Here is a 72,089-nt window from a genome sequence, read left to right on the forward strand (position 1 = left end):
GAATGGGGAAAGTACTTGCCTTGTTGGTGGTTGACCTGGGTTAGGTTCTGGGCATTGAATACGGCCCCTCCAGCCATATAAGAAGTGAGCCTGGAGTAAGCCCTGAGCACTACTGGGGTGTGGCCCCCAAATAAAACATGTCACAAGGACAAAATATATGTCACAAGAAAAATATTTTATAAATGTGTAAGGATGTTACTGGTAATCATTTTACATCAAATACACATCACCTTTGCACCAGCAGTCTGGAACTATTCTTGTTTGTGTTTTGGACCACACCTGGTGGTCCTCTGGTGGTCCTGTGTGCCAGGAAATCTTTTACCTGGTGTGCTATCTTGCTGATATTCAAATTGAGAAAAAAAATTTTTTAAACTGAGAAAATTTGATAGAAGGGAGTGCATATGGCCATCAACACAAGGACGGATTAGCTAGGACAAAATAAAACTGGAAAGTCTTGTTTTAAAAATACTTATTAGGGGCTGGAGCGATAGCACAGCGGGTAGGGTGTTTGCCTTGCATGCAGCCAACATGGCCAACACAGGTTCCATTTCCAGCATCCCATATGGTCCCCCGAGCACCGCCAGGAGTGATTCCTGAGTGCATGAGCCAGGAGTAACCCCTGAGCATTGCTGGGTGTGACCCAAAAAGCACAAAAAATACTTATTATTTCATTTCTTTGTTGTTTCTGTGTTCTGGAGGCCTCCCAAGTGGTAATAAGGCCTGGGAGAACCACCCCCCACACAGCCATTCTCAGTCAGCCTGCTGATGTTTGCGAACAAAGGTTGGAAAACAAGATGCTCCTTTGGGTCTGGGATGCTGGGATCCCCTGGCCACCTGGGCAGGGCTGCGAGCCTCCCGCAGTGCTTGCTGCGTGTTTTCACAGAATTGATGAGCCGTGCTGTACTATTTCAGCCCCCTATAGTTTAGCTTTGATTTTTGACGGGGTGGGGGTGGGGGGAGGGGGTGTTGTGCCATAGGCCGCTGTGCCCCTGACACTGTACTCAGCGATTGCTCCTGGAGGGCCTTCAGGGATTGAACTGGGTCAATGACACCAAGTGCAAGGCAGCGCCCTGCCCGCTGTACTACTGCTCCGACTTTTTGGACAGAAATGACAGCTATTAAGAAATTACTGAGGCTATTTTACGAAGCCTGAGATAAAGGGAGCCCCGTTTATGAATCATTATCCGGTACTATCGGAATCATTACCCTTACACTTTCGGTATCATTACCCTGCCCCCGCACTATCGAATTATCATTTACCTCCACCCCCCCCCCACCACTAGCGGCATGCCTGGGAGTGATTTAACTCAGCTTCGTTTCCTCATCTTTAAAATGGGACATGGGCTGCGGCGATAGCACAGCGGGAAGGGCGTTTGCCTTGCATGCGGCCGACCCGTGTTGGATTCCCTGCATCCCATATGGTCCGCTGAGCACTGCCAGGAGTAATTCCTGAGCGAAGAGCCAGGAGTAACCCCTGTGCATCGCCGGGTGTGACTCCAAAAGCAAACAAATAAATAAATAAATAAAATGGGACGCAATTTTCTTTGCTGTATGATAGAACTTTTAAAAATTTGTAATAATGAAGTAAAACCATAAACATCTACCAAAACACCACACTCTATTATTAGTATTGCTTATGAATTTGGTTGCACAAGTTCTGAGCGAGGCAGGTACTTGGAAGGAGACTTGGTGTGATTTAAGTCTTTTAATACAATTGCCTGTTTATTTCGGGAAAATGTTTTAATATTTCAAACATGGGACAGTAACACCACTGCTCCACAGCGGGGTTCGATTCACCAGTGGCGGGCTCATGTGAACACCCGTAAATGGCCTTATAGGGCTCTCCACATTTTCCCCAGCAAGCAGCGATTGACTGAAAAATGCCGAGCAGACCGGGTAGGGCACCTGTCTTGCATACGGTCTGCCTGGGTTCTACCCCTGGCACCCCATCTGGTCTCCTCCAGCACCGCCAGGAGTGATCCCTGTGCATTGTTGGATATGACCCCCCAAATCAAAAACACCCGAAAATGCGGAGCAGGCTGCGGAGGCATGGGCTTGTGTGGTCGGGCTTCGGCGCCAGTTTGAAAAATGCAGTTATTTCCTGTTGGCGCGCGCGGGAGTCATATTCCTGAAATCAAATGTTGCAAGCGTAGATATGCGCGCGCGCGCGCGCGGGCAGCTGCAGAGCACTCTGAGGGAGGGCTGGCGGGCACTTTTTGAAAGTGCACACGGCCCCTGATTGGTCCGTAAGCATATATCCCCACGATTTGCATAGATGTAACTTTTTGCACATCCCTCACGTGCTCGCTCTGAGTGAGTGACTAGGCGCCCAAATCGCCTCGCCCCGCCCCCTGTGCCCCTATGCCCCGCCCCCAGGACACCAGTGCGCCTGCGCGCCTGAGCCTTTATATAAACCGAGTCAACCGCTCCGCCCCACAATCCGTCGAAGTCACAGACAGCGGCAGGTTGTGATCTTGGGGTTTCCCTCAACACCCAGTGCCTCGCCTTCTGACTCACCATGTCTGATGAGCCTGGTAATGGACGGTAGAGTACTCGTGGCTAGTGGGGCTAGTGGCGGGGCAAAGGAACCCTGAGGGGGAACTCAGCTCCCTGAGGGCTGGGCTGGACCGCACCGGACCAGATGCACCAGGTGACCATTGCCGTGTTCAATGGTCTTCGATGCCCGACTAGAGGGGCTAGTGGCGGGACAAGGGAACTCTGAGGGGGAACTCGGCTCCCCGAGGGCTGGGCTGGACCGGACCCGACCGGACGGACCGGATGACCATTGCCGTGTCGATAGCCTTCGACGCCCGAGTGGTCCTCAGGGTTTTTGTGACACTGAAGGTTTTTCCGGGCTGGCGGGCTTGTGGGGTCTCGGGCCGTGTGGGCTTGAGGGTCCGAACTCTGAGGTGATTTCGGGGGAGATTTAAGAGCCCCGGGAGGGGGGGAGGTTTCCAGGGGGGCCGTTGGTGGGGGGGTTTGGGCGTGGAATTAACGGTCGGAACACCTCAGAGGAACCCGAGAGCAGGTTCTCCGCTCCCGGCGCGAGGCTGCGGGGCTCGTGAACATCCAACGAACTGTTCTAACGGTTCCTCACATCGGGCTGGGAACGACTCAGGGCTCGGCGACCTGGGGCTCTTTCACGTCCCGGGCTTGGGTGGGGGGTGTCGGAGTTGTCGGCTTCTTGCCGCCTCTGAGGCGATAACCTGGGATCCCAGCCGGTTGAAGGCGGTTGTGGCTTTTCAACGCCTCGGGGTTCCAGGCAAACCCGGGGGACTTGAGGTAGGGGGGGCGGTGGGGGGCGCATTCACGGGGTCCCAGGGACTCGGAGAATTCTGGGGTTGCAGCCTTCCAGGGATTAGAGAAAGCTCTGCCAGGAGGTTCAAGAAAAATCTCGCGCTTCCCGGCGTGGGGGGGTGGGTAATGGCGCCCCGGAGGTGGGGGGGGGGGCTTCAAACGCGCGCGGGCTCGGAGCTTGGGATGTTCCCGGGCTTCAGGGCGGCCCAGGGACTCGAGGCAGCCCCGAAGCTCGTGGCGATTCGCGCCTTTACGGCCAGCTAACGGCTGACGGTGGCTCGGCGCTCGTGGCGTCCCCCGGTGGCGGGGGGCAGCGTTCCGGGGTCCGGGGGGGGGGGCGGAGGACTTTGAAGCCACGAGGCGCTCTCGCAGCCACCCGTTGGATTGGACCGGTTGGTGCCAGATCCGCGGCGCCCGCGGTGCCGCCTCTCGCCGCGAGGGGGCGCCCGAGCCGCGAGCGTTCTGGCGCCTTTTCTGTGACTTCCGCCCTGACCCCGCCTCCTCTCGTGCCGGAGCGGCGGCGGCGCGAGCCTGCGGCGGCGGGGGGAAAGGCGCTGGGCTCACGAGGCGGGGCGGTCCTGTGAGGCGAGGGTTGGCGGCGGGATTTGTTTGCCTTTTGCAACATCTCATTTCAGACGCGCTGGGGGAGAGGGGGCGGGGTGTGGATCGTGGTTTTCCACGGACTTCCCGGAATGCCGGTGCCTGTGAGCTGCGGCTTCCCCCCACCCGTGATTTGGCCGCTGTTTAAGTACTTGGTGCTGACTTGATGCTATCAGTCGACCCCTATCCTTTCTCATTCCTAGTCAGAGGAGGTAGGGGTTGGGGGGAATCACCAAGATTTTCAGCTATTTTTTTTTATTGCTGTTTCGTGGTTTGGGGCCATACCCTGCGATGCTGAAGCGGGGGAGGGCTACTCCTGGCCAGTTGAGGTTGCTCGCAGTTGTGCTGGGCAATGACGCCCAGGGCTCCTGCAAGCTTGCCCAGCCCCGCTAAGACGCTGAGGTGTGTTTCTTTTTGTTTTTCTTTTTGGGTCACACCTGGCGATGCACTCAGGAATTACCCCTGGCGGTGCTCAGGGGACCATATGGGATGCTGGGAATCGAACCCGGGTCAGCCGCGTGCAAGGCAAACGCCCTACACGCTGTGCTATTTCCCAGCCCCAGACACTGAGGTTTTAATTTTTTTTTTTGGCATGGACACACCCAGAACTGTTGAAATGTACAGGCTCGCTCTTCTCTGGTGTTGCTCCTTGCCCAGGCCTCTGGGCCTGAAGAGCCCGCGTTCCAGGCAGTTGTACTGTTTTGGGCCCTTACATAGAATTATAATGTAAAGACTTAACGAGGGGGAAGCCGCTTGCTTTGCCTGCAGCAGAGCACTGCAGAGTCCCCAGACTACAGAGTAAGACTAGGTGCCCCATGCCTTAGAATGTGCGCCCCCCCATCAACAAATGAGCAATTAATTGCGGCCAACATGGCCGACCCGAGCAATTAATTATTAATCAATAATTGATTATTAAAGTCTTAAATGGACATGGGCTGGAGCAATAGCACAGCGGTAGGGCGTTTGCCTTGCACGCAGCCAACATGGCCGACCCGAGTTCGATTCCTCCGCCCCTCTCGGATTGCCCGGCAAGCTACCGAGAGTATTCGATATGCCAGACACAGTAACAATAAAGTCTCCAATGGAGACGTTACTGGGCCCGCTCGAGCAAATCGACGATCAACGGGAGGGCCTTTACCTTTTTACCTTATATTAACTTTAAAAAATAAAAATGCCCTTTCATATATTAGGGCTGGAGCGATAGCACAGCGGTAGGGCGTTCGCCTTACAAGCGGCCAACATGGCCTACCGGAGTTCTATTCCTCCGCCCCTCTCGGAGAGCCCGGCAAGCTACCGAGAGTATTCGATATGTCAGACACAGTAACAACAAAGTCTCCAATGGAGACGTTACTGGGTCCGCTCGAGCAAATCGACGATCAACGGGAGGGCCTTTACCTTTACCTTTACCTTTCATATATTAAAGCTCACCCTTTCTCTTTGTTTATATTTAGATTACATCATTGTGACTATTGAGGATAGTGATGTCGATACCACTGACGATGAGGATGAGGATATTATAATAGTAGAAGAATCTGAAGAAGATTCTGTTTCTGAAGTTGATGACTTTATGGCTGTACAACCAGCTTCTCAAGGTATCAGTGACAATAATCAGCAATTTATGAATTTCCTTATAAGTGAAATTTTTCTTTCTGGTCTTCATTTCTAATAAATTGCTCCGTTATCCCTGCAATTTTAAAATTAATTAGTTCCAGAGATCCAAAACTCATGGTAATGTCATGAAGTTTATTTGTGTTTGCCCTTTGTTGAAACTTTGTTTTTTCTGTTTTTGGGCTGGTGGAGTGAAAATGGATGGTAGTTCCAGAAATTGTGGGAAGAAATACATCTTCTTTCTCTGTACAGTTACTTAAACCTGGTCCCCATAGTCATAACTGTTTGGTGGCAAAGCAAAAACTGAACTTAGAGGAATAATAGTTTGGGTCAGTAGTCCATAGAAAAGATGAAAAGATTATGTACAAGATCTTAAAAAATCAACAAGAACAGTAACTAATAAGCAGTTTTAGCAAGATTGTAGGTTATTAAGGTTAATATGTAAAATTCCCTTTCATGTGGACCAGCAATTAACAATTGAAATTTGAAATTACAGTCACCACACCATTTCATTGGTATTCAACTTGAAGTGTGTGGGAACGAGAGGGGCCTTTTAGCCAGATCTTCTGTAGCTGTTTGGTTGCTCCTTAATGTTTGTTTGCTCCTTAACCACAGTAATGAAGGAAATGTATGATCATTCATTCTCTCATACACAGAGCCGAGAAAAATTAACCCCTTGAAGATCTTTTCAGTAGCTATATGACAAATTGTTCTTTGACTTTTACTTAGAGAATTGGGTTCCTACTCTAAAATATTGAAAAGTTATTACTTAGATTGGAATCAGGAAACTTCTTTAGTAGAGGGAGCAGAGTAAATATTTTAGGTTTTGCAAGAAGACAGTTTACATTCTTACTAACAAATTGTGAGCATATCAATTTCTCAATATCCTTTGAAATACTTATATTTCTTTTTTCTCCATAGAAGTTTCTTTTTATTTTGAATTAGAAACAGCAGAATGAAGTGGTTCGTAGCTGAAACAACCTCCACGGGAAAGAAAACTGGAGCTTATATTCCTTTTTTAAAAATAGCCTTTCTGGTAATATGGAGTTTTATAAAAAATAGGAAAAATAGCCTTTCTGGTACTGTGGAGTTGTATAAAAATGAGACTAGAATTGCCTTGTGAACTAGTGATAGTACTTCTTGGCATTTATCCCTCAAGCACAAAAACATTAATTCAAAAGGATATATAGACACCTGTGTTCATAGTCACACTTAGTACAATAGCCAAGATATGGAAACAACCTAAATTAACTACAGATGGATGTATCAAGAAATATACACAGTGGATTACTATGCAGCTCTAAGAAAGAGCAAAGTCGTGCAATTTGCAGCAGCATAAATGGAACTAGTAGATATGCTGAGTGAACTTAGTCAGGAGGACTGGTAAATACAGAATGCTGTCATATATGGAACTTATAGACAACAAGGTAACACAGGGCCAAAAGCAACAATGGGATAGCTGATCTACCTAATTACTTTGAGGGGTTTGAGGGAGAGGAATATTGAGGTCCTTGGAGGAGGTAGGGAGGTACACTGGTGATGGGTGTGGTGCTGGAATTATGTGCATGAGAAACCATCATTAACAATATTGTAAACCATAGTCTCAGTCAGTAAAAATGATAGCCTTTCTGGGACTGTATAGATAGTACAGGGGGTTAGAGTAGGTCAATCCCCAGCACCACTTAAGTACCCCTGAGCACAAGCCAGGAGTAAGCCCTGAGCTCTGTCAGGTATGGCACCCCCAAACCAAAAATAATGGGTGTAAAGTGGTATCTAGTTGTGCTTTTGATTTGCATTTTAAAAATATTGATGTCAAGCATCTTTTCCTGCATTTATTGGTCATTTGTTTATATATATGAATTTTTTGTTTCTTTTTGCAGTGGTAGAGATTGAACCCAGAGCCATGCCTGGTAAGTGCTCTATTGTTGTGCTACATCTCTGGCCCTGTGTACTCTTTTTTTTTCTTTAAGTTTTCTTTTTTATCTTTTTTTAATGCTTTTTGGGTCACACGCAGTGATGCTCTGGGTTTACTCCTGGCTCTGCACTAAGGAATTACTCCTGGCAGTGCTGGGGGAACCATATGGAATGCCAAGGATCGAACCCAGGGTGCAAGGCAAACGCCCTACGTGCTGTACTATTGCTCTGACCCCTGGCCCTGTGTACTCTTTCTGAGAAATGTTGATTTAAATCTTTTTCCCATTTGAATTAGGTTGTTTTGAATGGTTTTTATATTCTGGATCTTAGCTCTTTGTCAGAGACAATTTGCAAATGTTTTCTGCCATCCTGCAGATTGTCTTTCCACTATTTTGGTAATGCCCTTTAATGCCCACAGCTCTTAATGTCGATGAATTTCAGTGTATTTATTTTTTAGTTTTTACTTCTGCTTTTAGTTTCCTATCTGTACAATCATTGATCTGTGACTGTGACTGTCTATGAATTATGACTAAAATTCAAAGAGTCGTAAAGGTTCCCTCAGTAATTTCTTAAGTGTTATAGTTAGCTCTTATATTTAAGGGCTGGATCAATAGCACAGCGGGTAGGGCGTTTGCCTTGCATGCAGTCGACCTGGGTTTGATTCCTCCGCCCCTCTCGGAGAGCCTGGCTAGCTACCGAGAGTATTCCGCCTGCACGACAAAGCCTGGCAAGCTACCTGTGATGTATTTGATATGCCAAAAACAGTAACAAGAAGTCTCACAATGGAGATGTTACTGGTGCCCGCTCGAGAAAATCGATGAACAACGGGAGGACAGTGCTTATATTTGATGGATTCATTTGTAATGAATTTTTACACATTACATAAGGTAGATGTCCTGCTTGATTTTTTTCTATATGAATATCCAGTTTCCTGGAACCATTTGGTGAAAAGACAAGTTTAATTCTTCATAAGATGTAATATTCTGAGTATCAAGTAAAACAATCAGATTAAAGAAAACAATGGAAATTGCAGTTGAAATTGGAGGTGCTTTGTAAGTGAATCCCCTCCCCCATATTTATTTGCATTTATTTCATGTGAGGGCTAAGTCTTCTATTTTCTTGATCACTTTTTGATATCTCTCTTCTGAGACTTTGTCATCAATATCTTCACTTAAGATTAAAATTGAATTAGGAATAGGGCTAAAATTCGAACTTCTTCAGGTTTTAATGCCTTTTCGCACTGCCCTGACTCAGGATGTGTAAAGTGTGTTAAACTCAAATAATTTCTGCATTAGGGTGAGAAGAAAAAGAACTTAGATTTTCCCAGTTTGGCGACTGCTTCTCTTGAAAAAAGAAAGGTCTACTCCCCGTAGCCCCCCATACGAATGCAGAAATAGGGACTTGAGCGATAATACACTGGGTAGGGCACTTGGCTTGCACGTAGTTGACCCAGGTTCAATCCCTGGCATCCCATATGGTCTCCCAAGAACCAGAAGGGGTAATTCCTGAATTCAGAACCAGAAGTAACCCCTGAGCATCTCTGGGTATGGTCTCAAAAATAAAAACTAAAAGCTGAAATGGTCTATCATAGGGAATTAGCTCACTACCACATCTGGATCAGTACTCTGGTGCAGGCATTAGCTCACTACCACTTCCGGATCAGTACTCTGATGCAGGCATTCAAATCTCTCCACAAGATGTAGTGTGTTGACATTGGGCTCTGTCATTTCCTGCTTGCGGATAGATAACTCAGAATCATAATAGAGATTTCACGGTTTTAGAAAATTTTCTGCATTGATTAAGTTCCATATAAAATTTAACTGTGGGCCTGGAGAAATACTATGGGTTGAAGGTGTTTGCCTTGCATGGAGCCGATTAGAGTCCGAACCCTAACACTGCATATAGTTTCCTGAGCACTGCCTAGGGCTAATCCCTAAACATTTCTGGGGCTGTAGCCCTAAAAATTAAAAAGTAATGAAAAAATTAACTATGAGGCAGTCATAGTCTCTGAGATACTTTGGACCAGTCTCACTTGGCAGATGAGTCCTGTCTGTAGTGGTTGGTCTATCCACATGGTGGTGCTGGTGAGGAATGGAATCAAACTGGAATATACTGAGCTCACATTTGGAGGCCTGCTACTTGTTTATAAGATGGCTTTTTGGGTTCCTCTGTTGAATAGGATTGCTCATGTATTTTCAGCATTTACTCTGTAGCTTTTAAGTTGAAAGTACTCAGTTGACAACTTGGGGTTGTTACTGATCTTGATTCTTATTTCTAGGCATGTACAATAGAATCTTCCTGTTTTTAAGAGTTTATCTTAAATCACTAATAAATGATTTACTTTGTCATGCTCAAAAACTAAAAACTCAATTTGAATTGCCATTCTGAGAATAGAACTGTGTTAAGTTCATTAAGTTAGTAAGTGTGTGAAGTAACTTTTCTACATTGTTTTTCAGAATTTGAAAGATATGAAGTGATAGGCAACCAGCTAGTTCCAATAAGGGACACAACATTTAAAGCAAGAACTTACACCATTTTGGAGGAAGGGGCATATATCCCATTGCAGAAGAGACGGCGACTCTCTAATTCAGGGGAGAATACTCAGGTTTGTGTGTTAAAATGAAAATCTCTCTCCCTCCCTACCGTATTTCCTTTCTTTTAAGATAGAATTGAAATGCATACAGTGAAGAGCACAGTTCTGAGGAGTCCATTTTGATGAGTTTTAACAAATATGTAGACCTATACCCCTATCAAGATAAAGATAATTTCCCAGAATGTTTCCTTATGCCTCTTCTCATTAAGCTCTGATCTCTGCGAACCTTGGAGAAATACTATTTGATGTTTTTTTCCTTTGTACATTAGTTGGACTGTCCTATAAAGTATGTCCTATATATAGAATTGTATGACATGTTCTTTCCTGTCGTAGTTTATTTTCCTTAATGTTTCAGGAATTCACCTAGTTGTAGCAATATTTTATTCCCACTTATTATTGAGTAATAAGTCATTCAGTGACTATTAGAATTAAAAATTAATTATTTTGGGTTTTTTTGGGGGGGGGGCGGTCACACTTGGCAGTTCTCAGGGTTTACTCCTGGCTCTGTGCTTAGGGATCACTTCTGGTGGTGTTCAGGGCACTATATGGGGTGCTTGTGATTGAATCCATGTTGGCTGCCTGCAAGACAGATGCCCTATCCTCTGAAAAACAGTCAACAGCCCCCAATTCCCTTTTTCATGAATATTTAGGTTGTTCCAACTTTGGGGCTTTTATGATTTAAGTGACTGTAAACTTTGATTATGGAAGTCACTGTGAACAAACATAAGATTATATTTAGCTTGAGTTAAAAACTAGTAGAAATACTGGGTTGTACGGTAGGTGAAGTTTTTATAAGCAAAGGCAATTTATAATTACTGTGATAGACCAGTGGTTTTTAATCTTTTATACATATGAATTGGTAGTTGAAAGAAAATAAGTAGATAGTTCTCTTAACTTTTCTCAGACCCTATATTCTCATCTTTGGGTATATGAACTACATGCCAAGAGTCATGGTTAATGACATTAAATGAAAGCACTTTGGAAAGCATACAGCTCTATACAAGGGAAATATTATTTATTTATTAGAATTATTAACCTGTTCTTATTCCATTTGAATTTGGATGTCTAATGAGTTTGTAATGTAGGGATGACTCAGACTCTGATAATTTTTCAAACAAAGACATTGTTAACTACTTTGTATGGTTTTTCTGTTTTTTCTTCTTGGGCCATACCCAGTAGTGCTAAGGGCATACTCCTGGCTCTGCACTGAGGAATCACTCTGGTGGGGTTGGGGAACCATGTGGGATGCTGGAGATTGAACCTGGGTTGGCGCCCTGCAAGTGCCTTTCCTGCAGTACTATCTTGCTGGCCCCTACTTCATTTATTTTAAAATTATTCTTAGGACTGAGGATTCATGTATGAGACCCTGGGTTTGATTCCCTGTATCCCCTCCACGATTCTTATAGTCCATAATTCATCCTTAGAATAAAGAGGTATTATAATTAAGTATGATGGCTTTTTGTGTTTATATTCCTTCAAAAAAGGTAAGGTGGCTTAAGGAGTAGTTTCTTAAGAAAAATACATGTTTAAGTATTTTCCTGTTCTGTCCACTGAGTGTCACTGTTGGATTATTTGAAAATCAAAAGCCACAAGCTGTTTGGTTCTTTGTTTGTGGTTAGAAATATTTGCTTTCTTTTTAAAAACAATTGCGGCCACACCTGGAAGTGCTTGGAGTTCACCAAGGTTATATCTGGTGATGCTCAGGTGTTAGTGGGGGTGGGGATTAAACTCAGGGCCTTACGCTTGCCAGATATAGGCCTTGCCATTCTGTACCATGTGCCTTGTCCCAGAAATACTTGCTTTTAAAAGTACTTTTGGTGCTTGATTACTTGAAGATGACTTTCTCCCCTAAGTATGAATGTAATTAATCTTTCTAGAGAACTGTATCTTTAGTATAGTTGTACTAAGTGGTTCTATAGGTACATCTTTCATACTGTTGTATTTTCAGTGGGTAAAGGTTCCCTTAGGACTTCGGTGCTTCTTGAAAGCAAAATCTAAGTCCTGAACTTTTCTTTCATATTTCATTTTTGTTTATTAATAAATCTTTCTTAGACAAAGTTTTTGAAAAAAGTAGAAGTACTATTAAATAATGTGTATCAAACTGAGTATATAATAACTGCTAATTGCCAAATCCAGTAGCACTATCAAAAGAAAATTATGTACATTCTTTTTCAGCTTTCATAAACTGGAGTTAACTCTTCACTTGAATTAGAGGAATAATTTCTCATGAATTTGTAAGGTTTTCTTATAATACAGTGAGCTTATGTTAAGAATTTGTTTCCTCTTGGCCTTAAAAAAATCTTAAGCAGTTTCTTACCTTGTGCTGGTAGTTTCTCTAAAATTTGAAATAATTTTAGATATGAAGAGGGTTTGCAAGAGATTACCAAATAAAATTGTGTTTATACTCAACCTTCACACAGCTGCTCTTGATGTCAGTTTACCTGTAAAACTTGCTATTATGGTAATTGTATAACCACAGTACAGTTTGCAAAACCAGCACATTAACATCTTTTTTTTCCCCAACCTCTGGCTGTTTTTATTCTTTGCCTTGTTTTTCATGACTGTGACATAATTTTTTAAATTGAGGTGTCTTTGTTGGTTTACAAGAGTGTAAATATTTTTATGTTTTAGGGGTACAATTTTTTTACTTCATTCTGACACCAAAGTGCCAATATCCCTCCACTACAGTCCACTGAACCCTTCAACTCAACTCCTCTATCCCTTTTGTGGTCAGAGTCTAGGGTTCATTTTTGTCGAACATTTATTTATTTGCCTTGTTCCTCTATATATCACACGAATGGGAACATCCAGTATTTGTCATTCTTCCAACTTCACTTAGCACAAATTTCTGGAACTCTACAAGAGTTGTGAAATATCAGAGTTTCTTAAATGTAGTTTTCTAAAATAGCAAATCAAAGCTTCCTTTGGTTCATTTAAAGTCATTTGACAATATGAATTTTTCTGTGTTAGGTCATGTGTCACTGTCACTCTCATGATATATATAGAAATTTCTAGTTAGAACAGCATCCTTGGGTGAAAAAATGAAATAAAAATAGGGTTTTGTAGCTTAAAAAAGCCGACCCTAACTGATCAAGTACAGTTGTCTTTTTCATCTAGATTGTTCAGTGTTTGATTTTTATAACATACTTAATAAAATTAGCTAATTTAGACTAATTGTAAAAAAATGCCCATATGCCTGTCAAGATACTGCTGTTGAAAGAAACAGGTAGCCCACCTTTGACTTTTCATATCTTCTCCTTCTTATACCTTTATTTAAATTTTTTTTTCCTACGGTGGCACATTCTCAATGTAAAATGGCTCCATTGTATATTTCTGACTTACAGCAATCCTGGTGCATTCACTTTTGGAAACTGATGCTTCTTTAAGTGCCTATATGACATGGGATAATTAAGTTGCCACTCCTTAACTCAGATAGCTTTGCTTTATCATCAACCAGCTCGGCATCAAGTGGATAACAAAATTTCTCATGGCCTGAGAACTTTGTTTCTAGTATTGAAGATTTGGGTTAGTGCTCTTTGGGTATTAGTTTTATTTGAAATAAGAGCTATTTTTTTTATTACAATAGCATTTGGGAGAAATGATTGAAAACACGAACAGACAGGTTTATCAACTTTGTGGACTTGTCTCAAATATGCAGCGCATTCTGGAGACCCCATTGCAGAGCAATGTAAGTGTACAAGTTGTTTTACTACTTCGATAAAACCTCTGTTTATAAAAATTTCAGTCAGATGTGAGAATGAACAAATAATCATGAGATGAGGAAGACCGATCTATATTTACTTTAGTAGCAGATGGAAGACTGAAATTCTGTTGGACTAATTCTGTTGCAAGAATCAGCATTCAAAAATTCAGGTTTGAGGATACATGATATTGAATATTTTTATGTTTTTAACTATAATGTATAACATATACTGAGAATATAAGGCTGTAGAATAAAAATCATACGAGTAAAAATTCTGTTTATCCATAACGGTAGAAAATGATATTGCTAAGAAAATAGGCATTAATACATTCACTAACTATAATTTATTCTTATTTTAACTCACAGTTTATTTGTACTGGGTTTGTGGAATTTTGTAGGTTATTTGGATTTGCAGAACTTTGGATGGTACACCTCAAGGAGAGATTAAAATCCTTATGGAGAGATTAAAATCTGATACAGGGGAAGAAAAGACTTCAATCTCTTCTATTCTTTGATCTTAAATAGGAAAATGGTTACTTCTTGATACCAGTGGACATACGGAACAGAAGTGACAGTGGAAGCACTGTGAGAGCATCTATTCTGCTAGATAGACTGATCCTCATGGAAAACTCAGAAATACCCCGAATAATCTCCACACGCTCACTGGCACAGCAGTTAGGATCAGGTAACACATTTTCAGGTCTGACTTCTCGCTGGATTCTAGTGGCGATGCTCAAAGTACCTATGGTGTTAGCTCATTCGTTTAGGTGATGTAGCAGGCACTATAGTAATTCTGCTTTAAAGAAAACCTAGTTTGGTAATCACCTCTGAGAAAATTAATAACTCCACTTTACTAGGAGATGCCAACAAGAGTCCAAGCACTCATTCTTGTTCACCTGTCTGCATCCTTTTGAATGTTGGTGAATTTGAAGTAGTACATATTATTAAGCACACTCTTTAGATGAAAAACACCTCCTTAGTGCAGAATACCAGCAGATATTTTGTAATTAAAATAATCTTGATGGCAGTGGTCATATTTAGTTGTAGGAACAGTGAAAATTCCATTTAACAACTACCAGTAATATATAAGTGATATGATTCCCTGCGTGCATTTTCTTACGTTTTTATGTCTGTTTCTTCTTGAGGCTCAAAGGCCCACTCTCCCATTAAATCTTTTGCTTGAAGATTTTCATTCATCCTCTTTCTACGGGGCCTCCTAAGTGGTGTTCAGGAGGCCCAGGGCCCCACTGGAGGTTCTTAGCCAATCAGTTCAGTGGTTCAGTGAAAGGGCCTGAGGATGTGATTCTCTTAGGCCCTGTAGTGCCAGGGATTACCCCAGCCACTCTGGTGATGCTTGGGTTCCTCTAGGCCTGCACTGGCTATGCTTGAAGGACCAGATGGTATTCAGGATTGAACTTGGATTATCACATGCTAGACACCCAAACAGTTGTACTCTATTGGGGCCCCTTTCAGCCATTTTTTGAAAAGGGAAGTCTGAAAGACTCTTAAGTTTCTTTCAGTTTTCCTTCATGTGTGGATGTCATTTATCATACATTAATAAGGTTTCATTTGTATAGAATTAATAGTTGAGATTTTTTAGTACTTAAAACTGTTTTTGTAGATGCATCAGAAGTCACCCCTAGGACTATGAATTGCGGTACTTTGCTGGTAAATCGCAGTGAACAACCTTCATCATCTGGTGGTGTCCCATCCAATTGTGGTGAGTCTCAGGTGTCAGGTATTATAAGTGGCATTATTTAATTGAGATCTGCCAACATTATGATGTAAGCTAGTGGAAGCTCATGTGTAAAATTAAACTTTCAAATGCAAAATCCATTTAGATTTATTACATGGATGTTCAAAAATATTGAAATCCCTTTTACACTTGATCCCTTTCTCCCAAATGGTAACACTTGGTAAAACTATCGTTAAATAGAGCAGTCAAGGTGTTGACAGAGGTACAGAGCACGTGTAATTGAGATGCCCAGTTTTATTTGTAATTTGTGTATGTGTGTCTGTTTAAGTAATCTAACAATGGTATGTTTGATCTCTACCGCTACAGTTAAGATGCATAACATTTTCATCACCACAAAAGCCTTCATATTGTTTGCTTTTTTATTCTGATACTACTTTTCTGACCTTTGACTTCCTCATTGCCTGTTTCCAAACTCGGGACTTTATAGTTTTCTTCATCTAAGAAGTATAATATCAAAGAAACTTTATGGCATATAACCTCTCAGACTTGGTTTTGTTTTACTTGATGAGTTACCTACGTTGTTGCATATAACACAACTTACCTTTCAGTGGCTGAATAGTATTCCTTGGCTTCACCATGCAGCGATTGATTGCTTTTAGCGGTTGACCTATTGAAGGACATTAGACTTCCTGCTCCTCCCATTTTTTGGTATTTAGGAGTAAAACTATTATGATCAGCCATGTACTGATTTTTATACATGTGTAAGTTTTGTTTCTCTGTCATCAATGCCAAAAGTGCCATTGTTGGGCCTCATGGTAATAGCATGCTCAGTTTAAGAAAAAGTAAGTTTGCATAGAAATCTGTCATCTTTCATTTTTACCAGCATTGTTATTGGTGATCCATTTTATCTAGTCCATGCTTCTGTGTTTCTCATTCTTCCTTTCTTCCTGGTGTTCTAAATTCTCTTCAGCATATCCTTTCTGTTTGATGAGTTTTCTTTCTGTATGGCTAAGTCTTCTCAGGACATACTCTTTTCATTTTCCTTCGTTTTAGGTTGTCCTTTCTACAGATTCCTAAGAGGTAGTTTTGTCTTGTTAGCACTAATGTTTGAGAATTCTTTTCTTTCAGTTGAAAAATTCATACTGGTTGAAATGCCAGAAATATCAGAAAGCACACTGGAAGAAAGACTTAAGACAATTAATTCCTCAACATTAGTGGGAAATGATGGTGGCGAATCCTCATCTGGTGGGATCCCACCCAATTTTGGTGAGTTTTAAGTATTAGGCATTACAAGTGGCACTGTTTAATTAAGATTCACAGTCCTGGTGCAAGCTAGTGGAAGTTCATGTGTACTATTTCAACTTACAAGTTAATATAAATCAGTTTATATTAACAAGTATGTTCAGAAATAGATTATTGAGATCTCTTTTATATTTGATACCTTTCTTCCAAATATTATCACTTGGTGAAACTTAAATAGAACCAGGGTGTTGCTAGTGATACAAAATGTAGATATTATTGAGATGTTGAGTTTTATACATAATTTGTGTATTATGTATCTGTCCCATGAGTAGATTGGATATCTGCTGCCGGTAAAGATGCAGAACATTTCCATCACCATCGAACTCCTCATCTTGCTTGCTCTTTTATACTGATGCTTCTCTGAGATCACCCTTGACTTCCTCACTGCCTGTTTCCAAACTCCTGCCAAACTCCGGACTCTGTAGTCTTCTTGTTACTTCAAGAATATAATATAGAAGGAATTGTGTGGGCCGGAGACAGCTTCACAGAGTGGAGTGCATTCTTTCCATGTAGGTACAAGTCCTTCCTGAAGCACTGCTGGGACTGACCCCTGAGCACTGACCCTTGCATGTAACACATCTTCTCCCTTTTTGTGGCTGAATAGTATTCCTTGGCTTTACCATGAAGAGACTGTTAACAGTTCACCCATTGAAGGACATTAGGCTTCCTGTCCTGCCACATTTTTGGTATTTAGGAGTAAAGTTACTATGTCTAGTCGGACACAGATTTTTGTATATATGTAAGTTTTATTTTTCTGACACGAATGCCATGAGTGCAGTTATTGGGCCTCATGGTAATATATTCAGTCTGATAAGCTAACTGCCTTAACAGTTTTTCAGAGAAGCTGTGCCATTTTACATTCTTACCAGCAGTGTTGTTAGTGATAAACTTTTCTCCAGTCTGTGCTTCTGCTCTTCTCACTGTTTTTTCTTCCTTCCTGGTGTTCCAGATTTCCTTCCGCATATCCTTTCTGTTTGAGGAGTTTCCTTTAGCTTTTATGTATGGGTAAGTTTTCTCAGGACGCGTTCTTTTCATTTTTCTTTGTTTTAGAATGTCTTTTTTACATTTTCCCTAAAGAGTAGTTTTGCCTTATATAGACTCCACAGTTGAGAATTTGTCTTTCAGATGCTGAAAAATTAATACTTATTGAAGTGCCAGGAAACAGAGAAAGCGGCCTGGAAAACAATTCTGAGAAAACGTATTATCCAGCTTTATTGGGAAATATCAATAACCCTCGTGCTGACACTTCATCTATCTCCATTCCACCCAATTGTGGTGAGTTTCAAATGATACAGGTAGCACTGTTTCATCTGGATTTACCAATATCGTCAATACTGGACAAATTTTTAATTTTGATGTAATTTAAGATTCATTTGGGGTTGTAAGAAATAACACATTCTCTTTTTAGTTTTCACCTGTTTTTTCCAATGATTGCATCTTGTAACTAATGGCATAGTATTACAGTCTGATGTCGATATAGCTCACCCGTGTTACTGAGATTAACCAATTAACCTTGTATCTGTCTGTGTACTTGTTTCATGTGTGTAGTTAAGGCTTGTGCATCTGCCACCAAAATCATCTACCACTAGAGTCAATGTGAAGATCCTTTAATTTACTTATATTGCTCCTTTACAACCTCACTTCCTTTTCCATCCCCTGTGAAGGATCCATCCTTCACACTGCACTGCCACTGGTATTTCTTTTCTGTAATTTTCTCTCTTAAGAATGCTATATAAGGGGCTGGAGCGATAGCACAGCGGGTAGGGTGTTTGCTTTGCACGCAGCCAACATGCCCAACACGGGTTCGATTCCCAGCATCCCATATGGTCCCCCGAGCACCGCCAGGAGCAATTCCTGGGTGCATGAGCCAGGAGTAACCCCTGAGCATTGCCGGTGTGACCCAAAAAGCAAAAAAAAAAACCAAAACAAAACAAAACAAAAGAATGCTATATAAGTGGGATAAAAATTACCTTACATTGGGGCTGGAGCAATAGCACAGCAGGTAGGCAGTTTGCCTTGCATGCGCCTGACCTGGGTTCGATTCCCAGCATCCCATGAGCATCGCCTGGGGTAATTCCTGAGTGTAGAGCCAGAAGTAACCCCTGTGCATTGCCAGGTGTGACCCAAAAAGGGAAAAATTACCTTACATTGTGGATTGGCGTTTTTTTTTTAAATTTTTATTAGTGAGACACTGTGAGGTACAGTTGTAGACTTACAAATTTTTGTGCTTGTGTTTCAATTATACAATGATCAAATACCCATCCCCGGATTGGAGTCTTTTCCATCATAATTCCGTGAAGACTCAATCAACTTGTTGTATGCATTCATCATATATTCCTATTGAATAGTATTCCATGCTGTGGATATGCTACATTTTGTTTAACCACTTACCTATTGAAAGACATCTGATATTTTTAAATTTTATTTTTATTTTTTTAATTGAATCACAGTGAGACAGTTACAAAACTTTCATAACTGAGTTTCAGTCATACAATGATCGAACACTCATCCTTCCACCAGTGTATATTTTCCACCACCAATGTCCCCAGCCACTCCCACCCAATCACACCCCCTACCTCTATGGCAGGCATTTTCCTTTTTACGCTTATCTTTACTTTGGGCATTATGGTTTGCAATACAGATACTGAGAAGCCATCGTGTTTGGTTCTCTATCTATTTTCAAGCACAAACATCTCCCATCCTGAGCGATCTCTCCAACCATCATTGACTTAGTGGTCCATTCCTCATCCCAACTGCATTCTCCCCCCAGTATATGAGGCAGCCTTCCAACCATGGAGCAGTATTCATGGCCCTTGTGTCTACTGTCCTTGGGTGTTAATATGATATTATGTTACTTAATATTCTGCAAATGAGTTCGGGCATTCTGTGTCTGTTCTTTCTAACTCATTTTACTTGCAGTGATACTCTGTCTATCCACTTACTAGCACATTTGTTCTTCTATTTCTAACTTATTTAACTTGCAATGATACTTTCTGTCTATCCACTTACTAGCACATTTCATGACTTCATCTTTTCTAACAGCTGCATAGTATTCCGTTGTGTAGATATACCATAGTTTCTTTAACCAGTCATCTGTTCTCGGGCATTTGGGTTGTTTACAGATTGTATCTATTGTGAACAGTACTGCAATGAACATACAAGTGCAGATGTCATTCCTACTCTGCTTTTTTGCACCCCTGGAATACATATCCAGAAGTGGTATTGCTGGGTCATATGGAAGTGCAATTTCTAGTTTTTTGAGGAATGCTCATGTTGTTTTCCAAAAAGGCTGGACCAATAGGAATTCCCAAAAGACATCTGATATTTTGTTATACTTTTAGTCATAGGAGCAAAGCAGATATTCATATTCCTGTACACATTGAAAGAATTTTTTTACTATAGTAAAAAAATAGGGTTATAATGTTCAGGTTCCTGTTATTCATGCACACAGTTTAATGTTATTCATGTAAATGTGTTTTAATCATTGTCTTTAATTGATGAAGAGTTACACATGCAATCTTGTAAGTTTTTGTGTGTGTGTGGTGGGGGTGCTCAAACCTAGGGCTTCAGAAGTGTAAGGCAGGTATTCTACTTTGAGCTGCACCTTGGCCTTGAATTTTTTTTTCATTCATGGGCTGTGGAGATAAATAAAAGGTCTGGAGCACATACCTGCCATGCAATAGGACCTCAGCTCAGTTCTCCATTGGGGTTGTCTTGGTGGACCCTAGCATCACTGGGCCCCACCACATCACTGGGCTCATGAATTTTGAACTGGTTTTGCCTTTACAATTAGGTTAAATATGGCTGTGAGTGATGACCAAACTCCGCTGCTTTGGAAGGCCCCCAAAGCAAAGCAAAACAAAACAAAATGCATCCATTGAAGGCCATCTATTTTTTTTTCTTCAGCTGAGATGGTGATTCAATGTCAAAGATGTGCTGCTTGGGATCCCCAGTATAAGACCGGAGCTACCCTAGTGGTGTTCAGGATTCTCCAGGCCTCTACATGGTGAATGCCTGGTGTACCATGTAGGGCCAGGGATTGAACTCGGATCGAGTATGTGCAAAGCATGTGCTCTGTACTGTCTCTCTGGCCAAGGACATCTGTTTTTTCCTAAGTTTTTAGATATAACAAGTAAAGATACTAGGAACATTTATGCATGAAATTTGTATAAATGTTTCATTCACTTGTTATAAGTGCTTAGAGTGTGATTGTCAGATCTTAGGATAGTAACATGTTTGGTTTTATACAAAGCTACCCATTTTCCAGAGAGACTTGCCATTTTACATTCCCAATAGCAATGCATAATTGAACCAATCTCTCCAGCCATCTTTCTGATTTTTACATGTTTTTCCTGTCCCCTGATATTTAAAGATCCTTTCTCATATGGTTTTGTGTGAAGATTTTACTCTAGCTGTTCTTTTGTGAGACCGTTGGGTCCAGGAAAATTAAAAAATGTTTTCCTTTCTCTCAGAATGTCTTTATTTTTCCTTCTTTCCTGAAAAATAATCTCACCTAATATGGAATTCACAGTTGAGAGTTCTTGTCTTACAGCATTAGAAAAAGTTATACTTGTAGATGAGCAGACAAATGTAGAATCCAGTGTGCAAGAGAGTTCCCAGCCTCCGAGTCAGCCAACTGCTTCGAGTACCCCACAGCCTACCTGCTATATCTCGGTCATGCCCAATTTGGGTGAGTTTGAAAAGATACATATTTCAGCTAACACTGTTTAATGTAGATTGTCCCATGCCAGTAATGTAAACTAGTGGTAGTACTTTTTGAACCTAGACTTTGATTGTTGTAGTGATTTCAGATACACATGTAATTGTAAGAAATCAAGATCTCATTTATACTTTACCCATTTTTTCCTGGTAAGAACATCTTGCAGAACTGAAATAGAACATCGTAGCCAAGATACTGATATTGATGCAATCAAAGAATAGCTTTGCTTCTCTACCACTGAAATCAAGATATGAAACATTGCCTTTGTCATAGTTTGCCTCATCTGCATCTTTTGTAACCACACCCACCTCAGCCCAAGTCCTTGAAGATTGAGATTTATGTGAATTGTTATATATATTTTTTTTAAATTTCTTTATTTTTTTAAAATTTTCACTGTCGTTAGTCTATGAGATAGAGGGATACCAGTATTTAGATCTTTTAATGTGTTAAAGATCTGCACTTCACTGTGCTTAGTAAAATTGGTTATCGCCATTCATGTGCAGGTTTTTTTGTAAAGTTGCTTTAATGTATTGTAAATAATGCCCGAGAGTAAAAATATTTGGTTTTGTGGTAATCACATATGTAGTTTTGGAAGTAAATAAAACATTTTCCTTATATATTCTATAGCATTTGACTTAGCTGCCAGCTCTGTCTGTGTGATCCACTTTTTCTGCAGCCACATTTCTGCCACCTTTCTTTGTTTTTTCCTTTTTGATGTGCTACATTTTCCTCTTTTATCATTTCATTCTGTTTGAAAACTTTAGTCATACTCAAGTGTAAGTCTGCAAGTTTTCTTTCACTTGAAAATGTCTTTATCTTCCCTCATTATTTTTTAAAAAAATCTGAATGTTCAATTCTTCAGCTTTCCTGAAATATAAATTGTAAAACAAATTTATAATCTATTTGAAGTGTATAATGTGATGTTTTGAGAAACACATCCATCATCTCACATATTCACCTTTTTTCTTTCTTTTTTGGGTCATGCCTGACGATGCACAGGAGTTACTCCTGGTTCACGCACTCAGGAATTACTCCTGGCGGTGCTCCGGGGACCATATGGGATGCTGGGAATCGAACCTAGGTCGGCTGTGTGCAGGGCAAATGCCCAACCCGCTGTGCTATTTCTCCAGCCCCACATATTCACCTTTTTTATTTATTTTTGTGTGTGTGTGTGTGGCAAGAATGCTTAAGTTCTCATCTGGTAAATTTCAGTTATACAATGCGGTGTTATCTATATTACTCATGTAACACATTAGACAGTTGTTTGACTTTACTCACTTATAACTGAAAGTTTGCACTTTTAATAGCTTCCTCCAATGACTCCTTTACCCCTCACCCTGCCCTAACAGCTACTATTCTATTTTCACTTTCTATGAATTCAGCCTTCCCACCCATCCTCCAATTCTCTTCCCTTTGTTGTTGTTGCATGGTCTCAGGATTGCACACATTTGCTTGTACTCTGGGGTCATACACTTGAGATGCTGGGGATTACACTGACAGCACCAGGGATTGAAATCAGTAATGTGGAGCAGTGCATGGAGATGGAACCTGAGTCTTCATGCATGCGAGGAATATCATTGTACCACCGAGATATACACCGTGCCACTGAGATGCATCCCTGGGCCTGACTTCTGTTTATCTATTTATTTATTTATTTATGTATTACAGCAATTCTAAGAAACAAACTCAGCAGCTTGATCAACTTTTTATTTTTTAAGATTTCACATGAGTGGTCAGAGGAATAGTACAAGGTTTAAGACACTTATCTTGCATGAGGCCAGCCCTGGTTTGATCATTGATACTACATGGTTTCCTATGCACTACCTGGAGTGGTACAATCTTCCTTCCTCCCACTCAAAAATAAAAGAATTGTGCACATGAGTTCTTGGCATGTAGTATTTCTCTTTCTCTGCTTACCTCACTTAGCATCATTCACATTGTGAATGTTCATGATTAGGTTCATCCACATTGTGGCTGTTGAAAGGTAATGTTGTCTGATAATTATTCATTACTTAAAATATTTTCTTTATAAATTTTGGCAAAGGTTCGAGTAAGTTCTCTTTTGGAAAAAGAACTCTGAGACAACCGATTGTCCACTTCTATCGGAATATGTCAGCCAAGATATTTCCTCATTATGTCTCTGGAATCTCCCTTTTCTGTTGAAATTGAATTGTTACTTACAACATGGAGCATATTTAGTCTAGGTTCATCAGCATTCTTAGTGTAAGATAATAGTAGCCTTTTCTATTTTCAGAAAATGTGGATGTACATGCAGCTGTAATAAATAATACAGAGAGATCTTAAATATCTGTTGCCCAATTTTCCCCAAGGATGACAGCTTGTAAAACAATAGAAAACAATCACAGCCAGGATATTAACATAATACTGCCCAGGGATATTACGGAGATCCCTGCATTTTCACTTGTACTCATTTGTGTTCGTGTATATATTTAGTTCTTTATAATCTCACTATCTTATGTGGTGGGTTCACATATGCTCTGCTACAGACGAAGAGGCAGTGTTAGTGAAAACAGGTCTCTCGCTACCATCATCCCTTACAGTACCTTTTTTTGTGAACCCAGGAATTCGAACCCAGGTCCTCCATGTACAAGGACATGTGCTTTACCACTGAGTTACATCCCTGATCTCACAGTGCTGTTTTAACCATGCCTATCTCTCTCTCTTTTTTAAATTTTTATTAGTGAAACACTATGAGATGCAGTTGTGGACATTACAAGTTTTTGTGCTTGGGTTTCAGTTACACAATGATAAAGTACCCATCCCTCTACCAGTGTCCATTCTCCACCCCCAGTGATCCCAGTATCCCTCCCCTCATCCCATCCCGCCTCTGTGGCAGGGAATTTCCTTTTGTTCTCTCTCTCCTGTTGGTTGCTTGCTGAGATTTGCAGAAGAGGCATTGAGTGGCAATCATGTTTGGTGCATAGTGTACTTTCAGCATGCATCTCCCATCTTGGGAGGATCCTCCCTACACCCTTTACTTGGTGTTCCCTTCTCTATCTGAGCAGCCCTTTCCCCTTTTCTAACAGCTGCATAGTACTCCATTGTGTAGATGTACCAGTTTCTTTAACCAGTCATCTGTTCTCGGGCACTCTGTTTTTTCCCAGATTTTATGCCTGTCTCTCTTTACTTAACAGTTTTTGCCTGCTCCTATCTTCAATCTCTTTAACTGCTGGCAACCACAAATATGTTCACCAGATCTAGAATTTGTCTCTTCAACATTATTACATAAAGGGAATCGTGACTTTAAATGGTCTCTTTCCCTTAGTGCAGTTGCCTGGGGACATAGCCACACTGTTGTATGTGTAAGCATCCTCGTAAAGTTTTAATTACTGAGTAGTGTTTCATGGTTTGGATGCACTATGACTTGTATCCATTGAGAACCTCTGGTTCCTTTCTTTGGCTGTCAGGGCTAAAGCTTCTATGAGTACTCATTAATAAGTTTTAAATTCCATTCACTCACAAAAGTCTTCATTTCTCTGGGATAAATGCCCCAAAGTGCGATTGTTGAAAGTGTTAGAAATGACATGTTTAGCTTTATTTAAAAAGTACCCTGACAAGCTGTTTTCCATTGCACCTGTGTCCTTTTCCATTCCTGCCAACGTAGGCTATGTTCATATTTCTGCTCTTTAAATCATTTCTTTTCCTCTTTTGTCTTTTTGGGTTACACCCAGCAATGCTCAGGGGTTACTCCTGGCTCTGCACTTGGAATTACTCCTTCTGCTGCTCAGGGACCATATGGGATGCTGGGGATTAAGCCCAGGTTGGCCATGTGCAAGGCAAACGCCCTACCTGCTGTAGTCTGGCACCTCTTTTCCTTCTTGATGTTCTAAAATTCTTGCATTAGTTTTCTCTTTGAAGATTTTTTCCTTTAGCTGTTTTAAAAGCACAAGTCAGTTGGTGACAAATACTTTTCCTTTGTCAGTGTCTAACATTGAATCATTACTTCATTACAGCAAAGGATAGTTTTATGGTATATAGAATATGAGATTGGGAATCTTATAGTGTTTAAAAAATGTTTTCCTCAGAGGTGGTGGTCAAAACAGAAAACGGCGTACAGAAGAACACTCAGGTGGTGAATTGCCCATTTTTCTTGGAAAATAGGAGTGGTCAAGATATTTCGTGCTTTTTCTTGCCTGCCAATTTTGGTGAGTTTGAAAGGAAAAGGATGCTTAAAATAGCACCGTTTAATCCAGGTTTATTAACACCGTTACTATCAGCGAGTATAATTAGAAACTAAAGCAATTAGTTGAAAATAAAGTTTTGAGAAAAACTTCAACTGCACATGGCAGTTGTTAGAAATAATACAGACATCACATAGACACTTGACTCAGTCAGTTATCCATCAGTAATGTCTCACAAAATTAGAGTACAGTATTAAAACCAGGTTTTTTTTATTAGATCATTACACAATACACAGTTACAAGGTTGTTCATGAATTTCAGTCATACAATGTTCTGATACCCATTCCTTCATCAGTGCACATTTCTCACCACCAATGTCCTAGTTCCTGCCCTGCCCACCTTCCCACTTACCCCCTTCCACCCCAGCCTGCCTCTATGCCAGGCAGTTTTCTTCTTTTTTTCTCTTACTCTTTCTTCTGGACTACGAATTGCAATTTATGTACTGAGACGTTATGTTTATCCCTTTACCTACTATTTTTAGCACTCAGTTCTTGTCCAGAGTGGTCATTTTTTAAACTATTATTATTGTCTTACTGGTATCTTCTCTAGGATAGAAATATTGACACAATTCACAAATTTTGAGATACAGTAGATTTTATGTGTGTTTGTGTATATATATGTATATTCTTTTTTTTTTTTTGCTTTTTGGGTCACACCTGGAGATGCACAGGGGTTAATCCTGGCTCTGCACTCAGGAGTTACTCCTGGCGGTGCTCAGGGGACCATATGGGGTGCTGGAAATCGAACCCGGGTTGGCCGCGTGCAAGGCAAACGCTCTACCCGCTGTGCTATTTCTCCAGCCCCCTGTATATTCAGTTTTATAGTAATTAATGAGTTGTACTGGTTTCATATACTCCATCACAGTCCATATTTGGAACATTTCTGTCACCACAGGGATCATTTACCACACATCAAAACCATGCCTTGTTTTTCCTTCTCACATTTTTATTCCTCCTTGGTCATGTCCTTGTTTATGTCCCCAACCTTCCAAACAGTAACATTCTGTTGATCTTTACAATTTTGTCATTTGAAGAGTTTTATATAAATCACATTGTACATGAACTTTGGGGGTTGCCTTTTTTCAATCACTGTAAATCTGGAGAGCCATCCAAATTGCTGTCTGTATATAGTAATTCTTTCTATTGCTAGGTAATATTCCATCATGTGTGTGTATCATGTTTTTATCTGTTCACTAGTTGAAAGACATCTGGCTTGTCTCATCTGGGGTTATAAGAAGTAAAGCTTCTATAAGCAATTATGTAAAGGTCTGTGTGTATATAGATTTTTGTTTTCCTGTGATAATACTCCAAAACGCTGTTGCTGGATCCTGTGCTAACGGTAACGAGAGTTTTATAAAATAATGCCAAACTGTTCCACTGTAGCTGTACTATTTTGCATTTATGTAGGATCTAGTTTCTCTACTTTCTATTGCTCTTCCTCATGCTTTGAAGAATCCTCCCTTTATTCTATTAGTCTTTAACTCTTCCTTTAGCTATTTAAGGATAAATCTGTGTTTGTTGTAAAAAATGTTTTTCCTTAGTTTAAAGATATCTTTATTTTTATCCGTTTCTGAAGGATAATTTTACCTGATGTAAAAATCACTGCTGAGTTTTATGTTTGATTTTTTTTGTCTTTCAGCACTTGGAAATGTTTTTACATGTTTAAATGTTGTTCATACAGAGTTGAAACCAGAAACAAGTCAGTCAACTTTAAGGAAAACTAATGTTGCTGGTGCTGCAGAGGCTAATTCAGAGTCTTTGGTCTCCACTGAAAGTGCTGGTGAGTTCTAAGTCATAGATACTATAAATAGCTTTTAAATCTCGATTAATCAGTCTTCATAATGTTCTTAGTAGTGATTTTTCAAAGTTAAGCTTTAACTTTGATTTCAGAATCACATTTAACTATAAGAATGTGTAACCTTTATCCAGTTTTGCCCAATTTAATATTTAAAAAATAAAATAAAACTTAAAAGTTATTCAGATGCTTCTAGCTTTACTTATACTCTTTGATTCTATGTGTTTTACACTTCTCTGCATTTTGGGATACCTTCAGGTTCAGGTACTCACTGTACTTATGATATAGAACTTTTCTGTTCCAAGAAACCACTGGAAGCCTTTCTATAACCATATCCACATCCTTAATATTATTCATTCCTTGATTTATTTTTAAACCATTAAGGAATAATATTAATTCTTTCTCATGCAAATAATTCCAATACCACACCATCACCATTGTACCCATCTCCCTCCCTTAGACAACTCAGCCCCCCTTCCTCTCACCCCCTTTTTACTCTTAACCTAGGTAAGTACTAATCTGTTCTCCCTCTTTATAATGTAGTCATTTCAAATTGGTATATATATATAAGTAGTTTGTTTTTATTGATGATAATTAATTTGTGGTATGGTTGTACCACAATTTATTCACCCATTAAGGGATATCTGGATTGTTTGCACATTTTGGCTACTAAGAGTAAAGTACTCCTTATGTTGTGTGAACTCTTGTGTACAGGTTTCTGTGTGAATATTTTGATAGTTCTATGACTAGTGCCCAAGAGTACAATTACTGAGTGATGTGGTAATTACAATTTTAGTTATACAGGAAATGGTAGATTTTTTTCCAGAATGATTTATGCTGTTTTCTATTCCACCATCAGTGTATGAATAATTCAGTTTTTCTACATCTTCACCAATATATGATGTTTTCACTATTACTGAACTTAGTCATTCTTATGAGTGTATACTAATACTTTAGTATGGTTTTCATATGTGTTCTCCTTTGGATAACAATGTTTACTACCTATCCATGTGCTAGTTTGCAATTAATGCTTTTCTTTAAAATACTCATAGTTAAGGATTTTTTGAAATTCTTTTTCTTTTTTTCTTTATTTTTGAATTTTTTATTTTATAAATTAGCTCAAAATATTTTATTACATTTAATATTCACACCACCATTACACATTTCCACCATAAATAAACATGATATTTTGGGTGTTTCCATCCCTAAACCCAGTCCCTGCCCCAAAGCAGAACTGAAACAATAAAATTTATGTTGTTTGTTATCAAAAATCACTGAAAATGCTACAAAAGAGTATCCTCAGAGGAAAGTGGGTAAATATTGTTTTACCCAGGGTTCATTAAGGCCTTCTATGAGAGATCACTAATATATTGTTAGAGGTTGAGACTTGTGTGCTTTTATCTATCTATCTATCTATCTGTGAAAAATATTTCCCTTTTAGATTGGTTGCCTCATACTTTGTACCCTATCAGATGTGGTACGGTACTCTTGGGTATGGGTAGGGTAGCACTGTCCTCCCATTGTTCATCAATTTGCTCAAGCGGACACCAGTAAAGTCTTCATTGTGAGACTTGTTACTGTTTTTGGCATATCAAATACATCACAGGGAGCTTGCCAGGCTTTGCAGTGCGGGCAGGATACTCTCGGTAGCTTGCCAGGCTCTTAGAGAGGGATGGAGGAATTGAACCCAGGTTGGCCGCATGCAAGGCAGACGCCCTACTGGCTGTGCTATCACTCCAGCCCATGGGTTGGGTACGTGATATGAAGTGTTACGCAGCCACAAATGCAGCCACGTGGTCCAGGCATAGGTTCACTCATGGATGAGACTCTGCCTGATTGCCCTGAGTATGGCTGCGCTAGAGTTCTAGAGAGGTTTTCAGCTGCTGGAGCTGGGAGGGGTCTCACCTCCTCCCCCCACCCCCCTCCCACCAGGGCTCCCCAAGTAAAACAGCCTGGCTTGGGATCCTGCAGCATGGTTATGGCGAATATCATGTTATGCTCCCTTCTGGGAGATGGACATGTGATCTGGATGGTGGCCGGTGATGAGATCTGGTGCCAGCCAAAGGTGGCTTATGAGCATGACTGCTGAGTTGCCGGAGACCGGGGTGATATGGGCCCTCTTAAAACTTTAATTATAATTATTTTTAAAGTTTAATCTCATCAATAGCTAAGATCTAGAAACTATAAAACAACAAAAGTCTCCATCCCTCTTGGAGAGCCCGGCAAACTACTGAGAGTATCCTGCCCGCACGGCAGAGCCTGGCAAGCTACCTGTGGTGTGTTCGATATGCCAAAAACAGTAACAATAATGAATCTCATTCCCCTGATTCTGAAAGAGCCGCCAATACGCCTTTGGGCTACACTATCACATGACAGGGACGAATGGAGACGTTACTGGTTCCGACTTGAGCAAATCAATGAACAATGGGACAACATGTGACAATCATGGTTACACTAGTATTAATAATCTTAGTTGATGTACAGTGTTATTGCATGACCAGCCCTCCACCACAAAATAATTCTATTTTAGGTTATATATTTACACTAGTGTGTGACAATTACAGTTTTGGTGTATATAGTTATCTCACGACTATCAAAATGCCTAAGACCCTACACAGTGCCCTCATGATACTTGCAGACCATGTCATGGCTCCCCACCCTTTCTTTCAATCTAGCATTTTCAAGGTGAGACACCAGATTTTTTACTTCATTGGGTTCCTTTTGTGTCTATATTTTTCATTTATTTATTTTTATTTATTTTTAAATTTTTATTAGTGAAACACCATGAGGCACAGTTGTAGACTTAAAAATTTTTGTGCTTGGGTTTCAGTTATACAATGATAGAGTACCCATCCCTCCACCAGTGCCCATTCTCCACCCCCAATGATCCCAGTATCCCTCCCACCCCCACCCCTCATCCCACCCCGCCTCTGTGGCAGGGCATTCCCTTTTGTTCTCTCTCTGCTTTTGGGTGCCGTGGTTTGCAAAAGAGGCATTGAGTGGCAATCATGTTCGGTCTATACTCTACTTTCAGCATGCTTCTCCCATCCTGGGAGGATCCTCCTAAACCCTTTACTTGGTGCTCCCTTCTCTATCTGAGCTGCCTTTTCCCCTAGCATGTGCGACTTCAAGCCATGGAGCGAACCTCCTGGTACTAATCTCAGCCATTCTTAGGTGTTAGTCTCCTATTTTTGTTATTTTATATTTGTGTGTATATTTTTAGTTTCTTTACTATTTATATATTGAAGTCTTTTTGCTTATTTTGGGTTTATTCTTAGTTTTTGGTATACAGAACTTTAAATTTGAAATCTGAGTCTGCTCCATTTTTCTAATGTAAGCTTTTTATAAGTTTTGCACTAATGCTTTAGTTGCAGCCCCTATATTTTGATGTGTCATATAGTCATTAAATTCCATGAATTTTATTATTTTCTTGGAGTCTTTCTCTTTGATGGCATTATTTAAGAGTGTGCCATATAATTTCTAAATGTTTGAAGATTTTTTCTTTAGTTTTATTCCATTATGATAAAAATGTACTTTATATCATTTATTTAAAATTTGTTTTTCTTCAATTCAAGATGGAGTCTATCTTGGTAAATGATTCACAATTTAAAAAATGTATGGGGTGGTCGGCTGGAGCGATAGCACAGCGGTAGGGCATTCACCTTACAAGCGGCCAGCGTGGCTGACCTGAGTTCGATTCCTCCGCCCCTCTTGGAGAGCCCTGCAAGCTACCGAGAGTATTCGATATGCCAAACACAGTAACAACAAAGTCTCCAATGGAGACGTTACTGGGCCCGCTCGAGCAAATCGACGGTCAACGGGAGGGCCTTTACCTTTACCTTTTACCTTTATGGGGTGGGAAGATAGTTAAGTTGTTGGGACTCTTGCCTTGCATTCGACTGACACCCTGCATACCATAAGATTCCTGTGGCCCTACCAGGAGTGATCCCTGAACACTAGAGCTAGTAGTCAGCACCAAACATAGCTGGGTGTGGCCCCAAACCAAACAAAACGTATATTGCTTTTATTGGGTAAAATGTATTTTAGTGAGAATCTTGTTGGTTGATTATATTATTCAAGTCTTTTATGTTACTGTTGATTTTTGGTCAGCTTGTTCCATCAATTGCTGAGGGGGGCCTTCTAAACTCTTCTTCAGTGATGGAATTGATTTCTTTCAGTTTCCTATTTTTGTTTCATGTATTTTGAGATTATTGTTTGGTATGTTGGGGTCCTAAGTAACATTTAGGATCATTATATTCAAGTTGGTCCTTTAATTCTAAACAATGTAGTAACTTTATCTGATAGTAATATAGCTTCTCTCTTTTTGTGGGTAGAAGAATTAATATTGTATATAATGCTGTTCTGTCCTTTTGCCTTAAACCAACATATGTCAGTATTTGTAGTTTCTTATAAATAGCATATAATTGGTCTTTTAAAAATATTATTGGGCGGGCTGGAGCGATAGCACAACGGGTAGGCATTTGCCTTGCATGCGGCTGACCAGGGTTCAATTCCTAGCATCCTATATGGTCCCCTGAGCACTGCCAGAAGTAATTCCTGAGTGCATGAGCCAGAAGTAACCCCTGTGCGCCGGGTGTGACCTAAAAAGCAAAGAGAAATATTACTAGGGTAGGGTTATAATACAGCAGGTAAGTAATTTGCCTTGCATGGGGCCAACCTAGGTTCAATTCCAGAACCCTATTTGGTCCCTGGAGCCTATCAGGAGTGATCCCTGAGCACAGAGTCAGGATTACACCCTGAGCACCACTGGGTGCGATTCCCAAAACAAGTAAATTTTATCAATTACTGGTATTTAATCGATATGACTAGGTCATTCACTTTACTAATTAGTGACATCTTAGGGCTAAGGTAGCACTGTAGCGCTGTCCTCCCCTTGTTCATTGATTTGCTCGAGCGGGCCTTGTAATGCCTCCATTTTGAGACTTGTTGTTACTGTGTTTGGCATATCGAATACGTCACGGGTAACTTGCCAGGCTTTGCCGTGCGGGCAAGATCCCCTCGGTAGCTTGGCGAGCTCTCCGAGAGGGGCAGAGAAATTGAACTTGGGTCTGCTGGGTCTGCTGTGTGCAAGGCAAATGGCCCTACCTGCTGTGCTATAGCTCCAGCCCACGACTAAGGTGTGCCACTTTATTTTTTTTTCTCTTTTTAGTTTTCTGTTTCTCCTCTATTTGTGGGTTATCTGATGATTTTCTGCTGTTCCATCTTGGTTAAGGTTTTGAGTGTATTGCCTCTATTAGTTTTTCTAGTGGTGATCTTGGTATAATATTACAGTTTACTGGTATTGCCATTTTACTTACTTTGTATTTTTGAAAACTTAATTCCACTTAGGTTTCTTTACCCTACTCAGTTTTAACTATTTTATAGGTGCCAGGTAGTGTTTTCAGTTTTGTGTGAATTAGTACATGTGATTTGAAAATTTATGCTCCTATTGTGTTTAACATTTTTCCTGATTTTTTTTGAGTTATCTATTTTTATTGTTGAATAGTATTCTGTGTTACTGGCTTTACCAGTTGGCTTAACCATTTGCCTGTTAAAACATGTCTGGGTTGTTCACCTGCTTTTATTCTCTTGTATAGAATAGCCAAGAACACTCAGCCTCAAGTTTTTGTGACATCACAATTGGCTATGTCATGTCATATTGCAGATTAAATATTTGTTTGTTTTGGGTGAGGATTAGGTCACATCTGGCTATACCCAAGTCTGTGCTTGGGAATTGTTCCTGGCAAGGAGCTGTGTTAATCAGGGCATCATGTGGAGTCTGATGACTGGGTACATGCAAGGCAAATGCTAAAATCCTGTATAAGCTCTTCAGCCCTCTAAGTTTATTTTTAAAATTGTTTATTATATTTTCCCCAAAATTTTATTTAAAGCATTGTGAGTTACAAAGTTACTCATACTTGAGTTTTTGAAAATGTTCCATCACTGATCCCTTCACTAGTGTCAACTTCTCTCCACCAGTGTTCCCAGGTTCCCTCTCCTACCCCACCGCCCTAGCCCCAGCCTGCCATCTTGACAGGCACCTTTTAAGTTTGGTTATTAAATTTTGGGTCTTATTATTTCAGTGTTGTTGACTCTGGTTTGGATATTTAGCTCTAGAATTACTTAACACCACCAATGTACCTTGAATATCCTTGACCCCTGCCTCTGTTGCTTTTCATATATCTCTTCTCCCCTTCCCCTTTACTTTAAATACGTCCCCTTTAAACCATTGCACTTCTTCATCCAGTTACTCTAAATACCACATATAAGTGATATCATTGTTGTTGTTTGTCCTTCTGGCTTTATTTAACATATCTTCCAATTCCATCCATGTAGCAGTAGCAGGTTGCATGATTTTTATCATTCTTTACAGCTGCATACTATTTCGCTATATATACACACATATATATATATATGTGTGTATAAACACAGACACACACACACCCCCCACATCTTCATGATCCACTAATGTGTTGATCCATTGTTGGACATCTAGGTTGATTCCAAATCTTCGCTATTGTACTGGGTGTTGCAATGAATATGGTGTACCTTTTCTTTTTGAATGAATGCTTTTCTGTTCTGGGAGTAGATACTGTAATTTACAAAGTTATTCATGGTTAGTTTTCAGGCATTCAGTATTCTATCCAAACCTGCCACCCCGGATCAACTTCCTTCACCAGTGTCCCCATGTTTTCCTCCCACCCCACATTCTACCTCCTGGACAGCCAAATTTTAAAGTTTGGTTGTTGTAGTTGGGTCTCCTGCTTTCAGTGTTATTGACTCTGGTGTAGCTAATAAACATAGTGCATACCTCTAAATCACAGATGTACCTGAGACCCTTCCTCCTAGCCTACTTCTTTTAATTCCCTCTTTTAATAGCCTCTTTTAATTCTCTCCTAGTTTTCTTTCCTTCCTTGTCCTCCTTCTTGAGTTCTAGGGTGAAGGAAGGTCTAGGTATTTCCCTTTTAATACCTTGCATCCTATTTTCCTGTGTGTATGTGTCCTTTTTAATGGGAGTTGATACCTGGATTCTGAGATATGGGATTGCTGGATCATATAGCAACTCAATTCTTCTCTGAGAAATACTCATCTCCATTGAAGATGAACCAGGTGATTTCCACTGATGATAGGTTTAGTTTTAAAAGAAACTGTCATTATATGAAGATTTATTGAGTGGTTTGTTGCTAGTTGAGCCTTTTGTGTTACTGCTTTTGCTTATTGGTCTTCTATGCTACTTATACAACTGATTTGCTGTGTTCCTACTATGCTGTCAGTATGGTGGAATTTGGGGGTATTGTATAGTTTTGTTTGCAACTGCACACTTCAGAGCTGTAGAACTGGGATGATCCTCAGCTTTGAATCTCTTCCGAGATTAGTTATGAAGCTGTGAGGCTGGGCCTTTTCTATACTAGAGGCTGTAGGATGTGGGTGTGACTTCTGGGCCTGTAATGGTTTTCACAAATTTTCTTTTACTGAACTATTTTTTGGTAATGCCATTTATCATTTTTTGTAACCAGTATAAAAATATTATTTCATGCTTTCTAAGACTTGGGTGGTGGGGAGTGGGAAACTGGGAACAGTAGTTGAGGGAAGGTCACACTGTTGTGGGATTGGTGTTGCAACAATGAATGCCCGAAACTACTGTATTATGAACAGTTTTGTAAACCATAGTATTGAAATAAAGTTATAAAAAAAGAAACTGCCAAACTGCTTTTCATTGTGGTTCTTCCATTTTGTATTGTTCCGTGCAGTGAATGTATGTGTTTTTCTGCATGAGTACTTTTGCTCTGTTGTTTTCTCATCCCTCAATGCTTGAAAATTCCTTTGTCAGCATTACCTTTTCATTGGAAGATCTTCATTTAGCTATTCTTTAAGACTAAGGCTGTAATGATAAATACTTTAGGTTTTGTGGGTTTGAGAAGGAGTTTTTCTTCTCCTTCATGCTTGAAAGAATATTTTGCTGAACATACAATTTATGGTTGAGTTTATTTTTCTTTTAGATTTTTTGGGGGGAGGGGTGCTTCTGAGGGTGTTCAGGAGGTCTGGAGACGTGGTGTTCAGGAGGTCTGGGGACCCAGTAGCCATTCTCAGTCACTAGACCTGCAGTTCTAAGCAAAGGCCTGAGGATGCAGCATTGTTTGGACCATTCAGTGCCAGGGATACCACTGTCACCCTACTGGTGTTGGGGGCCTCCAAGACCACGATGGATACAGTCTTCGTGAACCTTCAGGGATGTACCGAACTTTGCTCTGTGAACCATATGGTGCCAGGAATTGAACCTGGGTCAGGTGTATACTAGGCATATACCCTAACCACTGGCCCCATCTTATGACTTTTCTACTTGTAGAAATAATAAAAATAGAAGACGATGAAAACCTCCCTGGGACATCAAAACAGCCAACTACACCAGGAGATGACAATGATCAAGGTTCTGCCGTAACATCTTACATTACTACATCCTTTTTGGGTGAGTGTGAAGTGATGCATATTTTAGGTGGCGGTATTTAACCAGTATTCTTCAACGTTCATGAAATAAGATATTCGAAGCTTCTTTGTTTTCTATTTTGAGGGCTGAACTTTAGGCAATATTAAAATAATTTCTAACATTCATTAAATGTGCCTTATGTGCAAGGCAGTATGCTTTTCAATGAGTGTGCCTTTGTCCCCCTGTTAATGTTTATAATGGTTCCGTGATGTAGATACACTAATTACTCTTATTCCCTAAGACATGGAGGTGGTGAGTTCCAGAACTCTTTCTTTAACTGTACACTCTGACTTCAGAGCTTATGTTTATTAACATTCTGTTGTATAGTCCAGTAGGCCACAGTGGCAGAGAGATGGAGACCGTAGGCTTTGTGGTCAATAGGGCAAGCCTTCCTAGTATTTCATATTCTCTTTGCTGTCTAGTTTGAGTAACAAAACTTTCTTAATATCCTAGGGTAGGACCCAACAAACTCTTTTCTGTATGAAGGGTTGGAAGAGGGGATATTTTAGGTTTTGTGGTTCTGTTGTAAGTAATTACCTCTGTCACAGTATTGTGGAAGCAGCTATCGAGGTGGATAGATAAATGAGTGTGGCAATGTGCCACTGCAACTTCATTTACAAAAACCCATTGCAGGATTGACCTGGGGACTGTAGTTTGTCTACTGTCCTAAAGGAGAGACTTCATTTAGGTGGTCTGACTAAGTCTTCTAAAAGAAATTGAAAGCTGTACATTTTGTACTAAAGGTTGTTGGGAGGGGCCAGAGTGATAGTACAGTGGGGAGGGTATTTGCCTTGCACATGGCCGACCCGGGTCCAACCCCTGGCATCCCATAAGGTCCCCCAAGCACACTAGCAGGAGTAATTCCTGAGTGTAGGACCAGGAGTAACCCCTGAGCATCTCTGGGTGTGGCTCAAAAAGCAAAAAAATAAAAAACCCTAAAAAACAAAACAAAAAAACAAAACCCCCCAAAAATAAATAAAACCAAAACCAACTCCAAAAACAAATAAAGATTGTTGGGAGAAGAATAAGTTGGAAGAACCTTTCTGGAGGAGAATTTGTATAAATATCCTTATTTATGCCCTGGCACAAATAAGCAAACATAAAGTAAGGTTTGTATTAAAATATTGGTACAGGAATGTTCTTTTTGTGCGGTGCTGGGGTACAAACCCAGGTCTCAGATTTGCAAGCTATGTGCCTTTGCCACTGAGCCACAGCTCAATCATGAAAAAATTTGAATAGCTAAATAAGCAACCATAGGACTTAATGATTCCTGGAATATCTATATAGTATGTGACACAGCAAAACATAATGGTTATTATAAGAGTATGGGTTCCCAATTCAGATGGTCTGGATTCAAATTCCAACTCCTTATTGGACTTCAAGCCACTTCTCTAACTTAATTACTAATTTATTTGCCAGTGAAGTAACAAACATATTAATAGAATCGGGAGGATCAGATCTGATAATTATTTGAAAACTTTTATTTGATTATAAAACTTTTATTTCACTGTCCAGTCACTGTCCTTCTGTTGTTCATTGATTTGCTCGAGTGGGCCCAGTAACGTCTCCATTGTGAAACTTCTTGTTACTGTATTTGGCATATCGAATACATCACGGGTAGCTTGCCAGGCTCTGCCATGCGGGCGAGATCCTCTTGGTAGCTTGCCGGGCTCTCCGAGAGGGGCGAAGGAATCGAACTTGGGTCGGCCATGTTGGCTGCGTGCAAGGCAAACGCCCTACTGCTGTGCTATCACTCCAGCCCAAAACTTTTATTTAATTATTTTAAAACAATTATTTGAACTTAAGTACAACCTGAAACTCACCTGTCAAAGAATCCATGAAAGGAATGCAAACGTGAAAGAAAGAAAGAAAGAAAGAAAGAAAGAAAGAAAGACAGACACTGGAGAAAAGCTTAAAAATATTAAACAAAAACAAGGTCTCAAAATCATATTTCAGCTGTTTCATAAGGCATAAAAACAGAAAAGAATGCAAGACAGCAACGTTAGTAGGATAGAACTCTTGCTTATAAAGTGACAGATTTTAATACTGGTTTTAAAATGGACAGTATGACTTTTTTCAAATAACTTAACCTCCTCTAGGCATCAGTTTTCTCATATACTAAGAACATGGGGGCAAATTGATGAAACTGAACTCATCATTGTAAAAAATATATAGGACAGTTGTTTGGATTTTTAATTATAACAAATTACTTTCAAAATTGTCTTCAGCGGCTGGAGCGATAGCACAGCAGATGGGACATTTACCTTGCTCGCGGCCAACCTGGGTTCGATTCCCAGCATCCCATATGGTCCCCTGAACACCACGACTAATTCCTGAGAGCATGAGTCAGGAGTAACCCCTATGCATTGCCGGGTGTGACCCATAAAGCAAAAAATAATTGTCTACAGGGAGCATATATTCACTTAGTTATATAGTTCTGATTATAAGAGATTAACAGGTATCTTGGACTCATGAATAAAATGTATTCAAGACATTGAACAGATTAACTCAGGTATAGCAAATTTAAGACTAGTAAAGGTGAAAAATATTAATATTCAAATGACATCAGAAGCCTGTTTAAGGAAAGGTGTAGCAAAATATAGTAAAAATTTGTGAATTAGAGATAAAGATGTTAATGGGGGACATTTCATGGTAGCCTTGCACGAAGGACAAGAATTTTACGTTTCCTATATTTCAGCTTATCTTGGTGATCCAAAAAGAAATGTCAGGATACTTAGTCACCATTTGGCAATTGCACAACAGAAGAGCAGTCCTGAGCATGCAATCTGCTACCTGGTTGGCATTGTGTTCTCAAAGGAAATCATGGCTTACAGTTCATCAGAAACCAAATATAACCAACCCCTGGATTCAAACAAAGTGGCTGCAATCAGAGGTATGGCAAGTCATTATGGAATCTTGTCACTCTTATTTGGTGACCTTACTGGTAGTTGAAATAATAATGAAAATGTGTGTAAATTTTAAACTGTACATATTTTCCACTTGCCGGATTTCAATTTTTTAATTAATAAAATATAAGTGACAACTATTATTTTGGTGAAACAAGATTTTTATTAAGATTTATTCAGAGAGATGTGAGGGAGAGAAAGAAAGATAGGAAAGGAGAGGAGAAAGTAAAATGTGTTCGAGAACACAGGCAGCAAGGAAACATAAAGACAAGCAAGGGAGAACATGGATTGGAAGCACAAGTCATGTGTGACAACTTTTAAGGAATAAAAACTAGTTTATAAACTGGAAGAACAAAAAAAGTTTTACTAATTATTGTGTGTATATATATATTTATATGATTGATAAAGTAAGTTCTTTAGGACTGAATTTTGGTACTGAAACAAAAAAAAAGGTCAAAATGTAGGTGAATAAAACATACCTAAGTGCTAGTCATTGGCAAGACAGAAATAGAGTCTCATGGTTAATCAACTTTAGTCTCCCGCTTTCTTGCCTTCTAGAAATGTTTATGGAGATCCTTGAACTAGTAGGCATCAATGATACAACAATAAATTGTTATTTCTGACTTCAAGGACTTCACAGAACTTTTAACAGTATAGAAAGGGATCTATTGAGGCAAACTAATTCCTATCTAGCATGGCAATGTGTAGAACCATAGACTGCAGAGCAACTACTTTGAGGTCATAATAGAAGATTTACTAAGGACAAGACCTTTGAGCTAGATTACGAAGGATTCCTTAACTCTAAGGAATGGTGAGTGACAGTATCAGAACTCTCAACAGTTCTGACTTTTAAGCTCATAGGGCCGAGGTTCATTGGTGGAGAGCCTACCTTGCAGACACACAAGCTTGAATTCAGTCCCTGGCATTCCCACATTTCAGAGTGTAATTGTAGTGGTGCTTTTGGTGTCTTACCTGGTACTTTAAGTGTGGGACCCATGGTGCACTGTATCCTAGTATATAACTATCCAGACATTGCAACAAGAACAAAGGAAGAAGGGGAAATAAAATCATTATAAAAAAGGAAATAAGGGTGTTCTGGACAGAGGGAATAAGCTTATGGAGAAAAGAAATAGGTAATATATACAAACTAGCCGAGGGTGCAATAATGTTTATGATAACACTTTTCTCTTTAATGGTTTCCTTTTTTTAAAGCTCTAGCTTACTATAACACTCAGATAATTTTATTTTACTCTCAAAGGGCTTACTGTCAGCTTCTTATGTCAGTGTTTTAGGGACTTGCATGTTAGAACGAAAGAGATAATCAGCGAAGTGCTCTTTTGGAATGTCTAAATTCTTAGAAAGTTAAAGAAAAGAATGAAGAACCAGAAAAATTAGGGGCTGGTAAATATCTGAGTTGTGTTGCATTCAGGTGCTAGTGCCTGGCATGCATGGCTTCGAGTCACCAGGTGTGGCATTGGATGTCCTAAGCATGGCGAGGAATACCTCATCACTAGGCCCGAGCATGATATTATATACTCTGCCCTCACAGCTGGACAGAGTATCACCAGGAGTAGCCGCAGCCCCCTAAGCACTGCTTAGAAGGTCACCCTTGAAAATAAAGGAAAATCTCAGTATTTAAATTAGAACTTAGTGGTTTTTTTCCTCTCACATTTCATCAATGTTTTTTGCCTTTTGCAGAATATGTGGCAACTGTTTTTCCTAACTATGACTTGTGTGAAGGTGGAGAACACTGGAAAAACTGCTTTTCTGATATTAGATCTCTGATGACCTGTATTTGTTCTGAAGCCAAAGCATTAACTGTAAGTTATTTTTCATGTAAATATGGTCACTGTTATACAAGTACATACTGAATACAATACCATAGCTGATTCATGATACCCAGGATCTTCAAGTCATGTGCTTTAATAGGTTTTTTAATTTTAGAGGTAAGGGATGTTTCCTTAAAAGCATACTGCCTGTTTATTTTACACTTGACAATTGATCAAGACTTGGATAAAGATAGCACTGCACTGTAGCACTGTCATCCCGTTGTTCGATTTGCTTGTGCTGGCACCAGTAACGTCTCCATTGTGAGACTTGTTACTGTTTTTTGGCATTTCGAATACACCACGGGGAGCTTCCCAGGCTCTGCCGTGAGGGCGGGATACTCTCAGTAGCTTGCTGGGTTCTCCGAGAGGGCCGGGGGAATCGAACCCGGGTCGACTGATTGCAAGGCTAACGCCCTACCCGCTGTGCTATCGCTCCAGCCAGATAAAGGTAAGAAAATAGAATATAGTTAGAATTGATTTATTTGAAGCCATGGGTTCTACTAGAAAAAATTTTTATCTGCAGAGATATTTGGCAAATCTTTAATAATGTTCCACTAAGTAATACCAGAAATGCAAAGCATGGTGCTGCTATATGTCCTGGTGGTAGTGAAGGGGGACTGGGCCACACAGGGAAGATGAAAGCATGTCACTACTTGTTTACTTTATGTGATGGCAAAACCTGGTTAAAATGATGAGTATCTTGAGGGTAAGCTGTAATAAGTGTTTCATGGAAATACATAATAAACAGGAATCTACTATCTCAACCTTTCTTCTGTCAAATGTGCATTAGAGATTTCTTTTCCCATAGAAAGAATAGGGAAGAGTGTCATGTATATTACCTTTTTTTTTGATGAGAACTTAACTGAATGACAATTCCTAATTGGCACTCACCTCTCTCAGACTCCTATTTTCTTGTATGTCTAGTCACTTCTGTATTTCCAGAGTAAATTTATGAAACTATTTTCCAAGAATATTTGTAGCTGAGCTTATGTTTTCTTGGTGAACGGCTTGATTTCAGTGATAACTCAAGCACCATCTGTCTGAAACCAATCTGCTTATTTTTCACATTCACTTTTATATCTTCCAAAAACTGCACCCTAAACATTGGAATGTAAAATGAAGATGCCGCCTGGAAAATGGTCATTTGCATTTTTGCTTAGGTGTCAAGAAGAGAAATAGCATCTGCCAGTTGCTTTCTGGGTACTTCCCAAGAAGCAGGATAGGGCCTCTGTACTTGGTGGGTTTGTGAACCAGCAGCAGCACTGGACAGTTTATGAGAAATGCAGTCTTGAATTCTACCCATGCTCACTGGGTGAAAGCAGAGACTATTTCTTCATTTTAGCAAGACTACCCAGGGGATTTGTATGCACATTGGAGTTTGAGAATCCCCAACCTAGAGCCTTGGATACATAGTAGAATCATGGGGCTGTAGCGATAACACAGCGGGTAGGGCGTTTGCCTTGCACACAGCGCTGATCCGGGTTTGATTCCCAGCATCCCATATGGTCCCCCGAGCACCTCCAGGAGTAATTCCTGAGTGCATGAGCAAGGAGTAACCTCTGTGTATCGCCAAGTGTGACCCAGAAAGAAAAAAAGAGGAAAAAAGAATACATATTAGAATCATGTGAGGTACTTTAGAAAAAGAAAGTTATCAGTGTCCTAGGCCTTTCCCCCTCAGTCAGAGATTCTGATTGAGTTTCTTGAGGCTGGAACTCATGTACAGCTTAAAAAATTGTTTTCTTAAAGATCCCTAGGGTAATTCAAATGTTTAAGTCTGCAGCCAAGTTTAAAAGCCGCTGGGGAAAGAACAAACAAAAACATTGAAAACAAAAAACTGTCATCTCCTTGAAACTTAGTTGTTTATTTATGAAATGTTTGTTAAGCATTTATTTCCTGCAAACAGTTATGGTTTAGCTCTTTAGATAGAGTTACTGAGTCCCTTAAGAGGCGATGTGTTAGGAAGGAAGTCTTGATTGAAAATCCTCACCTACACCATTTAAAATTCCTGGTGCATAATACCCAGGGTTCAGACTACCTTACTTCTAGTCTGTAGTAAGTCTGTAGTAAACAAAAAAATGTTTTCAATTTGAAGTTCCATAATTTACAAGACTATTTATGATAGGGTTTCATGCATATGGTGTTTGTACACCACATCCTCCTGAGTGTCCACTTCTTTCTACAGGTGCGTAGCTTGCTACCAGTTGGGCCTGGGAGGTAGTGGAGCACAGCCTTATTTTCTCAGTGTGGGAATTTGTTTCGAGATACACTTTTGTATTTCAGGATCCTGCTGACAACAGTCAAGACCTTACTACACTCCTGTCTGCAGCAATGAGCGAAAGAGATGATCCTGGTGAAAGCAGTTCCCAGATGTTTCAGCCAGCACCTGCCTCACAAAGAAAGAGAAAAATTCCTCAGTACACAGCTGTTGTTATTGGAGAAACGAGTGGAAATTCCAATGGTAGTACAGTGACATTGTCTGAAGTGTTCGGTGAGTTTTCAAATAATCTTGATGATAAAATAATGTTTAATCTGAATGATGCATCTATGGGGCTAATTGTGCTAGTCTCTACTTGCATGTACATTTGAATTTTTTTATAACCAAAGCAAGTTCATCTCCTGTGAACAAGTTGATCAAAGTTAGATCTACCTAGTTCTAACACAGTTCTTGAGTGTTAAACTAAATCTATTCTTTTATCTTGGGAAAGCAGTTCTTGGCAGATCCTCTCACCAGTAGGAACTCTCACGTCAGGCATTTTGCTACTCAGGTGGAGGAGGAGCCATCGTGGAAAGAGCTGAAAGCATTTCAGGGTCCTGTTGTCTGTGTGCAGGGCACATTTCAGGGACTCCATAAAGAGTTGACATCAAGAAATCAGTCACATCCCTAGACGTCTGTGCCCCCACTGTTGGCATGCTGCTGGAGGCTCACCTTGCTTGCTAGTGTCAAGTATCTTCTTGGCTCCATTGGTGACTAGGCTGCCTGCCACTCATGCTTCCAGATGCCTCCTTCCAGGGATACTGGGGTTTAGTAATACTTGAGGTAACTGTTTTCATGTCAACCCCAAGTTAAACGCAAGTACTACCCATGATCCTGATCAGTTGAAATCATTGTAGTGATTTGTGGTAAAATTTTCCAGTATAAAAGCAAGCAATATATATCCCTGCTGCATTTGTTAAAACTGCCCATCATAGAATCAGACTGTCAAAGCTTAAGTGCCATGACAAAATAACTGGATAAATAGCCTGTACACATAAAGAAGCAATGAGCAAACCAAGCTATAGGGAGGAGCCTGAGTGACCTCAAGACTGTGGCCTGTGGAGTCCTGAATTCCCCTGGGGCTTCATGTCTACAGCTCCCGTGTTCTTAGGATTTTGGTTTTCCCTTGTCACTGTTCAGAGTCCCAGGAGAAAGACTAAGCTTTGCAACTTGGGTCACAGGTTGACCCCGACTCAAGTAGAACAAAGGGGGTTGGTCACCCAAGTCAGTTGTGAGCCAGGCAGTCATGCTAGTTTCTGTGCAGTCTCTTAATGATGCTTCATTTAATACATCAGGAAATGTGCAAAGAAATGAAGTTCCTACAAACATTTATTTAAAAACTATTGTTAACATTTAAATTTACTTTCTAAGTCTTTTAAAGAAAACACTGAAAAGGGTTATAACCTGCATATAACTACTTTTTAAAGATACTTATTGTGTATGGTTTTAGTAAGTAGTTTCCTTAAGAATCTACACTTATTTCTTTCTCTAAAATTGTGGTGGCCACACCCAGCAGTGCTTAGGAATCATGAAGTGTGAGGGATGGAATCTAGGACTTTGCACATGTGAGGCATATGATCTATCCCTGAACCACATCCCTGGCCTCCATAGTCACTGCTTTTAAATGGTTAGATAACAATCTGTTAAATAAGTGTACCTTAATTAACTACCTCTTTGTTGTAATTCTCGGAGGGCGTTTTTTTTTTTTTTTTTTAATTGAAGCACTGTGAGAGCAGTTACAAAGTTTTCGGTTTAAGTCTTAGTCATACAATGATGAAACACCTGACCCTTCATCAGTGCACATTTTCTACCGCCAAAAACCCGAGTATTCTACCCCACCCCACACCCTCCCCCTACCTGTGTGGCAGACGCTTTCTACTTTGATTACATTCAATATTTCGACACCGAACTTACCATTATTATTTGGGATTTTACCCCAACACTCAGATCTGCTGAAAAGGTAACATTAAGCAATTTGTTTCCTATTGCTGATTATATGAATTGGATATGATGATACCTGGCCAGAATAGCGGCCGCGCAATTTTGGAATTTTGAAGTTTTAATAATTAAATCTGGAGAGATTTCTGCCAAAAGCCTCTGTGTTCCAAGCTTTTTTTCTGAGTCTCTGGGATCATGGCTGTTAAGCAGCTCAGATTAGCAGCCAGAGGGCTCGTTTGTGGGCCGCAACTCAGGGTCTCGTAGGGGCGGGGAAAGGGCTGGCTCCACCCCATCCCATGAGGCCTGGAGTTCACTGCGGGCCCCTGGGAGGGCTTTTGGAAGGAAATTATTAATCATAATATCAAAATAATATTTTGCATAGATATTTTTTACATTTTTATTCTTAGATGATCAGAATTTGAATTATTAGGTAGAGTAGTATTAAGTTTTTTCTGACTCCTGACAGTTACTAGTAGGTTAATCTTTCAGATTTAAGTCTTTGAACTTATCAAATTGTTTTCTTATAATTTCTCTTGCTAGCTAAATGTTTGGTCTGAAGAATTCAGTAATTTATGGATGTTCTTAGATAAAAGTTCCTCTTATTGACTGGCAAGAATCATTCTCCGATAGTTTATTCAGCAAGTAATTATACATAATTATATTTTTCAAGTATGGTTGGGTTGAAGCAGTCATGATGGACTGAAGCGAATGATGAGTAGATTGTAGAGCTGAGAAATAAAAACATGTTTTAAATGTAGCTTTTAGCTCAAATAAGTCTAAAATACAAAGTGAATTTAATACCAAACAGAAAACCTGCATTTAAAAGATTACAAGCATTCAAATCTGAATCACGGTGCTTATTTCTGAAAAAATTCTTTTTTTTTATTATGAGTGAAACACCATGAGGTACAGTTGTAGATTTACAAATTTTTGTGCTTGGATTTCGGTCATACCATGATCAAATACCCATCCCTCCACCAGTGCCCATTTTCCACCACCAGGATAATATCCCTCCCCCCCATCCCCCCCTGCCACTGTGGCAGGGCATTCCCTTTTGTTCTCTCTCTCCTTTTGGGTGTTGTGATCAGCAAAAGAGGCATTGAGTGGCAAACATGTTCAGTCCAGTCTACTTTCAACCTGCATCTCCCCTCCTGGGAGGATCCTCCAAACACCCTCCATTTGGTGTTCCCTTTTCTATCTGAACTGTCCTTTCCCCTAGAATACCCGGCTGGCCTCTAAGCTATGGAGTAATCCTCCTGGTGTTGATCTCAGCTATTCTTGGGTATTAATCTCATATTTTGTTATTTTATATCCCCCAGATGAATGCAATCTTTCTATGTCTATCCCTCTCTTTCTGACTCATTTCGCTTAGCATGATACTTTCCATATTGTACCACTTGTATGTAAAGTTCATGACTTCATCTTTTCTAAGAGCTACATAGTACTCCATTGTGTAGATGTACCAAAGTTTCTTTAACCAGTCATCTGTTCTTGGGCACTCAGGTCTCTTCCAGTTTCTGGCTACTGTAAAGAGTGCTGCAATGAACAAACAAGTACAGATGTCACTTTGGCTACACATTTTTGCCTCTCTGGGATATATTCCCAGGAGTGGTATTGCTGGGTCAAATGGGAGCTCAATTTCTAATTTTTTGAGGAACGTCCATACTGTTTTCCAAAAGGGCTGAACCAGTCGGCATTCCCACCAACAGTGAAGGAGTGTCCCTTTCTTGCCACATCCGCGCCAGCAACGGTTGCTTTTGTTCTTTTGAATGTGGGCCAGTCTCTGAGGTGTGAGATGGTATCTCATTGTGGTTTTGATCTGCATCTCCCTGATGATTAATGATGTAGAGCATTGAAAAAATTCTTTTAAAAATAGGGAAACTGCGTTAGGTTACTTTGCATTTATAACTAAATATAATGTTAAAGCTGATTTTATCCTAAGAATGCACTGAATCATCTTGAACAATAAAGAGCAAGTGATGGAATCGTGTCTGTGGTCATACTTATATCAGATTTCATGCTATTTCAGTGGTACACCAAATAACCTCTTAAATTCTTGAGCCTAAAAATTAAAAAATTAACTGTACTGTTAAAGTCTTTTGAAAATTTGAATGTAACATCTGCCACAAAATTTGATATATTTCTATTTCAGGTTATTTTGGAAATCCATGTAGAAACATACTGATGTCGATTGAAGTTATGACTGTAGCAAAGAACAAGCCTCGTCCAGAGCTGTCAGCCAGATACCTTATTCGCAGGCTGTTCTCAGAGGAGGTCCTGATAAGAAGCAATGTCTACGGCCATGTGACTCTTGGCATAAATCCCCTTAATGCCAATAAGATTGGTGCTCTTCGAGGTTTGTTGTATGATACTATGTGAGAATAAATCAATGAAAATCGTGTTATAGAAGGCAGAAAGAAAGATCCATTCAGAGCTTTACAATTCCCTCTTAGGGTGTGACAAGGAGCAGATTCATGAGTTATGTTTCTTTTGCATATGGGTTCTCAAGACTAATTGGTTGTATTTGCCTGGCATCATTATACTAGGGAAGACAGTATTGATTGGCTCCCTGGTATGGATTGTATGGCTTGCCAGGATTATGGAAACTGAAACACCATCATGTACTGAGGAGCAAGGCAGAAGCTACAGAGCTTTGTCAATTTCAGTTTTAGTAATGTGCTGCAGGTTAATGTTCTGTTTTTTTTACGTGCATGAGCATATTATAGTATTTGTGATCTTTATAAATAAGATAACAAAGCTGCCAGAAGCAGGACTCTAATCCAAAATGTGGAGAAGGCAGAAAGCTAAGTATTTCATTACTCACTTTTCCACAGCAAAGACATGAATCTGAGCCTTCATCAGGTATCAGTTCGTTTCCCTTGGTTCCTACATAAAGTCCCCTTTCCCCTATCAAGTTCAGAAACAAGTGAGAGAACTACTAGTATCAGGCAGGTAGAGAGGTCTAATCATATCTGCTCATTTCAACCATTTTGATTTGGAGATCCCTCTAGATGGAAGCCTGAGTATTGGAGAAGAAATATTTCCAATGTTTTCCCATTAGTCTTAGACTCTTACAGCTAAGTTTCTTCCAGTTTCTTCAGTTATTCATCATATAAATACTTCTAGTCTTTCATGATATGATTCAGAATGTGACTGTTCTCAAATGTGTTCATGTTAACCCATAATACAATAGGACTATTAGATCTAGGCTGTTGATGTAACCTAAGAAAAAGCATTTGCCATTTCAAAACTTATATTCAACTAAAACTCCTAGATACCTTTTCCCCTGTTTTGTTTTGCTTTGTTTTGGGGGTAGACTTGACAATGCTCAGGGTTTAATTCCTGGATCTACACCCAGGAGTCACTTCTGCTAACAATATAGGATGCCAGGGATAGAACCCAGGTTAGCTGCATGCAAGGCAATCACCTTACCCGCTGTACTATCTCTTTGCTCCAGATACTCTTATTCTATATGTTGACATTTATCCAGTACTTAAATTCATATTTAGATAATTTCTGTTTATATTCCTAGTATCTTTTAATGGAAGTCTAGGATTTTGTAGTTACTCCTCCTGTTAGTGTAGAGCAGTGTTTCTTACATGACTGTGACTACCTTCTGGAATTGCTTTTTTCCTGTGATCACCCATCTCCTATTGATTTGGGCCACTAGTATTCTTTCTGCTCTTGCCCCAATTTTCATGATTTTTGTTGGGGTCCCCCTTGGAAAGCTTGGGCATCTTCAGCTCTCAGCTGAGAAATGCTGGTATAGAGCTGCCTTCCCCAAACCATGTTTCTTGTAGAAACTTGACTCTTAATCAGGGTTTCATGAGTAAAGTACTTCTCTAGTCAAACCAAAGTAAGATCTTTGTTTTCCTTGATACTTTATGGGCCCTTAGTCTATTGTTTCACTGTTTTGAATACCTTTAACTGACTAGCCCTCCAGAATCGCCATGGGCCCGACTATGTTGTCTTATGTGTTCATGAACTCTCACCAAAGCATCTGCATCTGTCAACTTTGAGTTTGCATGCCTTTTTGCTGAGGAATTTTGGGGGCATTGGAAGGGTCTAATCAGAGTATAGTATTTCCCATTTGCCAGAATTAGAGCCTTTTTCCCCAAGGAATTTTTTTAAGGAGTAGATTTTCAGAGAACAGATTTTGGGGGACACCAACCAATTTAAATTTGTCATTGTAGCCTGGTGAAAGCTTTGCAGGTATTGTATTTATCTCCAAGTTTTCAAGTTATCTGTCACAGCGTTGCTGTCCTGTGTAGGTACTACAAGCCTGTTTTACTGTAACTAATTTTTTTAGGAATGTTCAGTCAGAGCCCAGTGTTGAATCAAGTGACATACTTATTAGTCATTAAATCCTCTAGATATCATTGATCTATTTTGTTCTTTGGATATGAAAGTTTTTCATCTTTGTTACATGAATTGATGAAAAATACTTGGATCTGAGCTACATTTATGGCATTGCCCTGATTTCCCAGCCATCAACCCTAACAAACAAATGAGGTTAACATAGTCAGCTAAGGTTGCCTGGAAGATCTCTAGATCCTTTTCTTAGGGCTCAAAGGTACTTAGAAAATGACATACACAACAGGACAACTTCACTCTTCTAGTTAACACCTCTTTCACCATCCCTTTTGTCTGGCCTACTTTCTCTAAGAGTGCTCCTTGAGTGTGATGATGCTGTGTCTGTCCTTTATAAATCTTCCACTTCAAGACACACTCATGGTCTTAAACCTTCTTTTGAGATAAGCCAAGCAAATAGCAAAAAACTTAGCAGTTACAACGACTTGCCACTAAAGGTGAATTACAAAGCCTTAGCATGTTTCCATTTGTTATAATTAATTGTCTCCATATTTAAATTTAAGAATAAGAAAATTTTACCTTGAATAAGGAAGGTAGCAGAGAATTTCTATTCTGATTGTGTAGCAAGATCATTGCATATTGTTCTATTTTATTATCTTTTTCAAACTTTCATTTCTTTGTTTATTATTGGGGCTTCTTTAGCAGTGCTCTAGGGCTTTTCGGGACCTCCCCTCTTTATCCTCAGCTCAGTGCTGAGGGTGCGATGTTTTGGTGCTTAGGTCATTTATGTGATGCTGCTTGGGCCAATGGTGTTGAGGGGCACAAGGACCACACCTGGTGGTGCTCAAGTGCCACCAGGACTACACATGGCAGTGTATTAGTGGCACTTAATTCAATTCCTGGCATTATACACTGCAATATACAGTTCCTGGCATTATACAATCAAAATGGTTGTATAATGCCGGGAATTGAATTAAGGACCTCATACATGCAAGACTGATGTTCTGCCTCTCAGAGCTATCTTCCCCATTATATCCTTTTAGATTAGAAGTTCTGTTCAACTAATTTAATAATAGTTAAGAGTCCACATGCTTAACTTAGTTAAAATATTCCTTACCCCTTTACAGTCATAGCAATAGTAGTGTAAGTTTTAATTTATTTCTCTGATAAGTGATTTCTAAGTGATGGTTGTTTTTGTCCTTAGAGTTTCTCCAGGAGGCCTTCCCATATCGTGACCTATCAGAAAGTGGAAGTGACTGGAAGTCATGTGTGACCGCTATCAATAGCTGTATTCGTAGTCTCAGACATGACTGCAGGAAGGGCAAAATCAAGTTGACTACGGAAACGATGCCAATAGAAGAGGCCAGAGATTCTGACTCGAGTGATGAAAGCTCTTAAATGTCAATCATTCAGATTTTCCTTTAAACTCTAACATCATTCTTAAGATTTCTAAGTTGTTATTTTAAAATTATCTGGTTGTAATAGTGATACAGTTCTGTATTTACACTTGGAGAATTAGTCACTTTTCTGCCAACAGTAAGGCAGAATTGCATTAGGAAGACATGTTATGCTTTATCTCTTGAGCAAAATTATAGACACTGTTCTGATGAGCACTTACTTTTAAAGGAGTTTTTAGGGCTTTAGTACCCATAAGTTTTCATACCTCTTTTTAATGTTGGATGAAAATAATATGTTTATCTCTCAGTGCCAGATGAAATCTGAGCATCAGTGAAGCATATATGTGTAATTGGATAGTCAAGCCATAATCTTTTGTGAACTTTGATTATTTGTCAAGTGAATGGTCACTTACAGAGCTCTACCATTACATACCACCAAAACATTCATTGACTGTCTTAAGTATCCATCAGAAGATTCACTGACAGTCATTATAATGCTGTGTCAACTTTGTCAAGTGAATCGTCATTTACAGAGCTGTACCACTTAAGAATGGAGGTGTGGTTTATGTACAACACTCATTGACTTTGTTGCATATCTATCTGTAGAAGATTCATTGGATTTACAGTCACATTGTTTGACTGAAGCTTTCTAGAGATGAGACAATATTCTTTTGATTACTCCTGAGAATAATTCTTTAAATTACCTCCTGATAATATTTTATCACAGAGGTTTGCTAATAGTCACGTAGAAAATTCTGTCCAGGGGTTTTGATTCCACTCAAGTAAATTATGAATCACTCCAGAGAAAAACAATCGGACTAAGTTTAGGCACTAACTTTCGTTTTTTGTTTCTGAAATGACTGGCTGAAGATTTTCATATTGACAATATTCTGATTGCTTCTACCAAATCATAATATTCAAATGCACACACATTTAAATCTGTGTGATTTAATGCTGACAGAAATTTTGAAGAACTGAAAAAATTAATGCATCTGGCTCTCGGGATTTAATTTTAAACAAAACAACTTCCTTAAATTTTTACCCGCAATTTTGTTACTTTTTTTTTGAGATAACATTTAAGACTGTTTTAAGAGTATAGTCTTAAGCTCCCAAAATGTATGTCACTATACCATGCCTACCTCCCAAATACCCCTCCACCACAGTCCACTGGACTCTCATCCCTTTCAGCCCCAGCCCCCTCCCCACTCCTGCCTACCCCATCCCTGCAACCATAATTTTCAGAGTTCAAGGTTTTCTTTGATTTTTTTCAGAGCCCAAATTTTTCTTTCTTTTGCTCTTCTCTCTGTTTCCTTACTTTGAATTTGGCCCCCTCTCATAAAAATATTTGCCTTTGTTCTGCTTTTCTTGGAGGCAGGAGCCACACCTGGCAGTGCTTGGGAATCACTTTGAGCCATATCCCCACCCCCCTTCTGACAGTTCTTTAGGCATTTTATTTCAAAGAAAATTCTTGACTATTCCAACAGTAGGAAATACTGCATAATTTTGTTTTTTGATCATTTAAGAGCAATTTTATCAATAACAGTTGCCATATTTAAGCTTCAGCCTTTCATTTCATTACATTTGTTTTAATATAAAGTAGGTTTTTATAGTTCAAAAGTGAATTATTTTCCTTGGGCGATTCAGTCTTTGGTTATGGTCATTTGCATATAACACATGGCTTTCTTTAGATAACTAATATTAATTGGCTTTGTTTTTATGATACAAGAAATACAGTAGAAGTAATAAGTAGGTCAAACAGTATAATTTGAGTAACAGTAAGTAAATCATTTTTGTGCACTTTTAGATTTTAGGATAGTTTTAGACTACAGACATATTTTCATATCCTGTAACTTTTCAAAAGTAAATTAAACTTTACTTTTGAGTACTTTGTTGTAGTATAACTTGTTCTATAAAGATAAGCTATGTGTTTTAGGTTTTAAAGACTAGTCTAAAGAAACAAATTGCTGTTTTTACTTTTAGCTTAATGAAACTATACTATTTTTACATAGATCTTTATGCTTTTAGATACCTCATATCTTTATACCTTTAAGTGTACCATAGAACTTAATACCATAGATCTTATACCATTAAGATACAACAGTGGTCTGAAAATGTAGGTAATTTGAGCACCCCCCCAAAAAAAACACATTTTCATAGAGGCAGAAGAGTTTTGATCAAAATGATTCAACTAAATTCATCTTGGTTTTACCTTCACCATTCACTTAACAAACAACTTTACAAATTACTCTTAGTAGAGCTAATGTGAAAAAATAAAGTTGTAGCTTGTGAAAGGTTAAATTTCAATTCTTGGGTGTGCAGATTTCAGATGGGATTTTTCTTTGTAGTTTACAATAATTTGAAATTTCCAGAGTCAATCTTTCCACCTCTGTTTGTGTTAACTACATCCCATCAAAGTTATTGTACCCTCACACTATTCGGATGACTCCCACTATTCCCTCTCATTCCACCTTCCATTTCCCTCTGGTAACTACCATATTTAGATTCCAGTGGTTATAATTAGACCATCTCTGTCTTCATAATTGTTTAAGCTTTTGAGTTTATTTCCTGACATCACCAAAATTTCATAAATTGTGTTATTGTATTGGTACAATGTTGAACATTTTAAATGCCTGACCACTGTTTTTGATAAATGTATATCTTTAATATAGTGTTTTTCCATATAATTACAGTGAATAAACATTTGAATTCTTGAGTACAGATACTTTTTTAAAATGTAGTGTTTTTTAACAACAGTGAAACTTACTAATGCTATCCAGGTTTTTTTGTGGATTTTATTTTATTTTTAAAAAATTTTTATTAGTGAAACACTATGAGGTACAGTTGTAGACTTACAAATTTTTGTGGCTATCCAGTTTTTAAAAAAATTAATGACCGTATGTTTTCAGCTAGTACTTTAAATATGACATAGAACATGTGCTTTCTTGCTTTTACAAGCAAAGCAACACACTCTCAACCAGGTAACAATTTACTAATGTGAATTATATTGGTAAGTATATTTAATATTTTGGAAGCATTTTGTTCTTTCAGATTAATACATGTATTACTAAAGCGATATACAATTTTACACTTTAACATTTATTTGAATACATGGTAATATTTTATTAGGGCAATCAAGTCTTAGGTTTTAAGCTCTGCTTTTCACTTCCCTATCTCATATTCCACACCTAGTAGAGAAGCCTCTGTAGTATTCTATAACAGAGGCCATGTAATCATACTCACTTTTTAGTAGGAGTGATGTACTTGTCACTCCTTTATTCAACCTAATGTTCTTTTGGGCACCACTTTTGGTGATTCTCAGTTAACTCGGGAGTATGGTTGAATGTTAGGACTCAAGGATGAAGTGCTTTTCAGACCCTGCATTTCCAGGGACCACCAACTCTAATATAGCGGTGCTCAGGGGACCAAGAATAAAACAGGGTGCGGTACATGAAAGGCATGGGTCTTACCCATCCATGTACTAGCTCCCTGCCCCTGGAATTAACGTTCTTTGAAAAGAATGAATATCAAAATCTGACTTTGGTTTTCTGTTTATCTTTCGAAAAGAAGGCTGTTCTGCATAAATGCATTTCCAGGCACTCAAGTTTAAGAGATCAGTAGCTTGAGAACAGAGGTAGATAACACCCCTTTCTTTAATTTGGTGAATTAGAGCACACGGACTGCTTCTAGCTGCTTATTTGCCTACAAGTTAGTTTCTCCACTAACCTGAGCAGCCTGAGTGCCAAGCCTGTGTTGTCTTCAGTGGGCACAATCGTCACATCTTTGGTAGGTGTCTGCCAAGTAAACAAAGGCATTTCCCATTAATCCTGTCCTCCTATTCCCGCAATTCCACCAATTAGTTTACCTTCTCTGCTTTGCCATAGTTTGACCTAATTTCACCTTTCCTTATTAAAATAATTAAGTTGTTTTCATCTAGAATATGCCTTCATGAAACTGAGTTCTTTGTATCTATTGCTCAAAGTTGGTTTGATTTGCAGAGAGCAAGAGAACTTCTTACTCTTCAGAAAGACTACACAAAGATAAATGTGCAATGAGTATTGCAGCTTCCTCTGAGATAAAAAAGGAAGCAATGTGTTAAATGAGTTTTTAAAGATCAAGGAGGGACCAGCAAGGGATATTATTAATAAAGCATATGTCTCCCATACAAATAGTCCTGGGTTCAATTCTCAGTAACTTTATTGCCCCTCCACTACAAAAAATACAAATTAAGAGTTTGAGACAAATATAAAATGTCACGATCACCCTGTTCGTCGATTTCCTCGAGCAGGCACCAGTAGCATCTTCTTCTTAGCCCTGAGATTTTAAAAGAGCCATTTAAGTGCTCTTTCAGGATTAGGAGAATGAGACCCATCATTGTTACTGGTATTTGGCATATTGAGTACGACACGGGAAGTTTGCCAGACTCTGCCGTGTGGGCAGGAAAAAAAGATAATAAGCGCGCTTCCGGGAGCTGGGTTTTATAGTCTCGCGTCTTGGCCATTGATGGGACCAACCTGGCGCTGGTGGCAGCTGGTAGGTGTGACACCTACTGGAAGATGGGGGGGTCTGGTTGGAGAAGGCCCAGTCCCAATCCGAGTAGGCTTGGAGACCTCAGCCCCGGGACCCTCATGCCTGGGTTCCTCTGCCAGTTCTTTCATGCATGAGGCCTGTCCGGACATTTGGAGATTGGTCCCAGCATGGCCATGGCTGGCTCCGGAGGCCCTTAGCTGCTGGGGCTCTGCTCGGGGTGGGGGGGAGGGGAGAGAAACTCAACCCTCCCCCTTCCAAGGGGCCCCGGTGAGGACGGCCAGGTGCAGGGGCAGGATAAAATGTCAATGATTTTATTTAAGTTCTTACAATTGAGGCAACTGGCAATGTGTCCTAATCATTTCAGAGAATAGACACGTGTAGACCAGGTTTATTGAAAGTGAAATGGAGACAAAATTGGTTTCCACAGTTGAGCAGGGTAATCAATTTAATCACCAGATTTCATTTGCTTTTCTATAAATAAGGATTGTTTTGCATTGATACTAGTTAGGCAAAATTTACAGCATTGACTGCCTGAATCATAACCAAAATGATATGCTCTAAACAATGTATAGTTTTAAACTGACATACAATTTTCTCCTATAAATATAAATGTCTATTAGAGAACTGATAACAAGTTAAGAAATTGCTACTACACTAGGAAAATATACATCTGTTAAAGATAGCAGATATTAAAGGAAATGGGTTGAAAACATTAATACATATCTGATAGAGGACTTGTATTCATTATATGTAAATAATCAAATAATGAACATGAATAACAAAACAGGTAAATGTCTTGAATTTAGCACAGAAATCAATATGGAAACAGTTTAAATGCCCAACTATCAAATGGATCAAGAAATTGTAATATATGTTCTAATTATGTGTAGTGAAATAATATGCAGCTCTATGAAAAGACAAAATCGTGCAATTTGCATTGACATGGGACTAGAGGATATCATGCTAAGCCAGTTCAGTCAGAAGGAAAGGGATAGATCCAGAATAACCTCTTATGTGAGACTTAAAGATACACAGCAAAGTGAAACAGAAAGAACTGAGCCACTAAAATGAAATTGTGGGAAATACAGAGGGGTGGTTGAAAGTGAGGAACCTTGGGAACCTAGAAGGAGGGGGGTGAGTACTCTGGTGGTGGCTTTGATGTTGGAATTAGGCACACATGAAGCCATCATTAACAGTATTGTAAATCACGGTACTTTAATCAATCAATAGGCAAGTTTCTGGAAAATAATTCGTACAACACCAAGTAGGAACCATATAAACCAAGTAGGAACCATATAAACATGCATGGAAAAGTATACAACATCATTGGCTATCGGAGAAATGCAAATTTAGATGGCAATGAGATAGCATACACTCAGTAACATGGCTAATAACTTCAAGGATTGACAGTACAAAGAACTGGTCACAATTGGAACAGAAATGCTGTACTACAACAGTTGATAGGATGTCAAATGACTTAGTCACTGTGAAAAAAGTTTTTTGGTGGTCTCCAATAACATTTACCACAAAGACAAATCCCCCAAACTACCAATACCTACACAAACGTGAACAATCCTCGAGAATATATTGCATGAAAGAATTCAGATACAGAACTAGAGTTACTATGAGAAGTTTAACAGGCAAGACAGATTCATGATGGTCCAAGTGGCGTCCTGGGCACCACTACATGGGCGATAGTGACTGGAGGAGACCAGCTGAGGGAGCCTTTTCAGATAATGCAAATGTCCTCACTCGATCTGGAGGGTGGCACCAGAGATATGCACATGTTAAATGTCCTCATGCTATGCTGGTGTTCTGTTCATAAACCATACCTCAAAGTACTTGAGAGAAAGAAGGTAACTTAAGTTTCACAAATTGACTTGACCGTAGAGCCCCATCAAAGACATAACTCAATTTGTAACAGCAGGCCAGAGAAGAGTATGTGTAGTATTCCATTTATACTATAAAAACCATGCATGTATGTGTGTATGTACACCACGTGAGTTTGTGACAAAAGATGGAAGACTTGTCTGGGTATGTACTATGACTTTTCTTGGTAGTGGATAGGAATAAGTGTGTGTGTGGGGAGGGGTGTGGTAGGTCTTTGAATCACTTAGAGTAAAAGATTTTTTTGGGTTTGGGGGCCATACACCTATACTCGGGGCTTATCCTGGCTCTGTGCTTAGGGATCACTCCTGGGGGGCTCAGGGAACCATATATGGTGTCAGGTATCAAACCTCAGCTGCATGCATGGCAAGTACCCTACCTACTGTACTGTCCCCTAACTTCCCCTACTGGACTATCTGTCCCCTACATGCATAATTTTATTTTTATTTATTTTTATTTATTTTTTTGCTTTTTGGGCCACACCCGGCAATGCACAGGAGCTACTCCTGGCTCTGTGCTCAGGAATTACCCCTGGCGGTGCTCAGGGGACCATATGGGATGCTGGGAATCGAACCCTGGTTGGCTGTGTGCAAGGCAAACGCCCTACCCGCTGTACTATTGCTCCAGCCTTACATGCATAATTTTAAAAGGCCAACATTAATTCAAGTAATACTAACTTAAGTTGGAGTAGCTGACCAATAATAATTGGAGTGCAGAAAGGAGATATTAGTTGGACCAGGCTTGGCCCTGAGATCGCGACTGTGCTCTTGCTAAGTAAAAGTTCCTTTGGTTAAAGAGTAGTGTTTTAATCAATTCTTAATAAAGCTACAGCCATACTATTGAATGAATCTGGTTTAGTGTAAAAATGCAATTTTGATCTTGGCCTTCTGACTTTGTGTCCTTGACATTCACTGCAAGCCATTTCCTTTTTATGGGTGTGAAATTAGTTTAATGAGTTGACATTAGGATTTTAAAAAATAGAGCAGAATAGGAAATATCAGAGGACAATGCATTTTTGGAAATATTGTAATGTATATAGGAATAGGGTCACCTTGTTTTTAAAAAATGTATATTGGGTTTTGTGGTACCAGGGATTGAGTCCAGGGACTCCTACATATGAGATATATACTCTACCATTGAACAATAGAACCATCCCCAAAATGTATTTCATATTCAGACAAAAATAGTTGAAAGACACTGACTCTGGTAACTTAGGTTCTTTCTGTTCTGCTTAGCTTGCTGAGCTGACAAGTGCAGGTGACTGGTTATCCTTTGCCCTGTAATTTAGGGGTATTTAGAGTGGACAGACTATGGGAACAGGAATGATTTGCTTTTTCGTTATGAGAGCACTAGCCTCCCTTCAATCCCAGTTACAGTTGACTCCTTTAGGAATGGCCTTTGGCATCCAGATCAGGCTGGGCAAACCGGGACAGGACCACAATGGACTGTGTAAGATGGAATGAACTTCCCCATCTTTACATTTCACCTGTTACCCAACCCTTGACATCCTTGCTGGTTTCTTTTTCAACCAAAAGATATTTCAGATGCTTGTTTAAAGGAAATTCCAGCTGCCAGCCTTCAACACAGAAAGTGGTGATAATGTGTGTGTGTGTGTGTGTGTGTGTGTGTGTGTGTGTTGAGAGTGGGAGGGAAAGAGGAATATACACATAGTCATTGTTTAATATATTATCATTATTCCTAAATGGCCACATGAAGTTTCCACATAAATGCGATATCTGACTTGAGGGGTCCAGTCCAAGTACCACCCCCCAGGAGTCACTTTTACATTTGCATCTCTAATAGACTCCATTTCCCAAGAATGTTGACACTTCAAGTTTTTAATGGCACCACTTAAGTGAGTTTCCAAGTAAGTCACTTTCTTGAAAGTGATGTTCTTGAAATAAATTGTACGTTTTAGTAGATATCACTTTTCTCTATTAGCACTTGTGTTTTCAACCTAATTGTTGGGTTTCTTAAGTGATGAATGATGTCTATTTAAGGAAGATATAACACATTGATGTTTTTGCAGTGCCTGGCAATGCAGTATCCTAGACTTATACTTACTGAGTTCCAAGAGTAATTATTGTTTAAACACCCTTTTGATATGTCTAAGAATACCAACCTAATAAGAAAAGCTGTTACCAAATTTACAAACTGTGGGCTGGAGAACAGAAGTGTTCACACAAGCACACTTAACAGCTTGTCAATTTTTAAAGGATATTAACCAAGTTATAGACTTGAGCGTGTGTCTGTGTAGGCAGGCAGGTATTCTAATGTGTGCTGGGTCTGGCTATAGACTTCTGTTTGGGTCTTTGTGAGTGTAGCAGGGGTGGTTAAGCTTTGCTATTTATTCTTGCTATTTTAAATGTCATGGATGAGCTTAAAAACTGACCTTCTTTTTTTAGATTAGCCTGTCTCTCTAGGTTACTACTCTAGAAGGGTGATTTTCAAACTTTATTTTAAACAAACTAAGGGCTTCACAAATGTTTGACTAGAGATTACTGAAAATGTTTGAAAATGTAAAAATGTATTATTTATGCAATTAATTTTCATAGGTGTGATTATAGCATTGTTAGAGTGTAGAGTGCATTTTTATTGGGAAATTCATGCAAAAGTGTTTAGCAGACAAGTGATAAGATGTCTTCAGTCATCCTTTCAATGGTATAAGCAAAAGGAGAAAATGGAAATGATTAAGTATGCTAAAATGTTAAGAATTATTGAATCTTGGTGGGAGTACAGAGTGTTCATGGCATTAATTGCTCGTCTGACATTTTTTAAAAAATTAGGAAACTATGTATACTTGTTATAAATGTCTGTACAATCATGCATCACTTAATGACAGGGATATGTTCTGAGAAATGCTCCATTAGGTGATTTTTGTCCTTGTGGGAATGTCATAGAGTGTGAAACTAAATGTGTGGTATCACTTACTCCACGCGTAGGTATATCATAGAAGCTGCTGGGGCCACTGCTTTATATTCACTCAGTTCTTGTGGAAACAATCATTAAGTGAACGCTTGACTGAACATGGAAAGGAAGCATTAAATATAGCAAAATGAGAGTACTTGTTGGTTGCAGCTATAACTATGTGTGGGTATTCGCTGTTGTAGTGGAGAGGAAATTTCTCCTATTACTTTGGGTTCTTAAGCAGGTCAAGCAATCAAATTCACATCAAATATAGTAGGAGAAAACAACACATTTCCTCACTTGCATAAGAAGAACCTACATAGATGTATGCACTAAGGTCCGTGGGTTAGTTGTGTGCAAGGCACACACTTTACCTGCTGTACTATCTGTCCAGCACACAAAATGAGCATATCTCATTGAACCAAGACTGACATGGGGGGGTCCTGGGGCTTCAAGGAGACCAGAAGAGACTCTCGTGATGAAGAGAGGGGGACTCCTGTGACAAAGAACAGATGCTGGAGTGCGATGTTGACCCTGTCATGTTGATAGGTTTCTCCGACAGAAAGATTCATTCTGGGTATAATCCTACACCTGGGTAATACCGCCCCAGTTTTCATTCTTCCAGGTAGTTAAGGACGTGGTGAAAGCTTTGTGCAAATGGCAGAGCCCTAATTAACCTCAGCTCGAAATAATTCACATGCCCAAGTGCCCACATTTCTTGGAAAAACCTGACCTTCCTTGTACTTGTGTCTGTCCTGGACCCTGAGACCAGTGTTAGCGTGCAGAGAAGTCCATGGTGTGGTGCCCTGGTAGGGGATGAAGGCAGTAGGGTTCAGGATGGGGCTGGCGTGAGCTTTGAGGAAGCTTAGCAGCGGCCACAGTAAACATTATGGAGGCTCTGATTTGGGTTTGGACTTTCCCCCACTGACCACCTTGAAGCAAGGAGTCGGGGCTTTATGCTGCCTTTCCCACTGGCTTCTCCGATATGAGCTCTCCCCAGGATGCAGTTGAGACCCTAGCTGCCCAATCTTCAGCTGAGAGCGGTCAGTTCCCCACCCCTCAGCAGTGTGGGAGGGGCCTTCCCCTGTGACTTGCCACAGCACCCTCTACACAGCTCGCTTGCTTTCTTGGTGGGGGTACACCCGGCTGTGCTCAAGGCTGACCTTGGCTCTGTGCTCAGGGATCACTCCTGGTGGGTTCGGGGGACTATATGTGGTGCCAGGGATCCCACCCTGCTAGGCCTCATGCAAATCAAAGGCTCTACCCACTGTACTATTGCTCTGCCCCCTTGACAGCATGATCATTTCTTTATTGGAGTCATTGCTCCACGCGTGGATTATATTGAAAGGCTACGGCTTTGTCATGTGTTTTTGTTTTGTTGTGGCAATTCAGATCTGGATGGGTGCTCCTGATAAACACCACCAAACCCAAGGCCCGTGTCCAGCATTTTGCTGAATGGTCCCAAGGAAGGGAACTGGCCTAAGTTCTCTCTGTGTGGTGATCCTGTTCCGTATCTTTTCAGGTTGTAGATTTTTCCTTGTCCACCTCTCTTTCCTTCCTTTTTTTTCTTGTGCTAAGCTATTTTTTTTCAATTTTTATTAGTGAAACACCATGAGGTACAGTTGTAGACTTACAAATTTTTGTACTTGGGTTTCAGTTATACAATGATCGAGTACCCATCCCTCCACCATTGCCCATTCTCCACCACCACGGGTCCCAGTATCCCTCCCACCCCCCATTCCCCCCATCCCACCCTGCCTCTGTGGCAGGGCATTCCCTTTTGTTCTCTCTTTCATTTTGGGTGTTGTGGTTTGCAAAAGAGGAATTGAGTGGCAATCATGTTTGGTCTATAGTCTACTTTCAGCATGTGCTAAGCTTTTTGAGCTGACGTAGAACGTAGGAAGTAAATTTAGACAAGTCAAACACTACTTTTAAATCTGCTTTATATGTTGATGATTCAGATAAGGCTTCTTTTGCACAAAAAGGGGTTGGCCCCTGGAGAACTATTCGTTTCCCACTCCCTTTCTGTCTCTAGCCATGGTGGGACAGTGTTGGACTTCCATATACTGGATGTGAAGTTTGAAAACAATAAAATTAAAAAGAAAACACTTGTGATGCTCAGGGTGACTGGCACATAGCTGTGCCCAAAGTAACACAATAGGTGTTGTTTGCCCTTTTGGCCTTCACTACCCACCTTCTGGAACAAGGGTAAGAAAGAACAGAAAGAACAAAGAAATTTCTCATCTGCTTGTAATTTTAAGCACTTAATTCTTTCTGATTGTTTGGCCAAACTTGTTTTTTTGTGCCACACCCAGCGATGCTCAGGGGTTACTCCTGGCTCTGCACTCAGGAATTACTCTGAGCACGGATCATTTGGAATGCTGGGGATCAAACCTGGGTCGGTTGCATGCAAGGCAAGTAGTCTACCCACTGTACAATCTCTGCAGTCCTAATCCTGGCCACACTTTTTAATATGTGCTTCACTTACTCAGACAAGGGGAAAATATTTTCCCAGAGGAGAAGAAAGCTGCCAGTCACTCAGTCCCTTTTTCTGGGGCTAACACCTGATTTATCTTAGAAAGGGATTGGCTTTTAAAACCTGGATACAAAGCATGGGGGGGGGGAGTAAAATATAACCCCCAAATGTTTGTGAAGGTATTTAAATGATAAAAATGGTGAAAAAAAGGTCTTAAATTCTTTCGAAAACTATATCTCTTTGATCTACTTTACATGGTAAAGATTTGGCATGGTCTTTGGAGACTTACTTCTGTCCAAGGGAGGGTGGAAGGAGTCATTGGAACTGAGAAACACATTCACACACCTCCAAGCTTTCCCCTGCATTTCCTCATTAGACCGTGGTAAGGAACGAGCGATGCATGACTGCGAATCATCTAGAGAACGATAAAGGGCAGAAGAAATGTTCCTTAATACTTTTCTCCAGAAGGGGTGGGAGCTCTAGAGTTGGGCAGTCTGGAGTCATGCCTCCCTGATCTTACATAAAGTGGGCAAGTTTTCTCAAATTAGTCACTGCTCCCACGGAAGGTCACCAGGCCAAACTCTTGCTGAAGTGGACATGGTGATGATTGCTTGTTCCTACCTGGAACCCAAGCATGTGGAAGAATCCTGTGCAGTCAGTCTCAAAGAGCCTTTGGAGAGTTGACTGTTCAGCTATTTGGAGCTCACACAGGCAAATCAATTTGTGATGCCCATAATATGAAAAATTGCTAGCCCCCTTCTTCCCGACATCATGCCCTTATTAAATCCTTACCTTAAATATCCTATCCTTTCTCTGCACTAGGGGACAGCCCTTGCTCTGTGGTGTTCTGGCATAAATAAGGCCATTAGTGCTCAGCCATGCTCACGGGGGGTGGGGATCAGCAAATCCCTGCTCACTGTTTACATTTTACCAGGAGTTCCCTACATTTCAGGAGATCAAAAATAAATATTAATGACCCAGTGATCACTGACATTAAACACTAAGCAGACATTGTGCAAAACACGCTGCACTTTTTTTTTCAAAATGAAAAGTTTGGGTGCCCACAAAATTAGACAAATCTTTTCATTGGGAAGTGAAGGAAACATGGCAGGGATCTGGGAAATAAGACAGGCAGGGGGAGGGGCTCAAGTTGGCTAGTACTGGACTTTAAGTCTGATGATGATTACTGGGAGGCGAGGTGCAAAATGTATCCTTAAGGTCTTTTACCTGAGGGCTGGAAAGAAGGCAAATATTTAAAGAACAAGCCCGATCAGTTCTGGATTGAGGATTGTAGGAGGAATCCTCTGTCCTGAGGGTTAAGTGGGCTTCATGCTGGTGACCTAGGGTGTAGGTGGGTACTACCAAGATATTATACTGGAGCGATAGCACAGCAGGTAGGGTGTTCACCTTGCACGCAGCTGACCCGGGTTTGATTCCTTTGTCCCTCTCAGAGAGCCCGGCAAGCTACCAACAGTATCCCGCCTGCACGGCAGAGCCTGGCAAGCTTCCTGTGGCGTATTGGATATGCCAAAAACAGTAACAACAAGTCTTACAATGGAGACATTACTGGTGCCCGCTCGAGCAAATGGATGAACAGCCAGAGGACAGTGCTACAGTGCTACAGCCAAAGTGACATTCACAGCACTTCAACATGACCCAGCACTTTGACCACAAAAGAATTATTACTGGTGATGTAGGGAAAGAGGCAGTCTCCATTTACATGAGTTGAAAAAAGGGTGGAGGGCACAATGCTTTTTCAGTCTCAGGTGCATTTATAGAATCTGTGAAACACACCCAAAATGGAAGAGGCCAGTTCGCAGGACTTGATGGCTTGCAAATGGAAAGAAAAATAGGCCAAGGAAGAGCAGTGAACCAGCACAAGTAAATGGTGACAGATCTTACTCAGCTTATTGTTACTGAACTCCAAAATATAGAATTTCCCTTGATTTCATTTATGTCATGTTATCTGATGGCTGGAGTGATAGCACAGTGGTAGGGCGTTTGCCTTGAGAGCAGCCGGCCTGGCCGACCTGGGTTCGATTCCTCCGCCCCTCTCGGAGAGCCCGGCAAGCTACCGAGAGTATCTCACCCGCACGGAAAAGCCTGGCAAGCTCCCCGTGACGTATTCAATATGCCAAACACAGTAACAAAAAATCTCATGATGGAGACGTTACTGGGTCCATTCGAGCAAATTGATGAACAACGAGAAATCTGTGACAGTGACCATGACCTGACTCATCAGAAAACTGCCTCGCAATGTGACATGGTTTCAGTTTAGGAGAGATTGCTAGCTGCTCCTGGTCTGGTCACATGGAGGTTCAGATTGTTCCCATCTTGGCACTAAAAAGACCCAATAGCATTGAATCTGTATAATGCTTTTGGAAGTATTGTCATTTTGACGATGTTAATTCTTCCTATCCATGAGCAGGGGATATGTTTCCTTTTTTTTCATGTCCTCTTTTATTTCACGGAGCAGCATTTTGTAGCCCTGGAGCGATAGCACAGCGGTAGGGCGTTCGCCTTACAAGCGGCCAACATGGCCGACCCGAGTTCGATTCCTCCGCCCCTCTCAGAGAACCCGGCAAGCTACCGAGAGTATTCGATATGCCAGACACAGTAACAACAAAGTCTCCAATGGAGACGTTACTGGGCCCGCTCAAGCAAATCGACGATCAACGGGAGGGCCTTTACCTTTTTACCTTTTATTGTAGAGGTCCTTTAGCTCTTTAGTTAGGCTGATTCTGAGGTATTCAATTTTCTGGGGCATGATTGTGAACGGGATTACCAGGAAGTTCTCTCCATGACTTGGAGGCCAGCCGCACATGCTAGGGGGAAAGGCAGCTCAGATAGAGAAGGGAGCACCAAATAAAGGGTTTTGGGAGGATCCTCTCAGGATGAGAGATGCATGCTGAAAGTAGACTATAGACTGAATATCATTGTCACTCAAGGCCTCTTTTGCAAACCACAGCACCCAAAAGGAGAGAGAAAACAAAAGAAAATGCCCTGCCACAAGGGTGGGGTGGGATGGGGGGAGGGGATGGGAGGGATACTGGGATCATTGGTGGTGGAGAATGGGCAACAGTGGAGGGATGGGTACTTGATCATTGTATAACTGAAACCCAAGCACCAAAACCTGTAATTTCCACAACTGTACCTCATGGTGTTTCACTAATAAAAATTAAAAAAATACATTGAACTAAAAAAATACCCGATAGGATAAACAGAGCTCTTTCCACCTCCATGCAAAGGGAGGTGAATGGGATTCTCATAGCATATGGAGTGTGAGGCCAATGTTTATAAATATTCCATATTATCTTGAAATGAGTGTTTTCTATTTGTTAAGTGAATATTCAGTGTATTCACTCTCTACTATCCAGCACTTCAACCACAAAATATTTGGTTATTACTCCAGTGTGGATTTAATTATGTCTGTCACTGTCACTGTCACTGTCCTCTCGTTGTTCATCTATTTGCTTGAACGGGCCCAGTAATGTCTCCATTGTGACAATTGTTACTGTGTTTGGCATATTGAATACTCCACGGGTAGCTTGCCAGGCTTTGCCATGCTGGTGAGATACTCTTGGTAGCTTGCTGGGCTCTCTGAGAGGGGCGGAGGAATCGAACTCGGGTCGACCATGTTGGTCGCTTACAAGGCAAAAGCCCTACCTGCTATATCCATCTTATTGATAACTTTCTGAGAGAAGTTAACTAAAATCTTCAATGGCGATGGATTTGTTATGAAATGTGTATTTTGAGATCAGTTTGAGGCTCTTCGTGTTCCTAGAACAAACAGACGCCATTGAGCTACACTAGCACGCGACAGGGACAAATGGAGATGTTACTGGTGCCCGCTTGAGCAAATCAATGATTAATGGGAAGTCAAGTGATCAAGTGACTTTGAGATAACATTACTCAGAGTATACAGATTCAAAATTATTACACCTTCCTAATGCCTTGGTTTTTTTCCCCTTTATTTTATTTTATTTTATTTTATTTTTTTACAGTTGTAGATTTACAATTTTTTGTGCTTTGGTTTCAATTATACAATGATCAGATACCCATCCCTCCACCAGTGCCCATTTTCCACCACCATGGATAATATCCCTCCCACCCCCATCCCCCCATCCCCCCTGTCTATGTGGCAGGGCAATCCCCTGTGTTCTCTCTCTCCTTTTGGGTGTTGTGGTCTGCAAAAGAGGCATTGAGTGGCAAACATGTTCAGTCCATAGTCTACTTTCGACATGCATCTCCCCTCCTGGGAGGATCCTCCAAACATCCTTTATTTGGTGCTCCCTTCTCTATCTGAACTGCCCTTTCCTCTAGGATACCCGGTTGGCCTCTAAGTTATGGAGTAATCCTCCTGGTGCTGATCTCAGCTATTCTTGGGTATTAATCTCATACTTTGTTACTTTATATCCCCCAGATGAATGCAATCTTTCTATGTCTATCCCCCTCTTTCTGACTCATTTCGCTTAGCATGATACTTTCCATATTGTACCACTTGTATGTAAATTTCATGACTTCATCTTTTCTAAGAGCTACATAGTACTCCATTGTGTAGATGTACCAAAGTTTCTTTAACCAGTCATCTGTTCGTGGGCATTCAGGTTTCTTCCAGTTTCTGGCTATTGTAAAGAGTGCTGCAATGAACAAACAAGTGCAGATGTCACTTCGACTATACATTTTTGCCTCTCTGGGATATATTCCCAGGAGTGGTATTGCTGGGTCAAATGGGAGCTCAATTTCTAATTTTTTGAGAATCGTCCATACTGTTCTCCAGAAGGGCTGAACCAGTGGACATTCCCACCAACAGTGAAGGAGTGTCCCTTTCCTGCCACATCCACGCCAGCATCGGTTGCTTTTGTTCTTTTGAATGTGGGCCAGTCTCTGAGGTGTGAGATGGTATCTCATTGTGGTTTTGATCTGCATCTCCCTGATGATTAATGATATAGAGCATTTTCTCATGTGCTTTTTTGCCATCAGATTTCTTCTTTGAGAAAGTTTCTGTTCATTTCATTGCCCCATTTTTGGATGGGGTTGGATGTTTTCTTCTTGTGGAGTTTAACCAGTATTTTGTATATCCTGGATATCAACCCCTTGTCAGATGTGTATTCGGTGAATATCCTTTCCCATTCTGTAGACTGTCTTTGTATTTTGGTCACTGTTTCTTTTGAGGTGCAGAAGCTTCTTAGTTTAAGATAGTCCCATTTATCTATCTCTGTTTTCACTTTCTCGGCCAGTAATGCCTTGTTTTTTGCATCATCAAATGAAGTTCTACTTTAAACTTGCTAAATCTTTCTTCTTTAAATACTTTTTGCCTGGTATTCAACAAGTCACTGTCCTCCCGTTGTTCATCGATTTGCTCGAGCGGGCCCAGTAACGTTTCCATTGTGACAATTGTTACTGTGTTTGGCATATGAAATACATCACGGGTAGCTTGCCAGACTTTGCCGTGCGGGCGAGATACTCTGGGTAGATTGCCGGGCTCTCCGAGAGGGCCTCGGGTTGGTCATGTTGGCTGCGTGCAAGGCAAACGCCCTACCCACTGTGCTATCGCTCCAGCCCATCTGGTATTAATTTTGCTATATATACTTTTCTTATTTTTTCCAGTAGCTCATTTAGCATGACTTTGAATTTAATGTATGGATTGTTGTTATGTGTGCCATTTTTATATAGCCTATGCACTTAATATGAGCAGATTTACTTCTCTATGAAAATGAGCCTATAAAATTTTTTGGGTCACACCCGGCTATGCATAGGGGTTACTCCTGGCTCTGCATTCAGGAATTACTCCTAGTGATGCTCAGGGGACGATATGGGATGCTGGGAATCGAACCTGGGTCGGCCATGTGCAAGGCAAATGCTTACCTGCTGTGCTATTGCTCCAGCCCCGAAAATGAGCCTTGAAAAACACAGACTGAGGGGGCTGGAGAGATAGTACAGTGGGCAGGGCACTTCCTTGCACACAGCTGACCCAGGTTTGATTGCCAGGGCTCCATATGGTCCCTGAGCACTGCCAGGAGTAAATCCTGGGCATCGACAAGGTGTGGCCCTCAAAGAAAACTAACAAAAAGCACAGATTGCTGACCTACTTGGGTTTAAAATTTGCTTTCTTGTTGTTCCTTTCTATTCAACATTTGCTTCCTTCTTGGTTGGAAGTTATCCATTCTGATTTTTTGAGAATTTATTTATGTGTTGCTTGTTTTATTTCTCTTCTTCCCTTCGTTGGTCTTGTGATGAGTCTCTCCGCTGGTTGTGGCACTGACGTTTGCACACTGTGCTGCCCATTCCATTCGAGTTTTCCATAATCCAGCTCAGCTTTCACTTTTCATTGCCTCTGGATAGATAATGTTGCTGATGAATTATGTTCTGCTGGGTCACTTATACTTCCTTAGCTTGGAATATAGTATAAAATGTGATGAATATTTCCCTTGTGGATAGTTTGAGAGTTATTGCTGTATGTTTAATGATATTGAACGTATACAGGGATTCTTTTTTCAACTCATTTTACTTTTTGCTTATACAGAGAAGAGGAGCAAGCTAGTGAAATCTTCCCAAACTTTCTTTTTAAATTTAAAAGAAAAAAACGTTTTGGTGTTTGAGCTGCACCCAGTGATGCTCAGGACTTACTTCTGGATCTGCACTCAGAAATTGCTCCTAGCAGTTCTTAGGAGATCATGTATGTGGTTAGTGATTGAATGAACCCAGGTCACCTGGATGCAAGGCAGATGACTTACCTGCTGTACTATCTCTCCAGCCCCCCAAACTTGTTTAGTGTTGCTATCCATGGAACTTAGTTGACCTGCCCTCTTTCCCTTTTTGATTTCCTCCAGTAGCTTTTGATAAGGAATTTAAAGAGCGTTGATAGGAAGCGTGAAGGAAAGTTTCGCAAGTCATGAAACTTAAACTACCTAATTCGGTGAAGTTTTTAGTTTAGTTAATTAGTTTATTTTTGGTTTTGGGGCCACAACTGGTGGTATTCAGGGCTTATTCCTGTCTCTGCAATGCAGGGATCACTCCTGATGGCTCAGAGGAACTGTATGGGGTGCTGGGGATCTAACTTGGGTCGACTGTGTGTAAGGCAAATGTACTACCCTCTGTGCTATAATTCTGGACAAAATTCATAGCTTTAAAAGAGACCTTCTTTCCTCCATTTTCCATTTGTGAACCGGCTTTGTCCTGTGACATGTGCACCTTCAGCTGACTTTGGAAGGCCTGCTATTTTGGAGGTCATAATTTTGATGGATGGGCCTATAATTAGTAAGTGCTCGTTAAGGGCTCTGTCCTGAGTATTTCTGTGGGGTGGTAGAGAGTGTTCTTCACAGCTGCCAGGGCGATAACAGTCCTGCAATTTGGCGTGCTTCCAAAAAGAACCACAGAACTTGATAAAGATTAAAAGCAAACAAACCCAAACAGCATGGCAGTAGCTATAGCAACGCAGCAGCAGCTATGGCAATGAGGCAATGAAAAAGTAGCATGAAGGCTTCCTGGCAGTCAAATTTAAGAACCTTCTTACCTAGTTGTCTCCGTCAGGTTCAAAGCATGATACTCTGTTTTTCTCCTGCCCTTTGAAATCATGCCTATCTCTTCTGACGTTTTATTCTGCTGCCTCCTAGCTGCAGGTGTTTTTCACACGTTGGCCTAGAGTCCTTTTCACTCTTCCAGACCCTCTCCTGCACAGAGCATCTCATGCTAATGTTTTCACATCGCTTGATATTGTCCAATTCCACAGCTCTATCCTCTCACTTCACTCCCGCATTTTTAACTGCAGCTGAACAATTTCCCTGAAGTTCTCCTGAAACCTTGACTCAATATACCTAATGCTTCCAAACCTTTGGACCTGACAACCCTTCTCTTAAATCAAGAGCCAAAAGGAATGTGTGCATAGTGCACTAAAAGGCATGTTTAAGAATGTTCATGTAACATGCTGTCTCATTATCAAATGGGGTTTAACCCAGGAATGCAAAGTTGGGTTAAAAGTTTTAAAAAATGAACAGTGCGATTCACCACATTAACAGAATAAGGGAGGAAATTTTGTGATCATTTCAATAGATGTAGAAAATTAATTTGATAATATTAAATGTATACTTTTGTTAAAAATTATTGATAAAGGAGGGGTAAAAGAAAACAAGCTAAATTACCAGAAGGCTGACTGAAAGTGTACTACACGATAAAAATGTTGAAAACTTTCCTTTGGGAATCATTAACAAGACAAATATGCCCCTATTAATCACAGATTTCAAACACTGTTTACCATGGTCTGCAAGTACACTAACTAAGAGCAGGCATAAGAACTGGAAGGAAGAATTACACTTGACAATTGACATACTGTTGCTCATCAATTTGCTTGAGTGGGCGCCAGTTATATCTCCATTCATCCCTGTTGCGTGCTAGTGTGGCCCAATGGTGTCTGCTCGTTCTAGGATCACAAAGAGCCTCAAACGGATTGTTCAGGGTCTTGACGAAAAAGTCTGATCATCTTGTAGGTGGGCGGCCATGTGATCTTTTGACGTCCCGTGGAATCCAGTCGGTAATGGCTCTAGTCCAGCAGTCATCTCCGAATCTCATTACATGTTCAGCCCATCTGATTTTTGATGCCTTGGCAAATGAGACAGCATCCCTGATTCTTGAGCGTTGACGGAGGTCAGAACTCCAAACTCTTTCTCTCATTTGAGTGAAACGTGATACTCCAAGCATAGCTCTTTTGATTCCTCTTTGGGAGACACGAATAGCATTCTCATCCTGTTTGTGTAGGGCCCAGGTCTCTGAGGCGTATGTTAATGCAGGAAAAACAGTGTAATCAAAGAGATGTGCCCAGAGCCGGAGGTTCTTCGTCCTCTTAGCTATTTCTTCAATGCTCTTGAAGGCGTTCCAAGCCGCTCTCTTCCTTCTGCTCAACTCAGGTGCCAGGTCATTCATCATGTTGACTTCTCGACCTAAGTACACATAACTGTTGCATTCGGAGATGTTCATTCCATTGAGAGCGAATGGAACAAGACCGTTTCTCATAACCATTGTCTTCATGAGATTCAGCTGTAGTCCGACCTTTCCACATTCACGGTCGAAGTCGGCCAGCATTTGTGCTTCTTGGCTTTGGTGTTATTAGAATGATGTCATCAGTGAAGCGAAGGTGGTGTAGTTGCTGACCGTCTATCTTCACTCCCATTCCTTCCCATTCCAGTCATCTCATGATGTTCTTGAGGGTGGCACTGAAGAGTTTCGGTGAAATAGTATCACCATGCAGAACCCATCTCTTGACATCGATGATCACTTCCCTGTAGAATGGTAAGATCCTGGGAGTGAAACCATAATACAGCTCACAAAGGATCCTGATGTATTGAGTTTGAACGCCCTGTTTAGCTAGGGCTTCAGTGACCGCTTCAGTCTCAACAGAATCAAAGACTTTCTTTAAATCAATGAATATTAGACAGAGTGGCATCTTGAACTCCTGAGAAACCTCAACGAGCTTGGTTATCGTGTGAATATGGTCAATCATGCTGAATCCTTTTCAGAACCCGGTTTGCTCTCATGGTTGTCCTTCATCTAGTGTTCTGCCAATCCTATTCAGGATGACTTGAGTGAACAGCTTGTAGACGACAGACAACAGGCAGATTGGGCGATAGTTGCCAATGTCGTGGTAGTTTCTCTTCTTGTACAGCAGTACAGCCCTGCTGGTTTTCCATTGGGATGGAAGCTTGCATTCAGACAGGTAGTGTGTGAAGAGCTGAGCCAGTGTGTTGATG

The 72,089-nt window shown here is 40.4% G+C and overlaps 2 protein-coding genes across 2 annotated transcripts; one reads left to right on the forward strand and one right to left on the reverse strand.

Moving 5' to 3' along the window:
• Nucleotides 1-3,114: 3,114 nt before the first annotated feature.
• LOC130039290 (atherin-like) lies at nt 3,115-3,927 on the reverse strand. The gene has a single exon (XM_056131136.1). The coding sequence runs from the start codon at nt 3,925-3,927 to the stop codon at nt 3,115-3,117; it is 813 nt and encodes a 270-aa protein (XP_055987111.1).
• Nucleotides 3,928-3,989: 62 nt separating this feature from the next.
• On the forward strand, nt 3,990-50,952 carry BEND2 (BEN domain containing 2). The gene is made up of 17 exons (XM_056131137.1): nt 3,990-4,011; nt 5,349-5,489; nt 9,876-10,024; nt 13,599-13,700; nt 14,241-14,400; nt 15,337-15,435; nt 16,540-16,677; nt 17,839-17,988; nt 21,266-21,403; nt 25,480-25,599; nt 27,316-27,414; nt 35,777-35,896; nt 38,613-38,807; nt 40,519-40,640; nt 42,930-43,137; nt 46,994-47,197; nt 50,357-50,952. Exons 1-17 carry the CDS (start codon nt 3,990-3,992, stop codon nt 50,548-50,550), a joined length of 2,361 nt encoding a protein of 786 aa, XP_055987112.1. The 3' UTR covers nt 50,551-50,952.
• The last annotated feature ends 21,137 nt before the right edge of the window (nt 50,953-72,089 follow it).

The sequence above is a fragment of the Sorex fumeus genome, unplaced genomic scaffold, assembly GCF_029834395.1.
Source record: "Sorex fumeus unplaced genomic scaffold, SorFum_2.1 ptg000086l, whole genome shotgun sequence".
NCBI lineage: Eukaryota > Metazoa > Chordata > Mammalia > Eulipotyphla > Soricidae > Sorex > Sorex fumeus.

Excerpts from the sequence above, each read along its gene's own strand:
- LOC130039290 (XM_056131136.1), bottom strand. The coding sequence starts at position 3,927 with ATGAGATGTTGCAAAAGGCAAACAAATCCCGCCGCCAACCCTCGCCTC.
- BEND2 (XM_056131137.1), top strand. The coding sequence starts at position 3,990 with ATGCCGGTGCCTGTGAGCTGCG. Across the intron at positions 4,012-5,348 it reads GCCGGTGCCTGTGAGCTGCG|ATTACATCATTGTGACTATT; the intron begins GCTTCCCCCCAC and ends GTTTATATTTAG. Across the intron at positions 15,436-16,539 it reads TGGTGTCCCATCCAATTGTG|TTGAAAAATTCATACTGGTT; the intron begins GTGAGTCTCAGG and ends CTTTTCTTTCAG.